Genomic DNA, 71,554 nt, shown 5'->3' on the forward strand with positions numbered 1-71,554 from the left:
GCTGGAGGCGTCCTCCCTCAGTCTTAGGGAGCATTGGGTGGAGAGGGTGAGATGGGGTGAGCCCTCCCACCCCCATTCCCACCCTTCTAAGGACCTGTGGAGGAAGTGGGATCCAGGAAGGAGGAAGAGGAAAATGCCAGAGAGGTGGGTTGATCTGGCAAAGAACTGAGGGGGAGGGGGAGAAGCTGCCCTGGGGCTCCCGTCAAGGAGGGAGGGAGGGAGAAAGGGAGGAAGGGTCAGTTAGGGAACAGAAGAAGGGCTTGGGAGCAGGTGGATGTTCCAGAAGCAAGGATAGAGTAACCTCTCTGTAATTGCATGTTCTCTCTGTCGGTGTTTTGAGAGGAATTTCAGTAAATATTTCTTTCACCTTCTCTGTGTCTGTGATTCTGGGGGAATGGGGTCCTGTGATGGTGAGTTTGCAGGGTTTCCTGGCTCTCTGCGTGTGGGCACTACCCTCAGGGTAGCGCTGAGATCCCAGGCCTGGTACCTCCAACCCCCTCCTCGCTCCTTGGGAAGAAGAGGTGGAGGTTCCTGGAAGGAGGATAGGGGCAGCCATCGGTGAAGGTCCAGTGACAGAGAGATTCCGTCAGGAGAAAACTCTCATACTGATTTTCCTCAGGTGCACTGTCCTAGTACACTGACCTAGGGAGCCCCCTAGGAGACAGGAAAAGCCTCCATTTCAGATGAAAAATTCATCCAATCCATTTCCATAAAGCCACATTATCCTTTTCTCAAAAACAGTAATAATTATAATAATTTGATATATTAAATACCTAAATATATTACATGTATGTATTAATGTCAGTATTTATCTTAAGTATTACATAAAAATATATCTGTTATATACTTACTATACAAATATAATCTATACTTATACATGATATAAATAAACATACTCTATAAATATTTATACTTTTTTGAAGAATTGTCTGCTACTAAAATTGCAATTAAAACTCAATCCAGAAGAATATTTTAACACTTGACACTTTTTAGACACAAAATTTATTTTATTTAAACTTGAAGTATACATATATAATAATTTTTATAGAGAAATATAATCTAGCAATCAATAACATACTTTCAAGCATCAGAGCTCTGCGTAGGACAAATGGAATGCCGTGAAATAAGAGTTGCAGGAGAAAAAAGAACAATGTAAATTTTCCTGCTGTCACTCTAAAGGATGATGTAATTTCCAGCAGATGACACATCATTGTGGTCTCCGGTATCTAACTAGATACATTGAGAAGAATGATGTGGCCGTTTTATTATAAATGTTGATATTTGTAGCATGAGGAATTACATTTTTGCAACAGTATATTCACATTTTAAATAAAAACAGTGGATATCAATGTGGTAGGAGATAAAGTGTGTGAGCAGGTCGTTTTAAAAAACAGTGAAGGATACTGGCCTGGAGGCTGTCAGGGAAATGTATCTCAGCAAAGGGGCCAGGTTCCCCCACACCCAGGACCTAAATCACAAGCAGGAAGAGATTGTGGGGAGAGGAGGAGATTGTTCCAGTTGTTCCAGGCAAAGGGAAGGGCTGGTGGGAGCCAGAGGGGAGACCCACCTCCTGGAGGAAGGAGGGGGTCCAGGAGCTGAGACAGCTGTAAGGAGGGGAGGGACACAGAGTGGGGGTGGGAAGGTCCCACAGACCAGATGCAGGCTTCTAGGGACCAAGTGTGATAAGAGACCTGAAACAAAACAAACCCACATCCTGAAACAATGAAAGGAATCAACTACAATTCTGATTTCCCCTCGGACATTATAGGCTGGCCAAAAGTTTCGTTCAGATCTTATGGAAAAACCTGAACGAAATTTTTGGCCAACTCAATACATTTTAGAATCCCAAACACAAATTCTCTTCCTACTTTTTAATCCTCCCACTTGTGGTTGGAGCTTGTCTGTAGCCTGTCTTTTGGGGAACCTCCCAAAGCACAATAAATATTGGGGGCTTGATGGGAAGGGCTGTGGGGAGACACTGCAACCACACAAATAGGAACTTGTCACTTCCGGGGACATTCTGGGTACTGGGTGTGCCCGGCCTCCTGCCACCCACTCTGAGGGCATCTCTCAGGGAATGCCAACAGAGACCCTACAGAAAAGCCTGCCCTTGCCCCCTTCTCCTGACCAGGAAGCTGAGGCTCAGACGTGGCCAGATCACACGCCAGTGTTTGAGCGGGGACCCCTGCTCTGAGCAGACACCTCCTCTCCCAGCACTGGTGGAGCTGGAGGAAAACCAGCAGACACTGCTGGGTCTGCTCTGCTCCTCTCTCTCGAAATGGCATCGACACTGGGGCTCCTGGTGGTTTGGGAGGAGATAAATGAACTTAATCTTCCAGAGAGTCAGTGAACCTGTCTTATCTCTGCTTTCTCGTAAAGTTTAACAACTTTCATCCAATTAATTACCAGGAGGAAACACAGAAGCAGAAAACCTCTTGGGTTCCCAAACTTCCATTGCTCGCAACACAATTTAACCCTTTTCCTCCTCCCAAATTAGAAATCCCATCAGCAGCCTTATGAGTTTGCCTTTAAATAGCTCATTACACTGAGTCTCATTAATTAGCAAGCTTGGGGCTGTGTCTCTCCTCTAGGCTGGTGGGGAAAGGAGCGGTCCCTCAGAAAACAGCCCAGGGTGACCTGTGATGCTGATGGAGAGACAGCCCAGGGTGTGGTGGAGCAGTGCGGGAGACGCGAGGCTAAGGCGACCAGCTCTCCCCCTCAAACAGTGTCTATGGGGTCCATCCATTTGCCCCGTTTCAGGCATTGATTCCTTGGGACCCGAAGACTCATGAGGAAAGAAAAGCCTGGTGGGCATCTCGGGCGCTGGGAGGGGGCGGCCACCACTTCTGCAGGAGGAATTTCTAAAGCCCATGGTGATGGCTCCACTGGAATCCTGGAGGGACAGCAGAGAGACCTGTGCTCCTCCCTTCTTCTGGTTCACCAGGGGGTCCACCCCCCACTCTGCCCATGTGGTCTGTGTGAGGCTGACTCTGCCCCCAGCCCAGGTGGCTGCACAGTGTGACTCAACTGTGCAGTCTAGAACACCACATCCCTGTGGCCTGAGTGGTTGGTTCAGGGGTGGACAGTTGGCTGGACCTACTCGGAGAAGAGAAATGGTCTCAGTGCATGTAACCCTGAGGAGATGCTGGCCAGGAAGGTATATGGACAAGGAAACTTGAGCCACAAGATAAAGAGAGATCAGGCCGTAAAGTCAGTGTTTGAGCTACTGGATCAAATTCTGCCTGATGCAGATCCATCTTGTCATTCATTACACTTCCCTTGTACTGGGCCGGTTTGGGTGTTTTCTCATTCTGCTGGCCATTAGCACACTTCCCATCAGGGGCCTGGTTGCCAAAATCATCTCTGGGAACATTTGGAGTGTTTCTTGGGCTCATTCATTTAGTCCTGATGCCCTGAGCTGAATCTGCCATTGCCCACTGTAGGCTGTCACTCTGCCCCCAACATTATGCTGGGATCTGAGCCCCAAAGTTGACCCTGCCCCACCTCCTGTGGCTCTGAGCCAAGACCTCCCTGACATCTAGTCACCTCCCCCAGGGAGACACCCTCCAGCTTGCCCTCAGGGCTCCCTGCAGCTCAGGTCTGCTGTGGGGGATCTGGGAGAGGAGGAGACCCCTGTGAGGCATACCCCCCACCCCCAGAATCCATGCTGGACACAGAGGCATCCTCATCAGGGTCTGTCTCAGGGGGGCTTCCTCACACCAGGAGAACCAGGACACAGGTCAGAACAGGTGGCAAGCAGAGATGCAGCAGGGAAGGCTGGACCCCATGCCACTGATCTGAAGGGTCTACGTCCAGCCCTGAGGGGTGGTGGCTCCCTGGGCATCGGGTCTGCAGGGACCCTGAGTCCTCATGGGGACTCAACTGCGCTGGCTCCTTCAGCCCACCCACCAGCTTTGGGAGCACCCAACTCCCCACATTGACCCCTCTCTGACCTAGCATCCCTGGGGGACTTGCTCCCACTCGACCTGATGGAGGCAACAGCAGGTATCATGGTGACCACAGGGGTCTCAGGGCTGGGGGGCATCTCCATCAGGGGCTGCAGAGGGCAGAGACTCCAGGAACCTCCATCTACTCCTTGCTTTCAGCCAGGGAAGATTCCCGTGAAGATAGAGGAAGTGGCTCCAGGAGCAGAAGGGAGGTACGCAAAGGCTGAGCTGGTGACAGACACGTCCATCCCCGAATGCTCTCTCCTGGGACCCCAAGGGAGCACAGGAGCAGGAGAGGTGGGCAGGACTCCATGCTCCTTGGCCTCCTCCAGGAGTACTGAAATGAAGCAGAGACCCTCCAGGACTGGAGCCTCAGAGATGCTCCTAAATGTCCAGGCTGACTCCTGGGGCTTCCTCCTTGTTACAGAAGATGAGAAGAGACACCCTGGAGGCCTGTTATATTTCAATCCATAAACATGTAGAGTTTAGAGGGACATTTCCAAAGAGCAGGCCTAGACTCTCTCTTTCCCTTTATGGCCCAGAGACCGTTTGCTCACTGGGAGGAGGAGGGGACTGTCTGTATTATCATCACTGACCTGGACTGAGGGCTCTGGGCACCACATGGCGCTCTTCCTGCCAGACGGGGGCTAAACATTCCCACCTGTTCACTCATTAATCCTCAAAGCAACCCCGTGGGGCTCCCCTGCTGTGATTTCACTCCCATTTTACAGATGAGGAAACCGAAGTCCCGAGAGGCCGAGTGGACCCTCCGGCTCCGCAGCTGATACCTGGAGGGGCTCGGGGGACCCTGGAGGCAGAGTCACCTGCTGGCCCTGCCCTGAGTGGACGGTTCAGGGCTGGCCACTGCCCACCACTTCCCTGGTCCAGGCACCAGAGCATTTACAGGCAGGGTGATCCCTGTGCTCCCCACGTGCCTGGGCAGGGGTCACCATCACCTCACCCTGTGCAGCCCCCCAGGCACATCTTTGCTGAGTGTGGTCTCTGCCGAGTCTCCTCCTGGGCATCGAAGTCAGAGGGTGGCACTCCTGACCCTACCTGGGGAGGCTCCTCCCAGAGATGGGGGAGGTGCGGGAGCGGAACCCCTGAAGGTGGTTATGACAGGGGTGCTGGGGTAAGGAGTGGCCTGGGCTCCCCCCACAGCAATGGGGAGCCAGGGAAGGTTGTAGAGGAAGGGCAGTTTGCCCTGGGGTCCCCAGGGGGCCCTCTTGGCCAGTGCAGAGGCTTCAACCACATCCTCCTCTCAGTGGGTCCCTCCCACCCTGCGTTATGTCACCTCTGCCCCGAGAGAGGTCACAGCTGCTGGGAGGGCCCTGGCAGGATGTTTCCAGCTGCAAATCACTTCAGTCAGGGCCCCTGTGTCTGCGGGGTCAGAGGCTGAGCTAGAAATAGCCCTATAGTGACCCACACACAGGGGAGGGTGTCTGACCATGGTCCCGCGCCCCACTTCCTGCTCAGGAGGCAGGAGATCTGAGCCCGGGGAGGCGGCTCCCAAACAAGGCCGCCTTGTGCGGCTCTCTGAGGGCCTTTCAGAATCGCCCCTCCTCCCCGGAAGGCCCAGCTGCAGCCCCTCCTCACAAGGAACCTCTGGGCCCTTCCCCAGCTAGGATGGGAGCAGACGGGGTGGGGATGTGTGTGAGAGGACCCCACAGCTGCCCCTCTGCTGCGCCCCCCTTCCAGACACAGGGCTGTAGGGGGACTTGGGGTCTGTGGTCTGCTGAGTTACAGGGGGAGACATGGTAACTAGAGATTCGGGGACCAGGCATCTGGACAGGGTGGGGCCTCCACTAGGAACAGCTTCTCCTGAGTGTCCTGGGTGGGCAGCTGCCCTTCCACCTGCCTTCCACCTGGGGATTCAGATTGAGAGGTTTCTGTTTCAGGCCAACTCTGCAGGTGCAATGACACCCCGAGCTGTGTGTCAGCCCCCTCAGGAGCCCCTCTTTCCTGTCTTCACAGGAGCTGAAAAGTCAGCAGACACCCAGGGCCACTGTGACCTCAGACCCCTCCACCCAGGAGCCTCTGCAGACCAGCCCCAGAGGCAGGCGCTGTGGGCAGGGACCAGGAGGGCTGCCCTCCACCACCTTCCTGTCTTTGCAGACTGGCTGTGCTCGCATCGACGACTGACTGTCGATGGACAGATTGGCCTTCTCGGGGACAGACGGCCTAATGGTCGATTGCTCTGAGCAGGCCAGGCCTTCAGTGACAACAAATCGGGGTGCACACTGTCCACCTGCCCAGGGTCCCCAGAACTTCTCCAGGTCATCCTGTTTCTCTCAGGCTTGTCCAGCTCCATCACCAGCAGCAGCAGCCCCCACTTTCTCCTCACAGAAGGTTCTGGAACATCCCCCTGAGCCCTCAGTCTCCTGGCATGGTCAGGGACATGTCCTGTGGCTGTACGTCTTCCAAACTGCGGGAAAGCTGGCTCCTGAATGTCTAAAAGGTGTGACCTGATGGTCTCCAGTGTCCCTGGATCCCTCCCCAGCACAGGACAGCGGGGGTCTCAGGACGCTGAGCTCTGAGGCTCCAAGAGTTGCTGGCAACTCCTTCTGGAGGAAACAGAGACGATCATGGTCCAGAGGGGCCTGGTTCTCTGAGGTTTGCAGAATGAGCAATGTGGACCAACTCAGAGATGGGAAAGCCTTTTCAACAAACTGGAAGAAGCCAGTGGTGAGGTGGGGGTGGTGTTTCCAGCACTGTGTGTGTCTGTGTGTGTCTGTGTGTGCCTTCACATGTTTGCATGAAGGTGGGTTTGTGCGCCTGCCTGTATGCATGGCTATATGTGTTCCTGTGTATGTGTGTGTGCGCACATGGGTATGCCCCTGTGTGTGCTTGCATGAGTGTGTGTCTGTTTTTGTATAAGTTTTTGTGTCTGTTTTTGTGTAAGTCTGTGTATGGGCTTGTGTCTGCACGTGGGGGATGCATGCAGCATGTGTGGGTGTGTGTGTACACACATAGTGGTCTGCGTCTGCAGAGCTGAGTCAGCTCTGGGCACCCCCTGTTGCTGGGAGAGCATGGGCAGAGGCCAGGCGGTGAGCACCCTGTTCTCTCTTCCACCCATTCTGGCCTCACCCACCAACTCTGGCCTCACCCACCCAGCTCACCTCCCACTGAGCTCCTCCAGCCCCAGCTCCTTCCGCTCCTCCCTGGGCACCAGGCGGGAGCAGCACGGACACCGGCACTAACTGACCCCCGAGCCCAGGGGCGTCAGGGTCCGAGGCCCAGGTTCACGGCCAGTCCTCCCCGCCGACCCCCGCGCTACTGAGGAAACAGCCTTGAGGACAGAACCGTCCTTCCCTGCGGGCAACCACCAGGGAGCCTCTCTCTGGGGATGTCTGCCAGTCCTCATCTGCTCTCCAGCGTCATCCGCGTGGAGAGGAACCCTCGGCGGCGGGGGTGGGGTGGGGGGGGGTAGGGGGGGTGGTCCGGAAGGAAGAACCCCGGAGGCTCGTCCTCCCAGGTGTGGAGGGAGAGCAGGGTGGAGGAGGGCCGAGAGCAGCTCGGGTGGGGACAGGAGCCCCGCCTGGAAGAGCGCAGGGACGCGGTTCGTCTGCCTGTCTCCACTGTTCCTGGAGAAGAGCCTTTTCCTCCAGGGGCTGCCTGTGAGGGGACCCCACCTGACAGTGGATTAAAAGCCTCTAGAAGCCTTGTGAATGATGCAGGTGCCTGGGTCCAGCCCAGACTCTAGATCAGAGTGGGGGGGACAGACCTGGACACTTGCATTTTAACAAACTCCCTGGTCAATCACGTGTCTATAATGTGTGAGGATCAGAGGTGTAGGAAGAGCTGTGGGTCCTTGCATGGGAAGTGGTCCTCTTTCCTCCCTTCCTCTCTCCTTCCCTCCATCCATTCATCAGCGCTGGGGAGAGAGTGACTGAGGTGACCAGGCGGGTGCTCACGGCATCCACACTGTAGTAGGGCGATGACGGAGTGTCAGCAGGACACAGGGACCCAAAGAGTCACCTGATGGGATGATGGCAGCTGAGGGTCAGGACTGCAGGAGGTCTGAGAGTGACTCGGTCTGAGAATGCATGGCCGCCAGAACTTCCGAGGCCTCACCATTTGCACAACTGAATTGCTTTTCAGGCCACCAGGCCCTGAACACGTGGTGCATAACGAACCCCCGAGGCCTTTCCATCCTCCGGAGGCAGCTCTCTGCACAGGAGGCTGCTCTGAGCGCCAAAGGCTGCTGTCCCCATGGTGAATTATGGATGGCTCTTAGAGTTTCTCCTGCACAGCTGGGCCCATCAAATATTCATAGCAGCACAAACATTCACCTCCCAGCAAATCGGAGGCATTAGCGGAAAGGACTCCGGCTGTGAGGGTGGCACAGGAGAAGTAGGGCGCCTCAAACACCCTCCCCTGTCCGTGTGACTCCAGCAAAACTGAACCGCAGCTCCTCCCTCCAGGACTCCAAAGAGGAGGCGGGTGAGTTGGTAACCCAGGGGATTCATTCACTCATCAGGAAACACTCATGGAGCACCTGCTGTGTGCAAGTCCTGTGCCAGGCGTGAGGAACCACAGTGAACAAGGGGCCAGGACTGTGTCCTCTGTGTCTTGAAGGAGTCTATGTCCTTCGGGGCTTGGGGAGGCCAGGACACCCAGAGGGACTGGAGTCCCGAGGATGCCTAGAAGTTGGTGTGGAGCAGCGAAGTGGATGTCGGTACCCCTCCCCTGATGGGGAAGCTAGGAGGAAATAGGATGGAATTTTGAGTTTGCTTTGGGTCGGTTTGTCAATGGGAGGTGCAGTTATTGGTCCCAAGGCCTTGGATGAGGCCCTGTGTCCTCCGGGAACGACCTGCTCAGGATTCCAGCCATGGACCCACCAAATAATGCAAGGATAGGGTACACTCTGTCCCCAGCTATTGGGAAACTGGTGGGTCATGTGGACGGACCCCCCCACACAATGCAGGTTTGAATCAAGCATTTCATTATTTCAGGTGGAAAGAGAGACCAGAGCACAGAGTCCATTCCAGGGGAAAGACACCTTCACCCCTCCCTGCCCACCCATCACTGATGCTCACCAGAAGACCTGCCAGGGCCTGGGCCAACTAGTCGGTGATAAACAGTTTCTCCTAATGAAGAGCTTTAGAGCAAGAGCTGGTGCAGTCAGTGTGCCGCTCTCTCCAGGCGCTGGGGGTGGGAGGAAGTCATCAATCACTACCAGGAAGAGAGAGGGTTTTATTGGCTCCATTCATTTGCTTACCAGGGAGATGCTCCAAGAAAAGAACAATTTTCATTAAAACCCTGATAGTCAATGGGTTTGCTTATTTGATTGTTGAGGAGAGGCTGAATGTGTGAAGATAAGATCAGGATGAATTCAGAAGGTATGGGAGGATGAGACAGACCAAAAACACCTGTGTGTGTGTGTGTGTGTGTGTGTGTGTGTGTGTGTGTGTGTGTTTCTCTGTGTGTGTGTGTTTCTCTGTGCGTGTGTGTGTCTCTCTCTCTGTCTCTCTCTCTCTGTTGCTCCTATATTTGAATCCCAGTTGACCCCTCTCTGAGGACAACTTTGAGCATAAGAGCTAGAAGACTCTTCCCATCAATTACTTACTGAAATCCAGTGCCTAACTTGGAGCTCTCCCATTAAATTACACTAAGGGATTTTTTTCTTCTACACTTATTTGTCACACAGAAATCCCAAAGCAGCTGTGTTCCCACTCCTGGCTCAGTCCAGGCTGAGCTCAGACCACAGCCCTGGCCACAGGATTTCACTGGGCAGCTTCTCCCAGGAGACTCAGAGAGGCCCGCAGAGGATACTCCACTTTCCAGACCAATGGTCCCTGAACTCCAAGCTTTGGACTGTTAGCAGGTGGATTCAGCACTCAGGGTCTGGCAGGCAGAACAAGGGCAGCTTCACTTTCTTGTTCCAAAGGAGTGGACCTGTAGAGGGTCTAGGGGGTCAGTGTGTCCCTGAGATGCACAGCGCGTGAGCCCTGGGGTGTCAGGAGTTCTGACATGAGAGGAGGGCTTCCAGGAGCAAGAAGTCTGGCAGGGCAAGGGGAGTCCCCAGGGTGATGGAAAAGGGCATCCTGAGGACCCTGGGGCTCCAGAAACACTATGATCTAAGTGGTCCATCAAGGATCAGAGAGAAGGGACCTGACCAGGATGGTGGGGGAGAGGCAGCCTGGAGGGCCACTGGGGGGTGAGCATGGAGGGAACCCAGCCCAGACAGGGCAGGACAGAGGATCCATGGGAGCCCCTCGAGACGTGAGGGCAACAGAGCAGCAGGTAGGTGGGTGGGATGTCTGGAGGCAAGATTTTGGTCAGCTGACGGAGAATGTGGGGTTGAATTTCTGACGATAAAGGAAATGCATAAACAAGATTGTTTCCAACTTGAGGATGAATGAAATACTCAGAAAATAGAAAGTTAGCACCTTCGTGTCCTGGTGGGGCAGTGAATGGGGCTCCCTGATGTGACCAATGAATCCCAGGTCTAACCTGCATTGTGACAGACCCACCAAACCCAGGAGGGGGCTTAGGTGGATGGCACCAGGGGTGGAGGAGACGCTCGCCCTGGGTTTTGTGCTTCAGGATGGATGCAGGGACCATGCCCTGGTCCTCCGGCCCTGCTCTCCTCTCCTGCTTCACTCTCATCTTTTCTGCTCTCTTCCATGAGCACTTCCTTTACTTCATAGTCCAGCATTTTTACCACTCTTGCCTTCTTAATCACATTTTAATGCTGTTTTTAATAGCATCCCATTCTTATTATATGGGCATAGAGTCTTTTTTTTTATCTCCCTGAGGACGTTAGTTAATAGTTGTAGTTTGAAATTATCTTCTCTCTCCATAAACACCATGTTTTCCCCCCATTTATTTTTAGTCTCTGCTTTCATGTTCCACATTTTCCTCCGCCTGTTGGGCTCTTATTTCCAATTGCAGGAGGGAGAATCTGGTGGCAAGATCCATACTCTCAGGCGTGGCCTTTGTGATATGAATTTGTTGGGCCATTTTCTTGGGAAACCCTTCAAGTCAGAGCCCATGGGGCTTTCTTCATGATCTGGCCAGATTTTGAGGGCAGGAAGACCCCTCCCACCTCCCCAGTGTTGGTTCCAGCTTCACAGAGCCGATGGTCGGTATCTTTCCTCAGGGGCTTCCCACCATCACTTCCTCCCCTGCCCTGTCTGCTGGGTTAACGCTTGTTTTAGGTCCTGTTACTACCTTCCCAGCGGGTGCTTAGGAGGACATGGTCAGCATCTGCACCTTTAGCCAGGAGTTCCCACTGCATGCTGAGAGACCTGGGGTTGGGGACCCTCAAGGCCACGCCGAGGTCTCAGGAGGGGATGGAGGCTCCTGCAGTGCTGCTATGACTCTAGTTTGTGTGTGAATCACTGGAATCTTTTCAAAGTGCAAATTCTGATCCAGCAGGTCTAGGGGTCCACAACTCTGCATTCTAGGGAGCCCCCCGTGATGATGCTGTTGGCCCTCGGCCACCCCTGAAGTGGCAAGGACCTGAGGGACAGCACCCAGGGCCAGAGAGGGCAAAAGCAGGCAGGTCTCAGGACCGGGCTCCACGTGGCTGCATGGTCTGGGTTCAGGTGTTGCTCAGGTGTCCATGGCTCCTTCACCTGCAGGAGCAGCAAAGGCAGCTGTCCCCTTCGTGTGCATAGCTGTGTCATGTCGCTGGGCAGAGGCCATGCAGATCACAGGCCTGGAGGACCTGCAGTCTCTGGCCTGGGGAGTGAGCTGGGCAGAGCCACGACCCGGTCCCCAGTGGCCAGGGCCTTGTCCCCTCATCCCTCGACCTGTCCCTCTCTAGGGGGCTCAGTCACACCCACAGCTTCGGTCACTGGTCAGCACCACATGCACATCTTCCCCCTATCAGGTCTTTACTGTCATGGGAGCCACCACAGGAACCTCTGGGCAGAGGTCAGAGAGGGGTGGGGGGTGGGGGGTGTGAGGCAGGAGATAGACGGGTTCTAGGCTAGACATTTACAACCAGCCTCCTGACTGAACCTTGAGATGGAAATAACAGGAACACAGTAAATGGCTGGACTTTGTCTCCTGCGGACACTAAGATAAGAGTCAAGGCAGGGGCAGGGAAGAGCTGAGCCCTGCTTGGGTAAAAGATCAAGAGGCCACATATTTCTCATCCTGGGGTCAGGGAGGCCTCAACCGCACATGTGCAGAAAGTCTCCTCTGAGGTCATAAGGGGAGGGGACGCCAGCTCATAATAATTACTGCTAGCTTCCCAAAGACCCTTGTGTCAAAATGCATCTTGGCTAGAGGATGCAGCACACGTACAGGAGGGCCCAGAGACAAATCAACTGTGGGGTCAAAGCAAGATGACCGGCCAGAGGAAAACAAAACCTGTGAGACTGTGCCCTTATAAATGATTTAAACTTTCCAAAAAACCTCATAATAATTACTGCTAGCTTCCCAAAGACCCTTGTGTCAAAATGCATCTTGGCTAGAGGATGCAGCACACGTACAGGAGGGCCCAGAGACAAATCAACTGTGGGGTCAAAGCAAGATGACCGGCCAGAGGAAAACAAAACCTGTGAGACTGTGCCCTTATAAATGATTTAAACTTTCCAAAAAACCCAACTCTCTCTGAGCTCACCTGTGCATTTGTGCACATATATCCTGCTTTTCTGGAGAAGGCAATGGCAACCCCCTCCAGTACTCTTGCCTGGAGAATCCCAGGGAAGGAGGAGCCTGGTAGGCTGCTGTCTGTGGGTTGCACAGAGTTGGACACAACTGAAGCAGCTTCGCAGCAGCAGCAGCATCCTGCTTTTCTAATAAATGCTTACTTTCCCCTCTACCTTCCATCTCTTTGTCAAATTCCCTTTTAAACTGATGAAATCTGGGGCCCAGACTCCTGCAACTGGCCCTCATGGTGTAGTGGTTAGGACTGGGCGTTCTCACTGCCATGACCAGGGTTCTATCCCCGTTCAGGGAACTAAGATCTCGAGTCAAGCTGCTGCTCACTGCTGTCTCCCCAGAATCAGGTGGAGAAACACCAGAGCAGAGCCCAGTGTGAACCAGGGGGCCTCGTGGTTTTCCAGGGGCTCTCGACATGCTGGGACATTTAGCAACACTGGACCCGTATGACCATCGTCATCTGGGGGCCATGGCAGCCACCCTCCTCCAGCCCCACCAGCCATGGGGGGCTCCTCACTGCTGTCACACACCTGCCTTATGGTATGTGACTGACTGTGTTATTAGCATGACGTGGATCAGCCAGACGGCCCTGAACATGATGAAACCATTCTTCCTGAGACTGGTGTGGCCCCATTCAATCCAGGCAGGAAAGAGGAAAACGTGAAAGGATCCTGACAGCAGGAAACTAATGAGCAATGAGGATTGCCGCCTTGGCAGGAGGAGCACAGACACTTGGGGTGTGTGTTGGGGAGGGGGACAGGATCTGCAGACACAGATATTTAATTTCTGCTAACACCTTAGCCGCAGGCCCCTAGTGGAGGAGTATTGGATCAGATCCCAAAATGAGCAATTAGAGAAATTGGCTTTTAAGTGAAGCGCCTGTGGCAAAGTGATTTGATTTCGGAAAATATCATAATTCAAGACTCAGACGGGAGGAAGTCGGCCTGCTGTCCACAGCGGGGGAGGGGGAAAGAGGCACGACCCGGGACACCATCCTGCCAGGCTGGAGTAGAGATGGGCAGGGGTTCTGCTTCACAGGATGGCCTAGGGTCCTGACAGTACCCCAGGCTCACCCTCTCCTGTTCAGAACACAGGTTCTGGGGTCCCCTAGGGCTGGTAGACCCCTGGATGGGCACAGAGTAGGGACATGTAGGAGTCGTGTGCAGAAATGCAATACGGAGGCCATGTGACACAGTCACAGGGTGGACAATGCAGAGGAAGATGGAGAAGGACAGCAGAGCTAGGGCGCAGGGACCTGGGCCACCTCCGGCTCACCTGGGGCCATTTGGGGTGGAAGTAATAGGCGGCCCCTGCTGGGCTGATGAATTAGCACAAACGGTTCTTTGTGGGCACACTCCTGGTTAGAGCCCAGGTCCAGGGGGCTGAAAGCAGGCTGGACTTCTCCCCATAGACCCTCGAGCCTGGAGTGCAAAGCCTTCCTGACCAGGACATAGAAGAGCCATTATCCACCTCGTGGGCCACTGGACAGTCCTGCCCCTACTCCACTGCCCTCGGGACATCTCTGCCCCAGATCATGGAAGCCCTTCTCCAGGGGATCTTCCTAACTCAGCGACTGAACCCACGTCTCCTGTGTCTCCTGCATTGCAGGCAGATTCTTTACTGCTGACCCACCCAGGGAAGCCCCCACAGAAGGAGCAGTCAGGGTTACACTGTATAAACAGACCCTGGGCCTCTGTTCGGCTTCCCTGGTGGCTCAGACAGTAAAGTATCTGCCTGCAATGCAGGAGACCTGAGTTTGATCCCTGGGTTGGGAAGATCCCCTGGAGAACGAAATTGCAGCCCACTCCAGTACTCTTGCCAGGAAAATACCGAGGATGGAGGACCCTGGTAGGCTACAGTCCATGGGGTTGCAAAGAGTTGGACACTACTGAGCGACTTCACTTTCATGGGCCTCTGTTCTGCTGGGCCTCACTCAGCTAGACCTACAGTAACAGCAGCTTATTTAGACCCAACACCTAGACAGCCCAGGACACCAAGACTTTGTTTGGTCACAGAGGAACTGAAACCAGAATCACTTTCTAAGGTGTGACATTGAAGAGATGGTATCATCATTGTCTCCCAGCCAGGACCTTCCCTCCTGCCTGATCCCACATCCTCACTGCACACACCTGGGCACCAGACACCATGCTGCCCCTTCATATTATCACCCCAGTGGATGCTGTGCAGATTGCTAACCCCTGTAGCAGGCACCCTGGGTGCGGGGAGGGGGGTCCACCCCAACCCTCCCTGACACTCCTGTTCTGAGAAGCAGCCCACACCTGCTACCCAGCAAAGCAGCCAGCCTACAGCCTGGGTCTGTCTCCATCAGCTACCGACTTCTACGGGGTCACCTTTCACCACGACCTCCCCAGTTCTCCAGGGCATCCTTGGGCTTCCCCTTCCCCGTGCACTGTTGCAAATGAGTCTGCTCCTTTCAGAAGAGATTTTGGGCCCCTCGGTACCCTGTCATCCTGGGCATCATGTCTGAGCCTCGGCTCTGGAACTGAATGCTGGGACGATGGCAACCTCCCCTCTGTGTGGTCACCCTGCCTTGGCCGTGGAGCACCGGTGGAATGAGGAAGAAACAGCAGCAGCCCCTGGGGCTTGCGCCTCCTGGTGCGAAAGCACCAACTCACAGTTGGGGCAAGGCGATCAGGGCCCCAGTGGTGGGGCCCCCAAGAAAAGCTTTGCTTCTAAAGTGGGGGCTTGGCCTCTGAAACAGGGAGCGGGTGGGGGGAGTGGGATGGGAAATCTGAAGGCGGCTCCTCCTGGGAAGCAAGTCCACAGTCTGTGTGCTGGGGAGGCTCAGGGCTGGGGACTGAGGGGCTGGGAGCTGCGGGCGTGGTTGCAGAGGGCTAAGGGGTTGAGGGCTGGGAAGCTGGGGGGTGGGGACTAGGGGGCTGGAGGCTTGGAGTTGGGGAACTGGGAGATTGGGGACTGAGGGCTGACTGGCTGGGGGTAGGGGCCAGGGGACTGGGGGGCTGGGGGACTGGGAGGCTGAGGGCTGGGGTTTGGGGACTGATGGCTGAGGGACTAGGGGTTAGGGGCTGGGAGACTGGGGGTATGGAGACTGGCGACTGAGGGGCTGGTGGGTAGGGGCTTGGGGACTGGGAGGCTGAGGAGCTGAGGGTTTGGGGGCTGAGGGTTGAGGGGCTGGAGGTAGGGGTTGGGGGACTGGGGGCTGAGAACTCTGTGTTCTTGGCGGTGCCCATCTGGACTGGAGTCTACATCTCTGAAACGAGAGGAGGACAGGGAAGCAGTCTCAGTTCAAATATCACAGACTCTCAACTTTCTGATGAATTTCCTTAGATTTCTTGAATGGATATTTCTTTGTTTGACCTTAGAATCATTTCTGGGGACTTTAAATTGTGTGTTTTTTCAAATGTATTTTTCTGGCAGCCTCAGCGGGGAGCATCCTCACTCTGTCATACAGGAGGGGACTGCAGTCAACCTCTGACTTAAATATGACCATAGCAGCTTTCTTGGGAGGGGGTTGTTTCTAGACCTAATGGAGAAGGGATGAAGGCAATGCTTCATTCCAGGTCTGCCTCACATGTACACTGGTTCCCTGCAGGGCTATTTTAATTCAATAGTTGTGAAATCTACCGCAGGAACATGTCTGTACAGATTAAAGCATAGTCATAAAAAATGAACACCCAGTGGACTACACTGACAGCATTTAGAAATCAAGAGTCTCAGATTAAACTTGGATTTCCAGCCGAAGATGTAACTGAGCTGAATCCCTCATCATATCCGATGATGGTCTGGAGCGGACTGGAGACCACTTTCTGCAGGTTGCACCCTCTTCATTTGGATTTCTGTCATTTGTTACCCGCCTGCCCTGTGAGCAGTTGAGTTTTATCCCTCCAATCTTCCCTTAACAAGGTCATTGTCCTGCAGAGAGGCCTCTCAAGGCTGTTATGAGGCTACGTTCTCTTTTGAGATAAGCGATGTCATGACAAGTCACCCATGAAGCCTGGAAAGCCTTGGGCAGCTGGAGAAACCAGCCTGGTCACTGAGCACAGTTGTCGTGCAGTTGTGTCCGTGGTAAACTCAGCACGTGAGCCTCCTGGCCACAGGTCTCTCCATGAGGAGACTTGTTAACAAGCTGCTCTGAGTATAGTCATCACGGGGTCAAATTAGCCCCCCAGAGGGTTATTGCAAGTCCCTGTAGCAGGAGAATGCCCGGGGTCACAAATTCTCCCTAAGATCAGACCCTTCAATTTCACCGCACCATCTCAGACTCAGACAAGGATTCCATACAAAAATATATTGGGAAAATAAAGCAAGCTGTCAGAAACCGTTGTTGGTGAATAGCCCACAAGGGGGAGAAAAATGTGACAAGGGGTCCTGAGTGTGTTTGTGCAGAAAAAAGAGCCAGTTCCCAGGGTTGAGACCTGAAGAGAATCTGCATTTAGATGTTATTTAAAGAAGGAAGTTGAGCTGGCAAGGGGAACCCAGAAGAGTGTCCAGAGACCTGGGAGAAAAACCAGGAAAGTTTAATGACAGAAATGTGGAGAAAGTAGAGGGTTTCCGGAAGAGAAGGGCCAACTCACCTTGGCTTCCCACTATGGTTTCCTCCAACAGTTGCTCCATTCTTATTCCTCTTCTTGACAAAATTTTGGAGATTCCTCCAAAATCCCATCTGTGTGCAGAAGACCTGCCCCTACCCCACCCCACCCCACCACCAACACACACAGAAGCCCGAAGATACGGTTTTTCTTTTTAATATTTATCTATTTATTTATTTGGCTGTGCTGCATCTTAGTTGCAGCACATGGGATCTTTGATCTCTGTTGCAGGATCTTTAGCTGTGGCATGTGGGATCCAGTTCCCTGCCCAGAAATCAAACCCAGGTCCCCTATACTGGGAGCTCAGAGTCTTAGCCACAGGACCACTAGGGAAGTCCCACGCAAAAAGATTTGAAGTCACTTCCATCTAAGAAACAAGTTCAGACTGCAAAAGCATGCCTTGGCTGCAGGGCCAGATTCTCAGAGAAAGGGCTCTGGTGGGCCACTTGTGTCAGGTGTCACTGAAAATCTAACCAACTGTGCTCTACAGAGAGGGGTCATGTTATGGGCATTTGCATCTGAGACCACTCAGAACAAGCAGAGTTCCCTGCTCCTTATGACCAGCCATTCCAATGGACCAGATCCCAGCCCTGCCCATGGAGGTCTTCAACCTTAGAAACAGTGGGAACTTTCATTCCCCATTGTGGTCCCAAAAGGCACGTGATTAATTTCTGAAGTTGACCATCAGTAGTTCACACTAAGAGTACAGACAGGAAGGGCCCCCATCAAGGTCACACAGGCATCTTTTTATGCCTCATGCCCTGTCCGTCAGGTGAGGGAGCCAGAGCCATTTAGTTCCTGGTGCTCTTTATTTAGCTTCCTCAGAGGTGCAGCGGTGAAGAACTCACCTGCCAGTGCAAGAGACACAGATTCAATCTCTGGATCAGGAAGATCCCCTGGAGAAGAAAATGGCAACCCACTCCAGTATTCTTGCCTGGGAAATCCCATGGACAGAGGAGCCTGGAGGGCTTCAGTCCATGGGGTCACCAAGAGTCGAACACAACTCAGTGACTGAGCATGCATGCATACTCTATTTAACTATAATGACCAAAGTCCAACATGAAATTCCTTGCAGCTGAGTCCCCAAAGCTTCACCGTGATGAGCCCAGTGCCGGAGTCCCTCATGATCAGAGATACTAACACAACCAGCTCCCGCATCCCTCCTAGGAGGAGGAGACCTGCGCTGTCCACACTGAGTGGACAGTGAGCACTGCCCTCCAGCTGGACCCTACAGACTGTCTCAAGGCTCTCATCTGCCACTGTCTGCCCTCACTCCTGACTTCAGCTTCTGCCTTTTGAGTCAAAGAGCAAAATTAGATTTCAGATGTCTTAATTAGCTGTGGTAACCCTCTGCAAGAAGCAGACTGGCTATGGGGATTTTCCTGTTGGATCTTACTAGACACAAGCCACGTAATCTCAACCTTGCTTTGCAGGCTGAGTGAAACTGTGAAAGTTCTGATTTCCCTTGGAGGAACCAGTCATTGAAATGTGTGTTTCCATGCATGATGGCACCCCCAAATCTGCATGCAGAACTTGGGGAACCCCTACTCAGTTCTTTCAAAACTTTTAAACACAGAAGTTCCCAAAGCAAAGTATCTGCATTGCCTACCATGGAATGTATCCTAATATCATTTCTACATCAACCAGTTCCTTCTCTACTCCCAATACAAAACAGTAGTAAGGAAGTACTGGGGTACATGAGGCAATACCCAAAACTAGGCTGAAAAGAAATGAATCACACGGCATTTCATTTCATCGTAAATTATGTACTGTTTCTTAGAAACAACCACAGAAATTAGAATGAGGCAATAAACATAAAATATCAATATAGGTTTGTATTTAATTCTAAAATAAATAGATTTAAGACTGCGTATTCCCAGGATTGCTTAGAATGATCACATAGCAGAAACAAATGTCTCTAATCTGTTTTGACTTCTATCTCATTTGTCCATTTAACTGACTGTCTATGAAACAATTAAAAAGAAATCTACATCCTATGCAATGGAAGGGAAATCAAATTATCTCGTCCCAATGGTATTTTAATTAGAAATAACCTATCTCAGATATAAACTCAGGGAAAAATTCTCACTGAGACTGTAGTGCTACTAATTGAGAATCTTTGAAATTGTATTCATCTGATTTAATGATCTTTGCCAAACATATCCAACAGTCAGATCTTTTTCTTCTTTTACAGTTTTCACTCAATGAATTCTATGGTAAAACAAAAATGTCAAGCCATCTGGGCATATGAAAAGGCCGTAACAAACTATACCACAGAGATTTTTGCTGAATGGAAAAGGCAACAGACATCAACAAAACAAGCTACTAGTATTTGGAGAAATCATAACAAACAAGCAGCCCCTAGGAAGCATAACTGACAATCACTTCCTCTCCCTCAAAAAAAAAAAAAAAAACCCAAAACACAAAGACCAGATGGTTGGGGAGTTTGTGGTACCTTCCAGAGTGCCCGCAATAGAATCAGAGTGCCCAATCTAGAATCTAGAATAATCAAATTGTAACATGAAACAGTTTGCCATTCACCACTGCAGGATCCTACAGCCCACACACACACAGCAGGAAAAACTTGAGGGTCTGTGACAGGAAACACATGAATGAGAAAGGGAAGACACGTGGATGGGGAAGAAAAAGACGCTTCTACAATCAGTTAACTGGCCAGTGTGTGCAAAGAAAGATTCGACAGTTCCTGTACTGACCATACATTGGAAAATATGACCTAATGCCACAAGTGGTGTTCCCCGAGGAAGTCTACCCAAAGGGACAAGACCCAGTGATCATTGAATTATTCATCTCCCGCCTTCACTTGTATTTTATGGTTCATAAAACACCACCCACACATTATGGTTGCCCACAAGTCTGTTCAATAGTAAATATTATCATAGGTTCTTAGACTTGGAAAGAATTTCAGGGGACAATTCATCTTAGTTCACCTGACTCACTGACATGTCTAAAACGGAAGTTCACAACAGTAAAGACATAAGACTGAGCACCAGTCATTGTCAGCAGATGGCCATTTCTCCTCAACTACATAGAACGGGCATCCCCAACCTCTGGGATCTAATGCCTGATGATCCAAGGTGGAGATGATGTAATAATGATAGAAATAAAGTGGACAATAAATGTAACATGCTTGAATCATCCCCCTAAGTCCTTGGAAAAATTGTCTTCCACGAAATTGACCACAGTGACAAAAAGGTTGCAGACCCTTGCCATAGAGTGCCCCAGACTCAGGTACTATCTGAACTGAATGTGTCCTAAAGATCCCACTGACCTTACAGAACCCGTGAATGCCCCCCCAGAGTGAAACAGATTTAACACCGTGTTTGAGAAGCAGAGGATGATGGAATAATTTGCTGAGGGGCAAACAGTTTTTAACAGTTGGTGAGCAGTTGCAATTGGTAAATGAGGGTGCAAGAGCCAACTTCAGGACTGTGTTCTTGGGTCGGTCACATTACAGTGTCCATGTCCATCTGGGCACTGTCATCAGACGTGCGGATATCCGGTTGTCCTTCTGAGTCAGACTTTGACCCAGAGGGAAGGGAACATGATAGCATTTCCAACAGTGCTTGCTCCAGCAGAAAAGACCCACTACTTTACATGCAACCTGGGGGAAGATACTTAGGAGGAAAAAAAGGTGAAAAATATTAGATATGTGAAGTTCTGAGAAAATAACTGAAAAAATTTAAAAATTAAGCCTGGAGGGACTTCTCTGGCGGTCCAGTGATTGGGAATCCACCTGCCAGTGCCGGGGATATGGGCTCGATCCCTGGTCCAAGAAGATCCCACATGCTGTGGAACAACTAACCCCGTGTGCCACAACTATTGAGCCCACGCTCTAGAGCCCATGAGACGCAACTACTGAAGCCACCACAATGAGAAGCCCGTGACCACAACAAAGGCTAGACCCCGCTCACCACAACTGGAGAAAGCCCACACACAGCAACGAAGACCCAGCACAGCCAAAACAAATAAATAACAAAGCTTTAAAAAATTAACCCTGGAGATTGTGGTGATTTTGTTGCTGTTTTGTACCTTTGAACAATGAAAAATCCCATTGGGGTGGTAGAGGAGCAAAGAGAAGTGAGAGTGGTTTGTTGGGAGCTAAGGGTTTTCATATTAGTGTTAGTGGTCCTGGACATTTGCTTTCTTGCTTCTGAGGTTTCACTCTTCTGAATCACACAACGAGGGAAGGGGAGGAAGCAAAGAGAGCCCTGCGTTTGTTGGAGTTGGCTGGTGGATGGGGGGGCGCACCCTCTCCTGACGCTGAAAGGCCAGCACAGCCAAGACAAAGCCCCACCTCAAGTCAGCTTGAGCACAAATGTTCTTGGTACCCAACCATACCAACATTTTCCTTTGTGGCTTCTGGATTTTTTTTTTTTTTTTTTTTTTTTTGATGTGCAGAGGAAAAATCCCCTCTCTCACTTTGGTTTTGGATGAACTTCAACTAAACGCCCAATACAAGTTCTAAACATCAGAGTAATTTCCGAAGACGGCACTTATTTCTCCTTCTATCAGATCTGTTTTCTTCTTCGCACTAAGAATCCCCAAAGTCAAGGGAGCAAACTTTCTCAAAATTCCAGTCCTAGAGCTGATTCTGGGTTCCTTCCAGAGCCCTGAGCTGAGTGGCACTGAGGTTAAATTGAAGCCACTGCTCCGACAGGAGCAATTATTCTGCAGTTTGAGTTGAATACGACTTAAGCTCTGCTTGTGGATCCCATTACTCGCCTTCCATCATCACTTAACTCTACAGTTCATGTTTAATATTTAATTTTTCTTCGTGGACAGCAGGCCATTTGGCCCAGACAGAATGCCATTTTAAATAATGTGCAGGAATTCTTAAAAGCAGCTGAGAGATTTGTAGAACTTGTCTTCTCTAACTCACCTGGGAATTATTTTCTTCAAAACTTGCACAATGAGCTGAGTTGGATCCCCAGGGAGTCAGCTCTCTCTGAGCAGAGAAGTTTCAGGGAAAGGCCAGGGAATGTGTTATGGACTCAGCAGGGTAAGAGTTCTAGGCAGGTGGCTTCCCTGATGGTCCAGTGGTTAGGAATCCACCTCCCAATGCAGGGGATACGTATTGATTCCTCGTTTGGAAAGACCCCACATGCTGCAGGGCAGCTAAGCCCGTGAGCCACAACTACTGAAGGCCGTGCACCCTAGAACCTGTGCTCCACAACAAGAGAAGCCACCACAATGAGAAGCCCACCCACCGCAACTAGAGAGTAGCCCCCACAGGCCACAACTAGAGAAAGCCGGCATGCAGCAATGCAGACCCAGTGTAGCCAAAAATTAAATCAATAAGTATATTTTTAAAAAGAATTCTAGACAGAGAGATGTTGTGGATGGCAATGCCTGAACACTGAGGCTCCTCCACTGACCTCCACTGTGGGGATGAGGGTTCAGGGAAACCAGAACTGGGGAGAAGCTTCCCAGAGAGTGCAGCAGTAAAGAATCTGCCTGCCAAAGCAGGAAAGGCAAGAGACTTGGGTTCAATCCCTGGGGAGAGAAGATCCACTGGAGCAGGAAATGGCAACCGGCTCCAGCATTCTTGCCTGGAGAATCCCATGAACACAGGAGCCTGACGCACTACAGCCCATGGGGTCACAAAGAATCAGACACAACTGAGCAACAGAGCGCACATGTGCGCATGCGCGCGCGCACACACACACACACACACACACACACACACACACACACACAAACACACACACACACACACACACACACACACACACTGTCCTGTAGGTGGAAGTGGTTCTAACCATGTCCTGTTTGCTTGACTGAAATCTGGATTCAATGGTGGTCTGCATTTAATAAGGTTGAGATGCCAAAACTTCCCTGGGATGCTGTGAAGGATTGCATCTATGCTAGGGAGAATAATAAGATGTACCTCAAATTTCCACTTCCTGGTGTACACATCTCTAGTAGGGAGACTTGTGAATATGGCAGAATGTCACTCCTGGGATTAGATTCAGTTTTTCTCAAAGGAGGGATGTGTCAGGTACAATTAAGGTTGCTAATCAGTTGGCTTTGAGTTCATCAAAATGGAGGTGATCCTGAGCAGGCTTGGTCTTATCAGGTGAACTCTTTAAAAGAGACTCCAACTACTCTTGGAATTCACTGAGCCTCCATATCATCCAGAAATCCAGGTACAGGACAGGTCATGTATAGGGGTCCCAGCCAACACCCCAGCACTGACCATCAGACATGAGCCTGAGGACATCTCCTGGAGGACTGTCACTCAGCTGCAGTCTGACCACAACTGCATGAGTGACCTTGAGTGAGGACCATCTCGCTGAGCCCAGGCAGCCACAAAAGCCTCAGGAGGCAGTAATAAAATGATAGCTGTTAAAAAAAACAAAGGGTCCAGGCTTTCCCCAAGTCAATTTCAAAGCAACAGTCTCTATTGCTGGATATGAAAAAAATAAGATGCTGTGAATTCAACAGTTCAGTTCAGTTGCTCAGTTGTGTCCAACTCTTTGCAACCCCATGGACTGCAGCATGCCAGGCCTCCTTGTCCATCACCAACTCTGGGAGCTTACTCAAACTCATGTCCATTTGAGTCGGTGATGCCATCCAACCATCTCATCCTCTGTTGTCCCCTTCTCCTCTTGCCTCCAATCCTTCCCAGCATCAGGGTCTTTTCCAATGAGTCAGTTCTTCACATCAGGTGCCCAAAGTATTGGAGTTTCAGCTTCAGCATCAGTCCTTCCAATGAATATTCAGGACTGATTTCCTTTAGGATGGGCTGGTTAGATCTCCTTGCAGTTCAAGGGATTCTCAAGAGTTTTCTCCAACACCATAGTCCAAAAGCATCAGTTCTTCGGCACTCAGACTTCTTTATAGTCCAACTTTCACATCCATACGTTTACTGGAAAAACCATAGCTTAGACTAGACAGATCTTTGTTGGCAAAGTAATGTCTTTGCTTTTTAATATGCTGTCTAGGTTGGTCATAGCTTTTCTTCCAAGGAGCAAGCATGGCTGTAGTCACCATCTGTAGTGATTTTGGAACCCAAGAAAATTAAGTCTCTCACTATTTCCATTGTTTCCCCATCTAGTTGCCATGAAGTGATGGGACCAGATGCCATGACCTTAGTTTTCTCAATGTTGAGTTTTAAGCCAACTTTTTCACTCTTCTCTTTCACTTTCATCAAGAGGCTCTTTAGTTCTTCTTCGCTTTCTGCCATAAGGGTGATGTCATCTGCATATCTGAGGTTATTGATATTTCCCCCAGCAATCTTGATTCCAGCTTGTGCTTCATCCAGTCAAGCATTTCTCATGATGTACTCTGCATATAAGTTAAATAAGCAGTGTGAAAATATACAGCTTTGGCGTACTCCTTTCCCAATTTGGAACCAGTCTGTTGTTCCACGTCCAGTTCTAACTGTTGCTTCTTGGCCTGCATAGAGATTTCTCAGGAGGCAGGTCAGGTGATCTGGTATTCCCATCTCTTTAAGAATTTTCCACAGTTTGTTGTGATCCACACAGTCAAAGGCTTTGGCATAGTCAATAAAGCAGAAGTAGATGTTTTTCTGAAATTCTCTTGCTTTTTTAATGATCCGATGGATATTGGCAGTTTGATCTCTGGTTCCTTTGCTTTTTCTAAATCCAGCTTGTGTGAATTCAACAGCCACAAAGAAAAAGATTCTGCCAACAACCCTAAGTGGCTCCTTCCCCAGTCCATCCTTCAGATAAGAACAAGGCTGACAGCACCTTGACTTACACCTTATGAGACATGGAGCAGAGAACCCAGCCATGCTGTGCCAGGATTCACACCTGCAGAAACTGAGATGACAAGTGTGCATCTCCTTGTACGGCTAAGTGTGGTCATTTGCACACAGAGAATCCCAAGGCTTGAGCAGATTGAATTGTTATAGTACTTTTATCACAAGGAATAACAAGTCCCACACTCCTCTCTATCACCCCCACAAGCCCTGAAAGTGTACATCCTTCACTGAGGCCTGAGAGATACTTGATCATCTCTGTGGGGCAGGAGATGCTGCCATTGATGGGGAGTGGGGATCACATGGTCCATCATGGGCGATCATGAGTGACAAGGTCTCAGAGCAGTAGCATCCCTGTGGCAGCACCAGCCCTGAGGTAGGATGGGTGATCTGGTACCTTGGGCATCGTGGAACAATCAGTCATCAAGTGACTGTCTCCCACCCCAACTATGATGTGGACCCCACAGATCAGACACCTGATCTGCTTTGCTCACTGCTGCCCCCCCCAGCACATAGTAGGAGCTCAAAAAATACTTGTTGGTTGATTGACAATGACACAAACATGAATGAAAGCACAGAGACTTTGCATGCATCTAATACCCCTTTATTAGAAATACTTCTCAATGGTCCACTTTTGTAATGAAAGCTTAGCATGGTTAAGTGTGACCAGTCTGAAATGATGTAATTTGTTATATTCAGCACCTATTGCAATCATGGATATTGCTCTGAGCTGTCAAGCCCAAAACCTGAAGGCACAGTCATAGAAGGAGCTCCTACACCTGTTAATTAGGGGAAAGGGCCATTTTATGTTCTGCTAAAATTGCCTTTTACATGTCTCCAGGGACAGGAGCTCCACGCTGGGTGTCTGACGGGAGGAGAAATGAAGGCAAGGATGAGAGGTGTCCTGGGGGTCTGGTGGGGAGGGTGTCAATTCTTTTCTCATTTCTACTTAAAACCTCCACAAGATCCCTCCACTGCCCACAATGTTCTGGTCTGGCTAGAACTTGTTCCTAAGGAAGTCACAGCCTGCTTTTAATGAAAGACAAGTAACATGGCCACTGTAATGCTCTGTGCTGAACGCCACAGGGGGCACACATGAAAGGTACCTGATGACGTGGAAAGTCCAGGAAAGGCTTCCCCAAGAGGTGAGATCAGCTGATGCCTAAAAGGACACAGAGGTCAGCCAGGTGGAGGGAAGAAGTGAAGCTTCAGGCAGAGAAAACAGCACAGAGGGGTTCCTGGAGGGCTCAGGGCACATCTGTGGAACAGGATGATGTTAACTACACACCAGCCACTTTGAGGTGGGCAGGGCCATGGGGAGCACCCATGAAGGTGCCTCCTCTTGAGACCTGTGGGCAGTGTGAGGGCTTTTATGTAGAGACGGAGCATGACCCTGCTTCACCTGGGAAGGACCTTTCTGACCACAATGGTGGGTGGGTGGAGCTGTGGGCAGGAAGACTGGTCAGAAACCTGGCTACTCAATGTGTGCCCCGGGCCAGCAGCATTGGTCTCACTGGGCAGTGATCACAAACTGGGCCCCTGCACAGCCCCGACCTAAAGTACTGAATCGGAAGCTGCATGGAACAAACTCCCAGCTGATTCACAAGAACATGGGTGTCAGCAAGGCGATGAGCTGAGGCCATTGCAATGACCTCGGTCAGAGGTGGTGCCAGCTCCCAGCAAAGTGGCCGCAGAAGGGCTGGAGAGAAGAGGACAGAGTGAGAAACAGCAGCAGGTGGGTCCACGGGACTGGGTGTCAGACCAGATGACGGTTGGGTTTCTAGCCAGGGAACCACATGGGCGAGGTTGAAAGTCCACTAGCTTTAGGAAGAAGGTGGTCACTGGTGACTCTGCTCAGAGCTGTCCTGGGGGCGCAAGGGGAGAGACTAGATTTCCCTGGCTGAGGGAAGGAAGGACAGGTCACAAAGCGGGAATAGTGGAGGGACACATCCTTACAGGACCTGATAGGGAAGTGTTGTCAGCACTGTGGTTACTTGTACGATTACTAACGGGAGACTCTTGAGAGTATTGAAGCCTGATTGGAAAAGCTAGGGGAGAGGAGCAGCGCTCATAGGAAGGGCAAGCAGCCCCAGGGGAGGGAGACACCTCAGCCCACAGGGTGGGCCAGGCCCCCAAGCGGTGACCAGCAGGTGGGGGCGGGGGAGAAGCCAGTGGAGGTCCGTCTGCAGGGCTCTGTTTTTCCCCATGAAGTAGGCACCAAGGTCACCTGCTGGGCCCAAGGTCAGAGATGGGGGCTGGCGAAGGTCTGAATGAAAACTGTGTTGCAGAGGGAGGTGACCAGGGTTGAGAGGTTTTAGGGGCGGGGGATTCTGAGGGAGGGGCAGTCACGTGTGGAAGCGAGACCGAGGGGTAGAGTAGTGGGGGTGGGGTGTCAAAGGTTTTTTTCCAGCAGAGATGCTATCTTTGAATGTGAAATGGGAATCATTTCCCAGCTCATTTCAGGGAGGCAGTATCACTCAGCGATCCAAAAACAGACTCTACAGCCAGATGGCCCAGGTTTAGAACTGTCCTCTGGAGCATGTCAGCTGTGACCCTTGACCTTGCCTTACCTGACACCACCATGCAGGTGAACAGCATATACATCACACAGGGCAGAGTTCAGCATCACTGGTCTGGGGCAAAGCCATCCAGAGATGGGCTCCAGTGTCCTGCACTTTGTCAGCCTAGGATACAGTGCTTTTCTTTTTCCCCAAATAGTGTTGAACACACCACATGAGGAAATTTCACCCAAGAATCATGAATTTTTAACTTCTCTTAGGAACAAAGCAACCTAATATACAGGGTTTATTCTTCTCTGATGATAGGCTAAGTCCTGGCTGCCTCTCATGTCAGTCAGGTGCTCCTTAGCATCACTGTTGCCATGGAAACCACATTCCGGTATTTACCTTCTCTGGTCTCTGCGGCCCAGGCTCTGGGCACTGGAATATGGATGTGCTGATTTCAGGCTGATCTCTCAGTGCTTGTCCCTTGCCAGCTGTCAATCATTTTGAACCTCACCTTTGCTTGTAGGCATATGAGTTTGTGCCTCTGCGTTAAAACAGTCCGGATTCTCTTTGAATTGGTGATGTGGGTGAAGTGCAGTTTCTTTTCCTGTAGCCAGGGGACTGAGGAAAGGTTAATAGTGACCTACTGTCTCAAGAATGGGATATGCTTCACAACGGGGAATGAAACTACTTGGGGACCTCATTCCCCCTACATCACAATGGAGCCTTTTTGCTCTTTCCCAGGTCCCTGCAGGACCCACGTGCTGGTCACAGGGAAACACAGGGAGGATCTGAGAGTCTGTGTCACTGGGACCCTAAGCACCTCTGACCCGAGGGGTAAGTGTCTCGTGCCTGCAGGGAGCCAGATGTCAACCTCGTGGTGGGGTCTGAGCAGGACCAGACCAAGGATTGTGCACATGGAGCTTTTGACAAGTTCATCATCAGGACCAGGGCCTTGACTCCTCCTTGACCCTAATGATATCACCATGTCCTTTGCAGCTACTGCTGGGACATGAGAGGGGAGGGGCTGTGGGCCAGGCCTGAGGTCAGCTCCTGCCGGTGGGGGGGACCTTCACATCAGGCCCTGCTTCCCAGCCTTTCTCTGCTCCCTCTCTCTTGATGCAGCCGTCAGCACTCCAGGCTGAGATGTGTCCTGATGAGGCTCATTAATAAGGTTTTTTCTAGAACACCTGTTCCCTGAAATAGAGGAACTGACAACTTAGCAGAGATGCAATGAGATTAATATCCTCCTGCTAAACATTACATAGGGTTTTGAGGTATACATGATGGATGATTACAGAAAGTTGTGGGTATCAAACAGTCTGGGTTCCTCAGTGAATTTGATCAACAAATTTGATCAAGAACTTTACCTCTGGCAGACACTCTGATGGGCCCTTGGAGAGCCCCAAGGATGGCCCCTTCCTGCTCAGCACTTCCTACTCGGGTCTGCTGGGGCTGGCAGACAGGTGAACCTACCTGGTTTTAAATCCTCCTTCTTCCAAGATTAGCTATGGGGCTTAAGAAGCCATTTTTCACCTGAAACCAACATAATATTATAAATCAACTATACATCAGCAGCAACAAAAAAAATTTATAAGTGTAGGGAAAGAACAAATTAGCCAAGATGGCAGTGGTCAGGCTCTCTCAGCCCACGGCCTCTCACTCTCACCCACGTTTTTAAATACATGGTTATGTAACAGCTGAGATCACTTATAGCACGGCACATGCGCAATCCTCTATACAAACACCACCTGAGACACCCTTGCTGGCTTATGGCTGCGTTATGGCCACGTTTTCTGGGTAAGCCATGAGAGAATACAGTGTGTCTGCTGCTATGGCTGCAGTGCCAGTCAGGAGAGAATAAACATGTCTGTAGTTCCTATGGCTCCTCGAGTTTTCTTCCAGCTTCCTGGGCTCAGTGAACAGTGTGCACAGTGAGATACAGCAAGACAAAAAGAAATCACATTTCATTTCTCCAAGTAGACGTCCCCCATCAGTAAGGAAGGCTATGAGACTACCCAGTCCATAGGGTCTATGAAGATAAAACAGGAAAGTGCACAGCAGGGCCCCAGCAGGGTCCCCACAGAACTGAGGGGTGTTTTTTGGTCTGTTAATTCATTCCCTTTGCCCCCACAGTTCCATTTTAACTCTGTCAGCAAACAAATGCATGTTCGTGCAAAACACACTGATACTTGTTATTAATTTCCACAAGCAATAATCTGCCCCAGAGTCCACTGTACTGACATGGAGAACAACACGGGTAGTTCAGGGATGGGAGGGGACGGGTTTGGTAGCCAGACCCATGCCTGCCCTGGCCCAGGTTCTGTCCTTGAGTCCTTCCCTTGACATGGAGTCTTGTGATTTCAAGTGACAGAAAGAATCCGTCTTGAAAAGGACTTAGGTAAGAGAGGAGGAAGGCTTCTCCAGTGGCTCAGCATTAAAGAAACTGCCTGCCAATGCAGGAGACATAAGAGATGGGGGTTTGATCCCTGGGTTGGGACGATCCCTTGGAGGAGGGCATGGCAACCCACTCCAGTATTATTGCCTGGAGAATCCCATGGACAGAGAAGCCAGGTGGGCTACAGTCCATAGGGTCACAAAGAGTTGGACACGATTGAAGTGGCTGAGCATGCACACAAGAGAGGTGGGAGGAGAGAAGTTGCCTTAGGGACAATCTACCCAGGAGTTCCAATGGCATCACCAAGGAGCCCTCACTTTATTTAGACCCTCTTTCCTTCTCAGCAGTTGCAATCTCCCCAATGGAGTTGAAATGCCTGGTATGTGCTTCACGGCTCCACGTCTTTAATTTTTGGCAAATTCAGCAGAAAATAGTTGATCTTCTCTTACAGCTGCTAAAAAGGGCTGAATTTATTAACAAAGGTGCCCCATGGGTCTTCCAAAAGTCACTGTGCCTGGGAAGGTAGGGTTGGGGAGAGATGTGTATATGCTGATGGTATGCTGATGGGCTTAATCCTAGATCACAATCCACCTCCCTGAACTGGCAGTTGGGGGCAGGTTCACCCAAAACACATGGTGGAAGGGAGGAGCTCCCCAAAGAACAACCAGACTTGCTGGTCTGGAGAAGGGAACTGACTCTGTGCAGGTGACAACAGCATGTGTCCCCTGTAGCCTTTGATATCTCCATCTTCTAGCTTCCACTGAGACAATGGAAAGCGTTCTCTTTCACAGAAGTGACATAAAGGCTGAAAAGGGTGTCCTGTAGAAGAAAACACCAACCTACTGCATTTTATTGCCTAGGATTCAGAGAGCTATGTTCTTGAAACCAAGATGCCATTCGTATTTGTATTTCTGAAGGCCTCAAATCCCACGCTTCTGAAAGTTTACAGTTTAAGTAACTTTAGAAAGAAGTGTCATTGTTTCTGGTTCTAGCAGCTGTTGGAGCAAACCCTTGTCCAAAGGACATATCTGCGCTCAGCAACGTAGATTGTCAATGGAGCAGCCTTTCGGAGCAGGCTCGGCTACTGAATCATGTGGGTGCAAATTTACCTCGCCTTCCACACTTGGTAAAAGTGACATTGATTCTTCCTCAATTCAAGAGAAAGTGAAACTGTTAGTCACTCAGGCATGTTCAACTCTTTGTGATCCCTTAGACGGCAGCCGGTCAGGTGCCTCTGTCCATGGAATTCTCCAGGCAAGCAAAAAATGGGCCAAAGAACTAAACAGACATTTCTCCAAAGAAGACATACAGATGGCTAACAAACACATGAAAAGATGCTCAACGTCACTCATTATTAGAGAAGTGCAAATCAAAACCACAATGAGGTACCATTTCACACCAGTCAGAATGGCTGCTATCCAAAAGTCTACAAGCAATAAATGCTGGAGAGGGTGTGGAGAAAAGGGAATCCTCTTACACTGTTGGTGGGAATGCAAACTAGTACAACCACTATGGAGAACAGTGTGGAGATTCCTTAAAAAACTGGGAATAGAACTGCCATATGAACCAGCAATCCCACTGCTGGGCATACACACTGAGGAAACCAGAATTGAAAGAGACGCGTGTACCCCAATGTTCATCGCAGCACTGTTTACAATAGCCAGGACATGGAAGCAACCTAGATGTCCATCAGCAGACGAATGGATAAGGAAGCTGTGGTACATATACACAATGGAATATTACTCAGCCATTAAAAAAATACATTTGAATCGGTTCTATTGAGATGGATGAAACTGGAGCCCATTATACAGAGTGAAGTAAGCCAGAAAGAAAAACACCAATACAGTATACTAATGCATATATATGGAATTTGAAAGATGGTAACGATAACCCTATATGTGAGACAGAATAAGAGACACAGATGCATAGAACAGTCTTATGGACTCTGAGGGAGAAGGTGAGGGTGGGACATTCTGAGAGAATTGCATCGAAACATGTATATTATCATATGTGAAACAGAACACCATTCCAGGTTCTATGCATGAGACAAATGCCCAGGGCTGGGGCAATGGGATGACTCAGAGGGATGGGATGGGGAGGGAGGTGGGAGGGGGGTTCAGGTTGGGGAACACATGTAAACCCATGGCTGATTCATGCCAATGTATGTCAAAAACCACTACAATAAGAAAAAAAAAAAAGACTACTGGCGTAGGTAGCCATTTCCTTCTCCAGGGGATCTTCCTGATCCAGGAATCCAACCCAGGTCTCCTGCATTGCAGGCGGATTCTTTACTGTCTGAGCCACCAGGGTAGCTCCTTGATTCAGGAAAGTTCTATAATATTCATACATCCTGAGGAATATATACTCTGAACCTTTTCCGAACTGGACTGGATGCACTTGAATCCCACCTTGTATGGTTATTAAGAAGAGTGTTGACAAAAATTCAGTTAACTATCAAGATAAGAAGAAAAAAAGGAATTTTACTCAAGCCAAACAGGATTATATCCTAGGAAGCAGATTCTCGAGAAAGCTCTAAGAAATGTCCCACCTGTTGAAAGTTGAAGGCACAGTCGTATACATTTTTGAGACAAAGGATCATACATCAAAATTACATACTGTTATTTTACATAAAGTTCATCAAGGATATATAGTCCAAGTAAATGCACAGAAAGTGAAGAGCAAGTCATCATGACCCTCTACATAGCTGGGAAAATACACCATTCTTTTAAGAAGTTGCATTGGTAGCATCAAAAGAAAGAAAAAACAGCATTTACGGTTGAGCAGCCACCTCCATCTTGGAGGAGCTCTGCTTAATGTGTAATGCAGGTACACACTGCATATTAGGGATGGAGGAGGTCCAAGCAAACACAGAGAAAGAATCTTATGTTTAATATTTTCTTGTCCTGCCTTAACATATAAATTTTATTTCATCATTTCTCCCCCTCTTGAACATTAATCTTTCAATAGAAAGCATCAGGTGATCAAATCCTTGGTCCTCCGAAGCCAGGGTAGTTGCTTACCTGCTCTGGTTCCATCATGTCCCTCGGTGCCAGGTCTTAACAGCCCAGTTCTTTCCTTCGTTTTAAAAGGTTAGTCTAGTAGAATGCTTGACAAGGTCTGTGAGTCAATTTTAAGTTGTCCAATAGGACTTATGCCAATTTTATCTTTTATGTGCATTGTGCATGCCCATTATTGTTATAAAACTATAGACATAATCAATAGTTTCAAGTCATCTAGATATCATTATTTTAGTTGAAGTTTTGCATATACATTGAGACATACAAGAGATTATCACTTTATAAATTATATAGAACACAATCAATATAGCCAACAACAAATAACAAAGTCGGAAACAGAGACTTAAGTTATGAATCCCCAGAACTGAACCATTTATCCAAGATTCATTTAGAAAGGGGACTCATCAGTGGAAAAATTTGAATTTGTGTGTGAGTCAATACTTGGTTATATTGGAAGGTTCATCTGATATAATAGTATAACACTGTCTAGATTATAGCATAAGTTTTTCCCTGCAAAGCAGTCTTAAAAGTCAAGAATGGTTTGGTTTTGAAACATCACGTTTCATCATAAAAATATCTGAATTGAGTAGATTAATTGAATGTAGTAAACAAACATGGAGGTATCTGCTGATGGGAAGTCATTTTATAGATTATAGGAATATCTGAAGTCAGTGAAAAGGTTTATGACATGCTCATATTGGCCTTGTATTGACCAAGGAATTTGATGACAAATCCAATGATCAGTTAAACTGCTCCTGGTAACTATACTTTGTGATAGTGTTACTAAAAAGTTTTCTTTACATCCTAAACATTAGGACAAAAACATAGCTAGAAATGAAGCAGCTTTTAATTTTGATAGAGAGACAGACATTGGGCTTCCCTGGTGGCTCAGACGGTAAAGAATCCGCCTGCAATGCAGGAGACCTGGGTTCGATTCCTGGGTTGGGAAGATCCCCTGGAGAAAGGAAAGGCTACCCACTCCAGTGTTCTGGCCTGGAGAATTCCATGGACTGTATAGTCCATGGGGTCACAAAGAGTTGGACACCACTGAGCGCTGTCACTTCACTTCATTTCACAACTGAACTGGTAGCATGGGTCTTACAGGCTTAGTCTGGACTTGTGGGTCAGCTATCTGTTCCTGTTGTCATTTTCTTCTCCTAGCTTGATGATACCTGGCTTAGTTGAAGCCAGGTGTTAGAAACAGAGGTCAAACTCCACTCAGGTGGGGGGCCTTTTTAAAATGAGAGATGTGAACCCATAAATTAATGTCTTTCAGTTTGGGTTCGATCATAATACCGGATAAGGTTCTTTCCATCTTGTCTGTAAATAACCTTTTCTTTGATGTCCTTTCCAATAACCAAAATCTCTAGGTTGTAACCCATGATCCTTTCTATCTCCTGGGAACTCGCTGTAAAAGTAGTTCCCATTTTTCAGAAATATCTCAATAAGACTGTGTCAATAATGTGATGTATTTCCTTTGAACCGTCAGTGTGTTAAAGAATATACATGCTTGAGTAACAGCAAGTTTTGTTTCATTGGGTCTAAACCGTGTTTGTATGACTGGGTCAAAATTCCCCCTTTTTGTTGCTGTATCTGTTTCTCTTTTTAGTGGTGATCTCTTGAGCCCATACAGAGAAATCTTTTATCGGGTTAGCAAGGTTAATGGAGAGCAGTGGACATTCTCAAGACTGGCAGGATGGATATTTAAAACTTCCCGTTTGGCTGCAGCATCAGCAAACTGATTCCTTTTAGTTTTTAATAATTGAATACCTTATTGTTTTAATAATTGCTAACTGTTTGGCAGCTGTATATTTGTAAGCTTTAAAAAAATTTTTTTTTATAAGTTGTCCTGAGGAGGTTAAAAACCTCATTGTTTTTATAGCATTCCAAGCTGTATGCCACTTCAAAAGTAGCCCGGCTGTCAGTATAATTAGTTGTTGTCCTGGCCTTTAGACAGTTGACAAGCTAGACTTAAAGCAATTAATTTGGCTTGTTATGCTGACTTTGTTTCTGATAAATAAGTTTTCAATTATGTCTACTGTGAATGTTATTGTGTATTCACCTTAATAATGTCCCTGTTCACCCTTTAAGTAGGCCTCATCTGTAAATTAGATCAGCCTTATCAATAGGGGCTTCTTGTAAGTCCTTCCTGGGAGCAAGAAAATAATCTGTTAACAAAATGTATTTGTGGTTGTTTCTTTTCTGTACTGCTGGAAGCAAAGTTGCAAGGTCAAGGTTATTACAAGGAACCAAAGAAGTATGAGCAAAGCAACAATATTTCATAAGAAGTTAGTCAGCTTACAGACTAGTGTGAGTGTGGTGAGAATTTAAAAGAGATTCAAATGAGTGTGGACATAAATAGTGATAAAAGAACCTATTACTATTTCCTCAGTAGCCTTATATGAGGAAGCTGTTTCTGAAATTACTTTCATATAAGGTGGAAGTCCTTTTGCTGCTGAGTCTTTCTAGCAAAAAAGCAAGCCATCTACAAATATTTTGGTAAAAAAATCAGAGTAAGACAATAGCTGTCTCTAAACGACAAAAGACTCTACAGGCATGGTTAAAGACCTGATTACAAGGTGACTGTCAAGGAAATGTAGCCATATTTGATGTAGAACATTTTAAGATAATAACTACCACTATGGCTGACATACCAGGACATTTCAAATTTTAGAAACTTTGTATAATTTCATACATTAATAATATTTACTAGTACAATATAATTTAAGAAGATTTATTATTACACATCTGACAGTGTTTCTCAGTTGGAATTCTCAGATTTCATTCATAGGACAAGAGAGGTTCTGGGGATCCAGGATGACCAAGAACACTTACTGCTTCCGAGAAGCTGGGTTGAGAGGGTCTAAAAAGTGCTATAAGGGGATGTGCTTGAGCTGCAGGATGGAGCCCAGTGATTCTAGATTCAGACAAGCCTGGATATGGCCCCAAGTTCTGTGTCCTTGAGCAAGTTATTCAAACCCTGTAAGCCTCAATTTCCCAATAACTAGATAATTAGATGACCCAAGTCTCTCTCAGTAAGATGCTCTTGGCTGCAAGTAACAATAATGTGCCTAACTCACATTTAAAACACAGGACATTTACTTCCTTCTCATCACAAGAAGCCTGGGCAGACTGCATGAATCTGGCCCAGTTTAGGTTGCGCCAACTCCGTGGAAAGCAGGTGAGTGTATTCTCTTTGAGCCCAGGGGCATGGGTGGGAGGATGTCTGGATGGGGGCACTGCCTAGATGGGCAGACAGAAGGCTGAGGCACCTCCATGCTTATTCCTGAGGAGCATTTCAACCAACTCACGTCTGCAGTGAAGGGTGGGATTCACTTGTTCTTCAGACTTGCCAGCCTGTCCCCATTTTTGCCTCAATAACAAATAGACCCTTCCTCCTGGAGGTTCCCACAGACACTTGCCTCTCATTCTTGCTGAGTCCCATGTGGTCAGCAGGGGTGTCCTCCATGCGATGACTGGGAGATCCCTACTCCATTCAGCCTCTAAGGCTCCCATCTCAACACTGAGCTCCCAGGGTATGGGGGAGTGGCGGGGTTGGAACCTTGTCCTGACCTGAGTCTCTCAGTGGTCCCTTGTCTAAGTTAGAAGGCCTGGAGCCCTTGGCCTGGGTGATGCAGGCCAACTCTGGTTTATCTCTGTGACCCCTCTGTGGTCACCTCCCAGGCTGAGAAATGGGTGATGACATTACCCACATTCTCTGGTCATCCTAGGACAGTAAACACAGGGTAAACACACAATAAATGCTGCTTGTTCTTATATGCATTTCAGAATAACGTGGCAAAACAAACACACCAAAAAACCCTACATAATTTGTTTACATGCATTCAATGCTCCCAGCTGGTGTGATTCTGCAGCATGTTTGATTTTCAGTGTTTTCGTTGCTGTTGTTCAGAACAGTCCCATGGTGCTGGGCTTGACTGAAAAGGCAAGCACAGTTGTGGGCTCCTCCCCAGCCTGTAGCCTGTGGGGTGCCTGAAGTCACCCTCCTGGGCTCCCTTTCCAGACAGGGATGGGCTGTCCTCGGCCTGTGTGACTATTGCCTGTGCAGGTTGGAGCAGGGGATTGAGAAGGGAGGCAGCTAGCTGAGGAAAAGCAGCTATTTGTCAAATTCAGTTCTCAGAGATTTCTGTGATGCTTATTAAAGGGCGTTGGCCATCCGCAGCCCCTCTTCTTAGGGTATCCTTGGGATGGATTAGGAGTTTGTCTGTTCAGGGACCCTGGTTCTATTCCTGCCCTGGCCAGAGCCTCCTCATGCCAACTGGCCCAGGAAGCTCCAGCTGTCCTCCCAGTGGGACATCCCTGCGTGCTTCCTGGGGGGCTGCTCTTCATCCAGGAAGTGTGTAAGGAAACTAGGTAGTGTTGGGGGCAGGGGTGCGTGCTCTGTGTTCCCCCCGGCTCTTCACCAGCGCAGTGTCACTGAACACTGTGTTTAAGGCTATTATTTAGCAAAAACTAGTTGTCAAAAGAGGGAAAATATGGTGCACTAAGCTCCCAGGGGCGCTTCCCTGGTGGCTCAGATGGTAAAGAATCTGCCTGCAATGCAGGAGACCTGGATTCGATCCCTGGGTCGGGAAGATCCCCTGGAGGAAGGCATGGCAACTCACTCCAGTATTTTTGTCTGGAGAATTCCATGAGCAGAGGGGCCCGGCAGGCTACATGTAGTCCATGGGTCTGCAGAGTCGGACAAGACTGAACGGCTAAGCACAGCACAGCAAGCTCCCAGGGGCTTGTTAAATGTTAGATGAGAATTGGGGTCAGTGTTGGCCGACATCTGTAACTGAGCAGAAACCTCGGTCCTTGTTTGGAGAGCTAAGCTGGGAGGCATGTGGCATCCAGATGAGAGAGGCAGTAAGTCGATGGTGAGTGACCTCTGTGGGGGCCCAAATGATTCCATGTCTCAGGAATATTAGTGCAATGCCTCAGGTTCTAACTTATTCAGTAATCATTTACAGATTACTTAGTACCTACTGTATACCTGGTCAATACCATCTCAGTTCTGCCTCAAACCTCCATGAGACAAGTATTTTATATACCAGATAGGGTACTTTGGTTTATAAATGACAAAAAAACGCAACCTAAAATGTCTTCAACAAAAGTGTATTCCCACCCCCACCCTGGTACATGTGCTTTGAAAGGTTCATGGATTTACCAGCTTCAGGAACAGTTTGATCCAGCATCCAGTTGATGTCACTTGGCAATATCTCTCAGTTCTCTTTGGAAGCTGGGCTCCCTTCTCAGTCAGTCTCTCCCCTCAAGTGTGAAAGTCACTCCCAGAACCTCATTTTTCAGGGCTGACATCTAACAAGAAGTGTGAGTCTTTGAACCAGCATCCTCTACATAATCCTGTCGCCCCTTCTTGGGTCTTACTGGATTGTGTGCTCATCCCTGAACAGTAACCATGGCCCCAAGGAATGCAGAGCACTGACTCAGGCCTGAAAAACAAGGCTCACTTCTAAACCAAAGATGGAGTTGGCTTCACATTACAGGGGCTGCAAGTGGGAAAGGGGGACATTGAGAGACTTTCACAGGAAAAGCATGAAGAGCCGCTGAGTGACAAGACAGCAGATCTCCCCTGAAGTGGAGGAAAATATGCCACCTCAAAAGATGCCACCTGGTCGTAAGGACCATTCTGAGCTGAAGGCAGTCTTTGTTTCATTTGTGTTTTTTTTTGTTTTTGTTTGAGGGGGGCTTTCTTGGGGAGGGGGATTGTTTTCTGTTTTGTTTTGTTTTTACATCCTGAAGGTTGTCTTGAAGAAGCAGATACCAAAACAGCTTTCTGGCCTCCACCTGTTTCCTAAAAGCAGGACATACATTTATAATGTTGTCTTTTCCTCCCCTTTCTAACTAGAAAGAACCAGAGACAAACCTAGACTCCTACCACCTGGAGACATCCTGGTAGGAATCTGCCTGACAGAACTCACTGACTACTCTTTCTTTTCCATCAGTCCCCCCATGAGCTTGCCTTACAACTTACCAGCCTAGAAACTCAAAGTCTTGTCACCTCTCCAAAAGCGTCTCATTCCTTTAGTTAAGATGCTTTCTAAACCGAGGTACTAACAACTATTTTGAATTACTCATCACCGAGTATTCTGATGCCCTCGTTAATAAACTTCTGTTTGTTTCTCTCCTGTTAATCCGTCTAGTCAGTCTGATTTCCAGGGCTCTAGCCAAGGAAGCTAAGATGTGTAGAGGAAAAAAACATTTCTTTCTTCCTCCCATCCACCAGCACACTACTATTTATCACACCATTTTATAATTAGGAAAATTAAAGTTTGGGCAATGTGAGTGATCTCCCTGAGGTTACACAACAGATTGAGTGAAATTGCTGAGATTCTGTCCCCAGGCGTCTTAACTCTGTTATTTGACAGCTTCCTGAGCTTCAACTAGATGTTTATTTGTGGTCCAAGATTACACTGTGGCTCTCTCAGTATTCCCTATAGGTGGCAGAATAAAGTTTTAAATGGAGTAGGGTTCAGTAACAATTGAAAAATTCATCTAAAAAAGACCACTGTCTCAATAATTTGAAGTTTAATATTAAATTTAAAACCCATTTTCCAGCTGAATGCCTTCCTTTGCTGTTTTGTAATAATGGCCCTTTTATTTCCAAGGATTGCTGAGGCAGTGAGTTTCAAACACCACATGATGCCGGCAACCAGTTATATTTCCCCGGAGGAATCAGGACCACTGACTCTCCCAGGATGTGTCAGTCTCTTGCCTGAGAGACATCATCTATCTCAAGCACAAAGAGGTGAGCTCCTCTTCTGTGATTCGCTTTCTCATTTAGGATATTTGTCTGTTCACATGCTCATAAAGACTCCAATGGTGGTGGTGGCCTGATTTGGAACTCTGCTCTCCCAGGAGGCCCTTCCTTTTCTTGATCTGTAGCAGAAAAGCCCCTCCAATGGCAATGAGAACTGATATCAGAGTGTGTGTGTGTGTGTGTTTAGTCACTCAGTCACGTCCAACTCTTTGCAACCCCATGGACGGCAGCACGCCAGGCTTCCCTGTCCTTCACTCTCTCCAGGAGTTTGATCAAACTCACATCTACTGAGTCGGTGATGCCATCCAACCATCTCATCCTCTGTCACCCTCTTCTCCCCCGTCCTCAATCTTTCCCAGCTTCAGGGTCTTTTCCAGTGAGTTGGCTCTGCACATCACGTGCCCAAAGTATTGGAGATCTCAGGGTACTAACGGGTAAAAAGCATCCGAGGCCAAACTGAAGATTTCACACAGTTCTGTAGCAGCTAGAAATATGTCTATGAATAGAAATAATGTGCCTTAGGGGGAGGGAGATGTGCTTTGGCAGAGAGTGGGGATAAATTGGCCAGTTCTCAGTTGTCTTGAGTTACAGCCAATGGCAAGTGAAGGAACGCCTTCTGCCTAAGAGAAACACTCTGAGAGCTTAGAATAAGCCATTATGTTTGCTCCGATACATCTAAACTTCAATTGTTTCTACAATGAATTTCTTTTTAAATGGATGAAAATACTCAAGTCATTGTTAATGTGGATGTGAACCATCCACTCACTCTTTAAAAAGTTTTCTCCTACCCGATTTAATGAGCAATGTCCTCACAAAAATGGAGGTGGTTTTATATCTGCCATCATTACAGCCACCAGGACCATCCACATCCTTTGTTTGCAGGCAGCACAGACTGCCTCAGTTGATTTCAGTCGGTTATGGCAAGGCCTCCGTAAGTTCACATAAGGGGTTAATAGAGTGAAACACCCAAGTAAGGTGGTTTCTGGTTTCTCCCCAGAAACAGAAAGTACATGATGCACCCAGAACCCAGAGCTCAGGGCTCGATGGAGAAGAGAGTTCTTAAAGTAACAGAAAGCTCCTGCTTCTCTCTTTCCTCATTAAAATGGAAGATTCCAGACATTAACTCCAGAAATATACTCAGACCCACCAGCCTCAGTAGTGTATTTGACAAAAGGGGTGAAGCAACCAACACTGGCGAGCTACATCCAGATAATGAGCCATGAGTCTGGTCTTTCTTTCCCCCAAAGAATGCAGTTTGATCAGACAGAGAAGAAAAAGGTATGTCTTATTTTCCCCATTCTTCCTCATTTCAGACCATCCAATGAAGCTTCAATCAGCATGCCCAGGTTTTCAAATCAAAATGCATTTTGAATTTGTTTAAGAGAAGTGAAGCATATTCACTGATTCAGGTATGTTCCTTCTGGGCTGTTTCATCACCATCTTTGGAAAAACACGTGAGATGGGGTCCATGGATGGACTGTGACCTGTCCTGCAGGGAGATGAAATGCCGTGATTAGAACCGTACCCTTGCAGAGTAGATCCACTCCTAAAGCACTTATCTGATGGGTCTTGGTTCATTGGTGATTCACAGTGACTTTGCCCTCCAGCATTTCCAGGGAGTGGGGTCTTTAGTGTCTTGAGGATACATTTCCTGTGTCTGGAGAGTGATGCATTCTGGTGGGAAAGCGTGAGACCGGGCAGATCGCTTTCTCCTCCTGGTGGGTTCCTTGTGGTCCAGGCTGAAGTGCTGTGGAGCTGGTGAAACTCTTCAGGACCTGCTGGTGCCTGTGGTAAACAGAACTCAGCGGGCACTGCCAGTAACTTTTGCCAGGGAAATGCAAGATTGATGCTAAAAAAAAAAAAAAAAAAAAATCAATAAATTTTTTTCAAGAAAAGCTGAGGATCGTGAATTTTTCATTGATTTTTCAATAGGAAAATACATCTGCAAGGCAGCCCGTTGTGTAGTGCCTGCCACCAGGGCTGTGATCACGGGCAGGGGTTCTTGACTTATAAAGACATTTAACAAGTGTCCTTAATAACTCAGAGAAGTAGCATCCAGTGCTCTTCAGAGAAGCACATGCAAACGTGGGACAAAAGCATCTAGAGGGGTCGGAGGAGGGGCTCTGTCTCACGTGGTCCACAAAGGAGCCCGGGTCCTCCCTCTGCCCCCTCCATCCCCCATGCCCGCCCGTGATCACAGCCCTGGTGCCAGGCGCTACACAACGGGCTGCCTTGCAGATGTATTTTCCTATTGAAAAATCAATGGTGGGACGTTCTGAGAGAATAGCATTGAAACATGTATATTATCATATGTGAAACAGAACACCATTCCAGGTTCGATGCATGAGACAAATGCTCAGGGCTGGGGCAATGGGATGACCCAGAGGGATGGGATGGGGAAGGAGGTGGGAAGGGGGGGAAAAAAAAGAAAAATCAATGAAAAATGCAGGATTCTCAGCTTTTCTTGAAAAAAATTTATTGATTTTTGTTTTTTTAGCATCAGTCTTGCATTTCCCTGGCAAGAGCCACTAGCAGTGCCTGCTGCATTTAAATGCAGTCCTTGTTCCTAGAACCACATCCCTGCCCACTCAATTGGTCTATTACCTTCCTGGACTCCTTAGTCACTGGAACTCGAATCCTGCTTCTTGGTGGTAATCACCCCATTGCTTTCCAGTATGTCCTACCACCAACTCCCAGTGGCACTGGACCTTGAAAGATCCTTCCTTTGGCCCCACGCCTCTATGGAGCCACTGCCTCCTTCTTTCTTTCACAGCCTGTCTCGTTGGAAGTATTATTTCATATTCCACCTCCATTTCCACCTCTCCTATCTAGTGAATCCACTCCATTTGGTACTCTCCTTGCATTCAAGCCAGACCCTTCTTGTGAAGGTCCCTGGCACCCTGCGCCTCACTAACCCATCTTTCCCTGAGTGTCTTGTCCATCGGCACAGTCAACACTGGTGCTCACTTCCTTCTCTCAACACCCTTTTGTTACTGAAAGGGACATCCAGCTGCTCGCTGCTCGGAAGCCAACGCTTGAGAGGCAAGGTTGGTGGAAAGGAAAGTTATGTTTTATTTTGGAGGCCAGCAACTGAAGGAGAGGGTGGACTTTTGTCCAAGGGCTGACCCCTTCCTGACCCTGACAATCAGTGGCTAAGAGTTTTTAAAGGAGATTTTCAGGGGTGCACAGGTGAAGGGAGGGGGCTCCATGCAGAAACAGCATAGTCACCTCTGACAGTCATCTTGAAATTGGTCATCAGTGGTCTGATCAGCACCATCTTGATTGTTTTCAGTACTTAATCTTCAATTCCAAGGTTGGTTTGTGCCCATTTCTTTGAGGCCAGCTCTCAGAATTGTGGCAGCTTAGGTTGGTCTGATCATCATGCAGTTAAAGTCTTCCTCCTTCCTGATGGCGGTTCCAGTATTTACAAGAGAGCTCACAGGATAGGGGCTTCCCTGGTGGCTCAGGTGGCGAAGAATCTGCCTTCAATGAGGAGACCTGGGTTTGAGCCCTGGGCTGGGATGATTCGCTGAAGAAGGGAATGGCTACCCACTCCAGTATTCTTGCCTGGAAAATCCCATGGACAGAGGAGCCTGGTGGATTACAATCCATGGGGTCACTAACAATCAGACACAACTGAATGACTAACACTTTCACTTCACTTCACAGGATATGGCTCAAAATATTATCCATAGCCCTTCAGGAGAAACTTAACGTCCTTGACTTTGTTTAATGGTTAAACTATTATTTTTGGTCTAATTTGACTGTTTTTCTTTGCTTCTGCATTTTCTCACTTCTCTGATTAAACTTATTCTTTGGTTAAAGTTTTTCTAAGAAAAAGAGGCAGACAGAGGATATGGGTGGGACAGGGTGGGGAGGACCATAGAATCCCGCTCTGTTTCGCTTTCTGCATCCTTGACACATCACAACAGCCCGTGGCCTGGTTTCCTCCCACCTCGCTGGCCCTTCCTTCTCAGTCTCCTTTTCACACTCGGCTTCCCCTACCTGCATGTTAAATAGTCCAGAGATGCATCCTGGGTCTCTTCTCTCATCACTGTATTTCTCTATAGTTAATCCTAGCATTCTCCGGGGCTTCAAGACTGCTATGAGGACTTCCCTCGTGGCTCAGACGGTAAAGCGCCTGCCTACAATGCGGGAGACCCGGGTTCAATCCCTTGGTTGGGAAGATCTCCTGGAGAAGGAAATGGCAACCCACTCCAGTATCCTTGCCTGGAAAATCCCCTAGATGGAGGAGCCTGGTAGACTATAGTCCGTGGGGTCGCAAAGAGACAGACACAACTGAGTGACTTCACTTTCACTTTCACTTTCAAGACTGCCTATACATTAATGGATCCTGAAGTCACGTCTCTAGAATATCTCTACCTTTCAGTGCTAGACTCGTGAATCCAGTTGTTTCACTGATGTCTGCATCTGCGTGTCTCATGGGCAGTGCAGCATCCACAGGCCAAGGGTAATCTCCAGCCTCTTTCTCCAGACCTCACCCAGGGTTTCCACTTGGCTGAACTGAAGCACAATCCACTGATTTGCAAAGAAATAGTGGGAAACAATAGAATTGTAAAGACTAGAGATCTCTTCAAGAAAATTAGAGATACCAAGGGAACATTTCATCCAAAAATAGGCACAATAAAGGACAGAAACAGTATGGACATAACAGAAGCAGAAGATATTAAGAAGAGGCAGCAAAAATACACGGAAGAACTATACAAAGTCAAGACAACCCATTCCTTTTATTCACTTTCCCTTACTCTCCTCGTATCCAACTCACCACTAACATTTGATTTTATGTCCATCATTTCCCTGAAATCCCACTTTGCTCATCCCCACAGCATCATTTCTTGCCTGGTGCCCACACAGCCTCCTAACTGGACTCCTGACCTCTACAGCTACTCCCCTGCCCCTCTTCACTCCCTGGGGCAGATCGAGTGACTTTTTGAAGAAAGAAATCTGGTCATCTGCCTCCTCTGCTCCCCAACTCCAGTCACGTATGGGGTGAAGTCAAACCCATTCCTGTGGCTCCAAGCCCAGCATGGTTCCCTAAGCCTCCTCTTGCACCACTTTCCTCTTCTGTCTCTGCCTCAGCCACAGGGCCTTTGCACATGCTCTTCACTCAGCCCAAAGCACTCTCCCTCCTCTCCTTTATGGTCACTGCTGGTCACCACCACATCTCAGCTCTGTTGTCATTCCCAGAAGGGTGACCCTCCTGGAGCAGGTGGGCATCCCTGTGCTGTCCCCCATTCCTTGTTAACATGTACATGCCTCCTGTGGTCACTCAGTTCCTGTTTGTCTTCTCCGCTAAATTGTCAGCTCATGCTTTTTGTTCATCAGGCAATGCACAGCATATAGCATGCAATAGGAACTCAAAACATATCTATAAAATGAACTACAGGTAATAGTCCTTTGTACATGGAAATCAGAAGTTTGAAAAAGCTAACATTAGAAGTTCTAACAGTTAGAACTGGACATGGAACAAGAGACTGATTCCAAATCTGGAAAGGAGTACGTCAAGGCTGTATATTGTCACCTTGCTTTTTAAGTTATGTGCAGAATACATCATGTGAAATGCCAGGCTGCATGAAGCACAAGCTGGAATCAAGGTTGCTGGGAGAAATATCAATAACCTCAGATACACAGATGACACCACCCTTATGGCAGAAAACAAACAACTAAAGAGCCTCTTGATGATAGTGAAAGAAGAGAGTGAAAAAGTTGGCTTAAAACTCAACATTCAGAAAACTAAGATCATGGCATCCAGTCCCATCACTTCATGGCAAATAGATGAGGAAACAATGGAAACAGTGAATGACTTTATTTTCTTGGGCTCCAAAATCACTGCAGATGGTGACTGCAGCCATGAAATTAAAGGATGCTTGCTCCTTAGAAGAAAAGCTGTGACCAACCTAGACAGCATATTAAAAAGCAGAGACATTATTTGCCAACCGAGTTCCGTCTAGTCAAAGCTATGGTTTTTCCAGTAGTCATATATGAATGTGAGAGTTGGACTATAAAGAAAGCTGAGCACTGAAGAATTGATGCTTTTGAACTATGGTGTTGGAGAAGACTCTTGAGAGTCCCTTGGACTGCAAGGAGATCCAACCAGTCCATCCTAAAGGAAATCAGTCCTGAATACTCATTGGAAGGACTGATGCTGAAATGAAACTCCAATACTCTGGCCACCTGATGCAAAGATCTGACTCATTGGAAAAGATTCTGATGCTGGGAAAGATTGAAGGCAGGAGGAGAAGGGGACAACAGAGGATGAGATTGTTGGATGTCGTCACCAACCTGATGGACATGAGCTTGAGCAAGTTCTGAGAGCTGGTGATGGACAGGGAAGCCTGGCATGGTGCAGCCCATGGGATCACAAAGAGTCAAACACAACTGAGTGACTGAACTGAACTGAATGACACAGTGCGGCTGCAGTGGCTGCAGGAACCAAGTCCAGATGTGAGACACCAGAGCCCAGGGTGCTGCTCCACGTGGATACTCCTGCACCCCTTCCTTCACTGTTTCTCTGCAGGAGCGGCTGGACTTCAGCTGTATCAGCCTGCATGTTTCTGTTCATGCTCAGAAAGAAAATGCCATGTGTTGCTGAGTTTGTAATTTACTGAGCACAGACGTTCACTCATCAAACAGGCTGGTTCAGTCACTCATTTTAAAAGATTTGAAGATAAACCTTCTGCGAAGATCAGTCACTTGTGTTATCTATTATCATCTATTAAGAAGAATGTGTGTAACAAGATTAATACATAGTGGGCCCTCTACATCTGTGAGTTCTGCATCCACAGATTCAACTGACCTCAGATGGAAAATATCAGGGGAAAAGTTCCAGAAATTTCCAAAAAGCTGAACTTGGATTTGCTGCACAGGCAACTCTTTGTTGTTACTGTTCCGTCCCTCAGTTGTGTCTGACTCTGCGACCCCATGGACTGCAGCACGCCAGCCTTCCCTGTCCTTCACTGTCTCCCAGAGCTTGCTCAAACTTATGTCCATTGAGTCAGTGATGCCATCCAACCATCTCTATCACCCCCTTCTCCTCCTGCCTTCAATCTTTCCCAGCATCAGAGTCTTTTCCAATGAGTCGGCTCTGCGCATCAGGTGGCTAAAGGACTGGAGCTTCTGCTTCAGCATGAGTCCTTCCAATGAATATTCAGGGTTGATTTCCCTTAGGACTGACTGGTTTGATCTCCTTGCAGTCCAAGGGACTATAAAGAGTCTTCTCCAGCACCACCAGTTTGAAGGATCACATTCGTACATGACTACAGGAAAAACCATAGCTTTGGCAACTCTTTACCTAGCACTTAAATTGTATTTCCAACTGTGTACATAGCATATATCTCGTTTAAGGTTTTATAAACGATGTGATGTGATGGAAAGCATGGCAGGATGGAAGTAGGTTGTATGCAAATGCTATGCCAGTTTATATAATAAAAAACCTGAGCATCCATGGATTTTGGTGTCCTCGGGTGGTCCTGGAGCCAATCCCCTGTGGATATTGGGGAATGACTGCAATTCACAATAAAAGCATGGCAAATATACTTATTTTTTTGACACACCAAACCTTTTAGTTGTTACAAGTGCACATAAATTTTATGAAGTAGTAATCATTAATATAATGTACATAAACTTTTTATTCTCACAGTTAATTATAATTGTGAAAGGCAGGATGATCACTTGGAGAGTCACCAGACCACAACCCCTACAGAGTAAATTGTAACCTTAAAGTGTACCCGCCACCTTCTTATTTGTCTGATTTTTTTTTTAATATTTGTGCTGTAAACACAGGTCAGTCAGTGTGCTGAGTGTGATCTAGGCTTATGTCCATCTCACCTGCATCAAGTTCTCAGAGCCATTTGTGCATTCTCACAATGGAGGGTCTCCTTGACTCCATCAGTTGGTGGTTGATTTACTTCTGTGATTGTTTATTCCCACTGTTGAAAGACATGTGCATAATTCACCACGCCCTTGTCCATGGATCCAAATGGCCTAGCAGCCTGGGAAACCCTGCATGCCTTCATCTCCATGGAGACCAGTGTCTTCATGACACGCCCCGATGTCACAGCTGTCAGCTCGGGGGGCTAGAGGAGGATGGGGTGGGGCTGCAGCCACAGGAGGGCCCAAAACCCCACACCAAGTTCAGCCCTGGCAGGCCGGGGTCCTGAGCTGTCCCGGGGGCACTCCTGCCTAGTCTCCTGCCACTCCACCGACAGCCATGGTCACTCCTCACTCATCTCTAGTTTGTACCTGCACTCAGCTCACCTTCTATTTTGGGCAGGAGCGCTGGTCTTCCTGGAGGCGAAGTGACTGCTCCTGTTCACCATCACAAAGGAGCCAAGGAGCTTCCTGGGCTTTCCTGGTGGCAATGACTATGAACAACCCATTTTCCTCCTCCAGGGGTGACACACGCCTTTCCTAAGGATACTGCGGAGGAAGCTGGAGTCTCCCCTCCCCTTCTCTGTCATCTGTATCCACGAGGACTTCTTGGTCATGTGTGAAGCAAACCTGCCCCAAACTGCAATATACACAGAGGACACACACAGGCTCCTCTGACCCACAAGGGGCAGGTTGGATCAGGGCTGAAGTGATACCATCAGAATCCGTGCTCAGCTCCAAGCCACCGCACTGATGCTGCTCTCAGATGGGATGGCCCCCATCCGTCACCGGGTCATGTCACACCTCCTTCACACTGAGCAGGACATGCGGGGCCCCTCCCAGTTTCCCAGGCTCCTCTTCTTTGCCCTGATGGCATCACTGCCAGCCTGGCTATTGCTGCGGCGGGAGACAGATGCATGCATGGTGAGCTCAGACCTGCATAAAGGGGAGACAGCACCCTGCCAGAGAAATCAGGGTGCAGTGAACCAGGAAGCAGGTCAGTGGGTGCTGAACCCTGAGACTTTCTTGCGACCAAGGCCAGGGAGGTGGATGCTGATCTTTTATTTGTGAACTTCTCCACTAGAGCAGCTCACAGGGGACAGTGTGGAACCAAGGAGAAAACAGAAACGTGAGCCGGAACATAATGATAAGGGGCACAGCAGTTCAAGAGTCACAACCCTCTCAGGCAGCCTGGGATGCAGAGGGCAGACCTCTGAAACCCCCTTTGCACTCTGAGTGGAACTGATGATCTTGGTGGAAAACAAAATATGAGACGTGTTAGAGCACAAACGCGCTTGTTGTCATTCTCAGCCCCCAGGCCAGGTGTTAGGCAGATTAGCGCTTCACAGCATTTTTTTTTTATTAAATTAGTTTATTTTCTATTTTTTAATTTTATAATATTGTATTATACAGAGTGAAGTAAGCCAGAAAGAAAAACACCAATATAGTATGCTTCACAGCATTTTAAAGCCTCCTGCCTCCTGATAGAAACGAAACTGTTTCAGAAAGAAAAATACCATCTCTCGTGGGTTGCAGTGTGATCCCTGTGGGGACCATGCCTCCAGCTGAGAGTCAGTTCAGTTCAGTTGCTCAGTCATGTCCGACTCTTTGCGACCCCATGGACTGCAGCACGCCAGGCTTCCCTGGCCATCACCAATTCCTGGAGCTTACTCAAACTCATGTCCATCAAGTCAGTGATGCCATCCAACCATCTTACCCTCTGTCATCCCCTTCTCCTCCTGCCTTCAATCTTTCCCAGCATCAGGATTTTTTCCAATGAGTCAGTTCTTTGCATCAGGTGGCCAGAGTATTGGAGTTTCATCTTCAGCATCAGTCCTTCCAATGAATATTCAGGACTGATTTCCTTTGAGATAGACTGGTTGAATCTCCTTGCTCTCCAAAGGACTCTCAAGAGTCTTCTCCAACACCACAGTTCAAAAGCATCAATTCTTCAGCGCTCAGCTTTCTTTATAGTCCAACTCTCACATGCATACATGACTACTGGAAAAACCATATAGCTTTGATTAGATGGACCTTTGTTGGCAAAGTAATGTCTCCGTTTTTTAATATTCTGTCTAGGGTGGTCATATCTTTTCTTCCAAGAAGCAAGCGTCTTTTAATTTCATGGCTGCAGTCACCATCTGCAGTGATTTTGGAGCCCAAGAAAATAAAGTCTCTCATTGAAAATAAAGTCTCTCCAGCTGAGAGTCATCAGTTGCAAATCCTCCATCCGAGAAGGTGTGTTCAGAGGTCTGCTTTTATAGTGTGTGCTATTAAAACAGTATTTTACCCAGTTGGAGATAGCTTGAGAGAGAGATGGAGAGAGATTATCTGTATTCATCATAAACTCCTTTGGTTAGACATAGACTGTAAAGCAGTTAAATCAATTAGAAAGCAGGGGGTTTTATTTTTTTTAATTATGGAAAATCTGTATCTCCTGAGAAGGACCACAGAACACAAGACCCAAGTGATAAGAGTCAGTGCCTGGGGACTCAGCTAACCCTTTACCATCATGAAGGACATCGTCCTGAAGCTCACCGCTCAGAGCCGGCCTCACTGGCGTCCTGGCATTTCTCCAACCATTCGGGAGGAAGAGAGTGAGGTAGAGGAGTCAGTGCAAAAAGGTCAAGAGGATCATTTTAGAAGCTCAGCTCCTTTCTTCTTACATGGAGAATGTATAAGAAGCTGAAGCAGAGCCTGCAGAAGGCCTTGGAGAAATTCAACCATGCTGTCTGGAAGGACTAATGTCTAATCTATTTATTCCATGGGCAAGAGTCATCTGGAGGAACAATCCAGGAGGTCCAGAGTCAACATTTCTGGGACACTGTTGATGTGGGTGGAGGTTGGAATCTACCCCTGGACCTCAGAGACCCTGGATGAGCCCTGGGAGGAATGCCTGTGTCCTGGGTTCCCGCCCAGACCACATCTCGAGTGTTTATTCCACATTAAGATCAGAGCAGGCACCTCAGGAAGCCAACAGGGAAGGGGCTGCCGCTTCCAGAGATCAGGAATTCAGGAGGAAAGGAAACCCAGGGGACTGAAGGCCGAGCCTGAGGGTTCATGTCAGGGCTATCGTTAGAGTCACTGTGACTTTGGGCAGCTTGTATGTGGGAAGTCAGCATGTGTCTGGATGTGAACCCAGGAGAGAGAATGACCCAAGTGAGGCAGGATCACCTCAACTCTTGCGGGAGCAGGATGAAACCATGAGACACCATCCTGGACACCAAAATGTGAGGGTTCTGAAGTCAAGGAAACCACCCTGAGCTGGCCATGCTCTCTCCCTTGGTGAGCCCTTCCCTCACTGGAGGCAGTATGTGCCGGGAGCTTCGCTCTCAGGCCCTCGGAATGGACCGCACCCATCAGAGATGCTAGAAGGATTCATGGATGGAGTCTTAGTCCCCTGGACCACTGTAACAAAACCCCACAGGCAGGGCATCCGTGGAGCAACAAACATTTATTACTTATGGTCCCGAAGGTTGAAGTCCAAGAGCAGGGCGGCAGCCTGACAGGCTCCAGCAAAGGCCGTCTTCTGGGCTGCAGTCTGCTGGCTTCTGGCTGTGCCCTCACATGGCAGAAGGAACAGGGAACTCTCTGGGGCATCTTTAATAAGGAACTAACCCCATCCACAAGGGCTCCACCCTCATGACCTATTCACCTCCCCAAGGCACAGAGATGCTTGGTGGAGAGTGGGGATTCAATATCCTGTAAAGTATTGAAGTCCACAGGTCAGATCCGCTAGAGTCTGGTTCAAGAATCCCGTGGAAACTCTGAGCCACAGACAAGCAGAGGGAGGTTCTGGTGCTGAGGGACCAAACGAGTTTGCACATGTCAGCATTCCCTCTGCTCTAGAAAACTTTGTTTGCTGTGGATTGATAATTGTACCCACAGCAGGGCAGAATCCAGAGAACAGCTGTGTCTTACCCACTGAGGTTTTAACTCCCAGTTCTGGGCATTTGGGTTTCATCCCCTGCCTCTGGACTTGGTGATCAGGTACTTGACAGAACAGAACTCCAAATATGCCGTGAGGAGTGAGAGAATGTTCATCTTACCCACCAAACAGAGGTGGGGCGGGAAGGATACTCCACATGGTTGGGGGTGCGGTGGGCTTCGTGGCTTTACACGTTGGTACTGTGATTACCTTTCCAGTGTGACAGAGTAACAGTGTGGCTGAGACAGTTTGGCACCGCCAGTTTCAGGCAATGGCTTGTTATCTAATTCCTGTTAAGAGCCACTCTGGCTGGTACACACGTCCCTGGAGACTGCATCTTGTTGACATATCGATTAGGGGAAGACAGTCCTTACTTATCTGATACCTTAACTCCTTCAAACTAGCCTTGGGCCATCGATATGTCCAGACACTCTACCATTAGCAATGGCTGCTTTCCTATCTGATTAATTTCCTTAATAACAAAATTATTTTCTGTAAGTGTTATTTGGATAGAGTTCAGTTATGACTAAGAAAATAGACATGTATGGATTGGGGCCTATGGAATTAAAACACAATGATTAATTCCACAAGAAGGGTAAAGGGAAGAAAATCCAAACTTGAAATGCTAAATGACACTGCAAACAGCCACAACTCAGGAGCCAAGTTGAAAAGCTGTAAGTGTGTTCAGATACTGTTCCTCTTGTCTTACTCCAGCAACTGAGAGAGGGGAAGAACACTCTTCAGCAGGAAACCTGCTCATCCGGGTGTGACACGTGTATGGATTGTTTGTTCTGCCCCTTCTTTCACTCCTGAAACACGTCATTAGATGGATTCTGGGGACTTCCTTGGTGGTCCAGCAGTTAAGACTTCACCTTATAAAGCAGGGGAATGTGGGTTGATCCCTGGTTGGGGAGTTAAGAGTCCACATGCCTAGTGGCTAGAAAACCAAAACATAAAAAACAATAGAACCAATATTGTAACAAATTCAAAAAAGACTTTTTTACACTTTTTTAAAAAAATAGGAATAAAATAAATGAATGGATTCTGGATGTCTTGGCCCCTGAGACCACCTCTGTTTTGAGCCTCATGTGGTTTCCTAACTGGTCCTCCCGCCCATCCTGTGGACCCCTGGAGCTGACAGAGCTGTGGGGGGCTGACCGGCCCGTTTCCCTTCTCTGAAGGCCAAAGATACAGGTGTTTGAGTACACAGCTGTGCACTGCAAGCCACTGATGTACCAGATTTGAAGAAGGGGGATACAAAAAGCCTTCTAAGGAAATTCAGCCCCCATGACAATGAAAAGAGATAAAATTCAGGTTTCCTCACCTACCTTAACATATTGGGTCAGGCTGGGGCTCTGGGCCCAGCACATCTGGTCTTGAATCCTGAACCGGTCACATACCAGCTAGATCACTTGGTGAGTCCCTCCATCCAGGATGTGGCCCCAGGTCTTCACTTGTGCAATGGGGCAGGAGTGTAGACAGTGGACAAGGTGCTGTCCATTGGGTGACTTCATACCTGGCACAGAGCCAGTGCTTTAAGTAAGTGGACTGCTGCTATGATTAGGTCCCATCGAGGAGCTCACACACCTGATCTCAAAGAGATTTTAAACCTGTGACATGGGTGTCAGAGAAGGTGGGGTATAAGCAAGAGAAGCTGGCTCCGGTTCCCTTCTGCAGTTAGGAATTTACTGAACCAATGAGGGCTTGTATCAAACATAGGTCAAGGAAGCCACAAAAAAGCACAATCTTGGGAGTCACATTGCCTTTATTCTGAGAATTAGCAGATTGGAGACTATTTTAGGAAGAACTTGGAGCATCCAGCAGAAACCATGCTGTTCCTAGGTTCCTGTCTTTCATTTTCCTTCAATTTTTCTTCTTTTTAAAATTCCCTTTCCTCCCTCCCATCTTTCCTTCTTCCTTTCTCTCTGGCTGTGTCGTGCTCTCAACATCTCTTCTGAACACAGGCATGGGTGACAGGGCGATTCCCACACCCAGGGGCCTCCCAGGAGCACAGGACAATCTGCCTGGTCGAGGGCGAGGGGCAGGGCCCCCATGTCCCCCCTCCCCGTCCTCATCCAAGAGGAGGCAGCTGGGTCTCCGGGTCCCGGGACCCCAGGTCCTCAGAGATGACTGAACTGGACCCATCTGTCTGTTCACCAGCACAGTGTGGGTGAGGACTCTGACCCTCATGTCAGTGGCCTCTCTTAGCTCTGAACTGAAAGGAGTGCAGTGCTGGGACCACTGTAATAGACCCAGGGTTTTGGCCAGGCTGTCGGCAGTTGTTTCTGCCTCTCACCTCCCTCCTTCTTATGGGGACTGGATGGGGCAGGGGGGGAGGGGGCTATGCCTTCATCTTAAATTCTTCTCGACGCCCCTGGTAGGACAGGAGGGAATGGGGACCCCATTGGACAACTGATGCAAAGACCTCTTGATTTGTTTGTTTCACTTTGTTTTTGTTCAGCTTGAAGTCTCATCAGTTCTTTGTTAATCACGCTGTTATTAAAACAATACAACATCAAAAACACTTTCATGTTAAGTAGATAGAATAGCAGCCAAACTTTAGAAAATAGGATTGAAGCCATAAAATACACGTATACTGAAAAAAATAGTACTGAGAGGCAATAGATGAAATGAAATTTTATTGTGCTACACAGTGAGTATTTTGGATATTTTTCTCCTGACTTCCCCAGACTTCCTGTAATGAGTTGTCCTGTCTTATATGTAAATCTGGAGCCTTGCAGAGTCAGGCTAGCTCTCCAAGAAGGTGATAAGTTAAAGCTGACAGTCAGGAGGGCCTATGGAGCTGACTGTCACCAGAGCCCCTGGAGCCAGGAGCTTCCTTCCTCCCTTCTCCTTCCTCTCCCCCTCCCTCTTTCCACCCCCTCCCCCTTTCTCCCTCTCCCCTTGGTTCCCCACACCCTTATCCTCCTCCCACTTCCCCCCCTCTTCCCCCACCCCTTCCCTCCTCCTTCTCCTCCTCCCCCTGCCAGGAGACCAGCAGTGATTCCCCAGGCACATCTGGCAGACAGGAGCCTTGGCCCCTGAGGCACAACTAACCCCAGGTACTGACTCAGGCCTTTCTTTTGTCTCCCTCCTTCTTCCAGGGATGTGAGAGATGCAGTGTCCTGGTCAGGACCCCTTCCTCCTGACCGCCCTCTGGAGGGGAGGGTCAGTGGGTGGAAAGGGACCCTTTGCTGTCTCTTCTCCCTTCTCCCTGCAGGGGAGCAGAGGGGGAGGCTGTGCTCAGGGCACTGATCAGACCAGAGGCCCTGGGGATGCACCTGCCAATTTCCCAGCAGGCGGAAGTGGGTTGTTTTCAGAAATAAGCCAGATTCTCAGTCAAGATCCTCAAAATCCATGTGGGTGTACAGAAGGCTTGGGGGTGGAGGTGAGTTTCCGATGTGTGCTTTCCAAAACAAACTCCCCAGACAGCTGGAGCAGGAACACTGCCTCTCTGCCTCCCTGACTGATATTCACTTTAGCTCATAAAGGCCTCTGAGCTGCACAGTGTCCTCTGGAAGAGAAAGAGGAAAGCTCCCTATGATCAGACCAGAGGTCTCAGAGCTGTTTTTGAATAGAGGGCCCTTTCTTTGTAGGATGACTGGAAGCTCTGGGAAATGCTGATCCACAGCAAGTTTTAAAAACTTTATTCTTGGTATGAGAGCTCTCTTCCAACTCCCAGTCCCCAGGCAGACTCTAACATAGAACTGAAAAACACCAGGAAAACTTTATTTATTCAACCTCAAGTGGCAGAAACACAGCTGAAGTAGCTTCTGCAAAAGCAAGAATCTGTTACCTCATATAACAAAAGCATCCAGAGTGATGGTTTCAGGCATGGCTTGATCTAGGGGCTCAAGTGACAGTCTCAAGATCTTGTCTTCTTTTCTCCATCTCACGTATCAGATTTCTCCATGTGTGCTTTGGTGCTTTGCGTGTGGCACCGAGATAGCTGCCTGGGTCTGAATCTCAGTAGCATCTGAGTCTTCTCAGAAGCTCGGCATTTTTCTTTCTCAACAGTTTCACTGAACAATTGAGAACTGCATCTCACTGGACCATGCACTGCTCCATGCCCATCCCTGGGGTGATCTCTAGCAGGGGAATTTGATGACACACTTATCCAGGCTCAGTCAAATCGTCGTCTTAGATCAGGAGGGGAATGAGCCCCCACCCCCCACCCTAAGGACATGGAATGATGGAGGGGATGGTTCACCAAGGAAAATGCAGGTTGGTTCCTAGAAGCAGGTGGACCACATGTAGACCCAACAACACTAACAAACACCCGTCACCCCTCAAGCTCCAGATCGTCTGGTCTGCTCCTTCGGGCCTCTTTCAGGCTGGGCTCCCTTCTCCCCTCATTGCAGAGTCATCCATTATGACCTGGTCATCCATTCATTATTCTCACGTGGGGCATGTGTTGTATCTAAGCAATTAGACTCTGAGCTCTTGGGAGGGCTGTGTCTTATCTCACTATGTTCTGTGACCCCAGGTCTTTGCACATTGTGTCTGCATCTGTCAAGTGTCAAGTCTGTGCTTAGAGAATGAAAGGAAGACTGACTGAAGAGAAACCTGTGTCAGTCAACTTGCGTTTCTGCTCTGATGTTTTGCGGGTTCTCCTGTTGTGATCTGTATCATGTCCATGCCATCTGCCTGGAACAGCTGCAGAGAGGCTATGAGGTCAGGCAGGAGGATGACTGCCACGGGTGAGGTCACCTCAGGGTCTGAACATCCATTGCCTTGGTCCAGTGCATCTTTCTACATGGGGATGAACAGGGGATATTTAAGGCTGGATTTTTGGTGTACGTGTGTGTTTTGTTTTGTTTTGTTTTTGCAAGCCTTAGGCAGTAAGGACCAGAAAGACTGAGAGCCAGCTTCAGTTCAGCTCCTCCCAGGCACACACATCTGGTCACACACAACTTTGTGACCCCCTAGCTGATTTGGGGTGGTCAGCACAGTACTGGTACAAATAAGTGCTGAATAAACTACAGCCAAGTGAATGAGTCAAATGAATGTGGCTTGCTGTGCCCTGGGCCGGTGAGGCTTAGGAGTCCCATAGTTTGGGTAGAATGGGATGGGAATTAACATGGTTCAACGTCTCACACGGCCATTTTGAAACTATAAGGTATGAATGCTAATCACAAAGGGGATGGGATGGTGCTGTGGGCCCAGGTCTCTTTCCAAGACTCAGGGAAATTATTTGTTACCATAAGATTTTTCTGTTTTTCTTCTTCTTTTTTAAGTTTTTGCCTCAAATGTCTTAAAGAAGTTAATCCCTCTCTTCAGACAAGCTGGTGAGCCACAATGATGACACATTTTAAGTGATGAAACAATGAAACATCCTTGAAAGCTTTTTAAAAGAGAGAGGCAGATGAACAATTGTTACAACTTCAGGATGAGATAATTTACTAGCTAAATTGCTAAAATAGGAGGAATCTGGCCTTTTCTACTGTAAGGAAACAATATTATGGAGATGAAGCATTTAAAAACTGCACCGAGTTCATATTGAAACAAGAATGATTAAACAACCATTGTCCTGTCCCATTCCTTGCCGTCCTAGAAGGTTTCCAAAGTTGAGGCTCTGGTTAAAAGAAAAATGTTCTTCTCAGATGCATCTCAGTGGTATTTGTTCTGTTTTATCCCGTGGGGAGCTTGTGGCTGCCAGGCCGTCCACAGCAGGGGTGTCTGGACTCTGGGGTCTGTGTCTGATGTGAGCCTGGAGCGAGGCAGCCCCAGCAAATGTCCAGAGGGTCACTGAATGTCTTGTGGGGATGGGGGATCTGAGGATGCTCATCCACTTAACACTACACGACCAAGACAGAAAGCATGGGCTTCCTCCTGCAGAGTCGTCATCCTCTCAGGGAGCCTGGGTCAGGGCTGCCCCTCTGCAGAGGGACCACCGGACTTAACGTGTGTTTCCATGGGAGATGCCGCATCCTCAGACACGAGGCTTTTCTCCAGGGTGTGGGTTCCAGACGGGAACGAGCCTCTTACAGGCGCTGTCATGTGTCTGGCACACTTCGTGTCTTCCAGTCCAGGAGGTCTCAGGGGATGACCGGGGGCAGAAAGGCAGGTGCGGGAGCGTGGACTTGAGTTCCCCTGGTCTCTCTGGGCTCTTCCTCTGCTGGCTGGGTGTCATCACAATTCCTACCTCTGGGGGCGCTGTGGAGTTACAGGGGATGGTGTGTCTGCTGGGTTTGCCGAGCTGTGAAGGGGGCTGTGTTCCGTGAGCAGATATGAGTGAGTGACCAGGTGGCAACCACGTCCCGAGTCAGTGAGGATGCGCTGTGCACCTGGTCAGATCCCAGTGGGTGTGCCAGGCCCCCGGGGCTGCCCCCGGATCCAGGGAGGGGACGTGCCCTAGGGATCCCCTGGGCTCTTGGCGGTTCTGAGGCTCTGGAGAGAAATGAGGTAGTAGAGGGGCTGGCGGTCCTGCCTGAGCCCCTGGACTCACGTCTCATAAGCTCTTGAAGGTCAAGGGCAATTTTGTTTCAGACCAAATTCTCCACCATCTTCCTCGTCCAGAATCCTCTTTAGCAGTGGACACAGCCACCTGCCTCAGGAAGCAACACATGTCCACCTCCTCCTGCAGTTTCCTCCAGCTGTGAGATGCGGAGGAGCTGCTAGCAGCCTGGGGACAGCCTCAGGGAGTCGGGATGGTTGTGACGTGACGTGGGTTGATTCATTCACGGGCAGGGATTCAGTTACTCTGGGTGTATGACTGCTGCTTCCAGAGAGTGAGATGATGAGGGTCATGTGCTCTCACACAACCCTCCTCCCAGGCTATGAGGAAGCCAGGCTCAGACCAACCCCGACCCGCAGATGATCGTGTATTACACACATTTACGGGGAGGCCGACACTGAAGGCCCAGGTCAAGCCCTCCTGAAAGCCCGTGAACACCCCACGTCTCCTTGCTGGGACTGGATCCAGCCTCACCAGCAGGAAAGGTCTACCTGACATCCCAGAGGCAGGACCTTTACTTCCTAATCGGTACCAGCCCACAGCATCCTCTGATCCACCAGATGGACACACGACTGCGTAGGGACGGTGGGAAGAGACCACATGGCCTGCTGGTCAATTTACCTGGACCTGTCATATGGGGCGGGGGGGTGGTCTCCAAAATATGTTAGCCAGCCAGCCCCCTCGTGACCAACAAGGATAAAGTTCTAAGGCCTGCAATGCTAGTTAACAAGCTAGACATTTCACCCAGAGAAACTCACTTCTGGGTTCATTGTGCTGAGAAAACAAAATTATAGAGATGGAGTTTCCAAAGGAGAGCAAACCATTTCCAACTTACTTGAGTAGGGAAGGCTCATTCCTAGAAAACAGGGGAATCGGCCATGATTGGCTCCACATGCTCAGTGAGGTCGACAAGCAGCATCTCCCGCTTGGCTTGTGGCCCCATTGATACCGCACTGTCTTCATCTCAGGCTGTCCTAGGTGGTAGAGAAGGGAAGAAGATGCTATTCTCAGCAGTTTCAGCATAAATCGCAGGACAGGTTCTGATTGGCTTCTGTGGGTCACGTGTCTATGCCAGAGCCAATCACTGAGACTGGGGTGGGGACTGGAGATTGGCCAGATCTATATCACATGACTGCCCAGGGCAGAGCCTGATGCCAGCCCCCAGCCCCAATCCCAGAGGTTAGGGATGGGCCGGGGTCCCTGAGAAAACCTGGGAGCTGTATGAGAAAGGGTTACCAACATGCCACGCCTACCCCTCTGTGCTTCCATGTCCCCTGCTACGTCCATATGTCCCCGAGTCCTGAGTGACTGCACTGTGATGTCCTCCCAGTCTGATGACAAGTCACACGTCCCACGTCACCAGTGATGGCGGTGAGAGGATGGACTTAGAGAGGGTCTGCGGACGGCACTGAAGCCCACCACCCTGCTCCCCTCCCTCACGGGGATATTTCCTAAAAATTGTGAAGCCCGCCCTCCTTTCTCTCACCCACTGCCCTCTTCCTCAGCTACTGAGTCGAAATCTTCTTTTGACTTTGTTGCATATTCACTGGTACTGACTGAAGCCATGGGCCCCGGTGGTTAATTAGAAACGTGTCCAAGGGAAGATGCCTGAAGAGCTGGCTTCCTGCTTCTTAATTAAAATTCCACATGGAGTTGCAGCAGCATCTTCTTGATAAAAAGAGTTCCCGGAAGGGCAGAGCAGAGGACTTCATTGTGGTGTCCTCATCTGTTTTGGAACCGAGGGAGGGCAGGTGGTGCCAACCCCGCACATGATCCCCTTGTTCTGGCTGCACTGACTCGCTCCCCTCCATGCCCATCTCCTTCCTGGTGATGTGGGTTCTGGGGAGTCCACAGGTACAAGCAAGAGATCGTGGGGGTGCTCCCTCCCCAACGCACTGGCCCTTCAAGCCTCCTGGATCCCCCCGTGGTCCCAGCGTCCAACTGTCTGTGCCAGAGAGGGGGGGCTGCACTCCCAGCTCTGTGGGGCTTCAGGGCCACTGGACTCTCTGTATGATCTGCACAGAGCCCTGGTGGGAGGGGTGGGCATCAACCAAGTGCCCCTCCTGGATACTATCCCCTTCCTGCCCCGAGGAGGGGGAGCAATCCAGATATAGACCAAGCTCAGAGGCAGGAGGAGAGGGGGGCCAGGAGTGCCCCCCAGCTCCCTCAAGCAGGACAGGGGGTATATGGGCTGCTTGGTCCCCCACAGGCCACACTCCTGTCGTCGGTGCCAGTCCCACCCCAGCCATAGGCTCCCTGAGCCTCTGATTCTGTCCCTCTGCCCTTGGCTCCTCTTTCTCGCAGACGGATCTCACAAAGCTCAGATCCTCTGCCCACGAGACAGTTGTCAAAGATCCTGAAATGCTGTGACCAGTCCACACAATTGAAGACCTCTAATTTTTCCAATGAGTCCTGCCTCCACTACCTGGTGTGCTCATTATTAATCACCCACAGATTTTTACTGTGACCACCCTTTACTGTCCTTCAGTACATTGGTCACAGCCCATGTGGGGGTCAGGATGGGGCAGGGACACTGGGGTAGGGACCTCTGAATCAGGCAACCTGGGTGTGGTGCCAGGGGCCCCTCTGGAGTGAATGTTCCCAGAGACCATCTGCCATGCCAGCCGATTAACCTCACAGGACACTACACTGTCTGTGTGCAAACCCTAATGCATCCGGTACAGTGCAGGTGAGCTGAGGGGGAGCAGCCACTGCCCACTCAGATCAGGACAGTGACCTCCCAGCTCAGTGCAAACCCCACCACTCTCTTGTGTCTCACACCCGCTCTGACCCACTGTGGCATCTTTCTGGCCTGAAAGTGTTTCTTCTTGGATACCCTGCTTCAGGCACATTGAGTTGCAGGTTAATGATGGTGGAGTCCAGGAGGAAAAGAGAGAGGGTGGGAGGCTGGGTGGAGAGGGGCAGACTTTGACTCCCATGGCCTGGCCACTGCCCTTGGAGGCTGAGCCACTATTGGGGGATGGACCACAAACAAGGACAGCTTCATGCATTGGAGGTTGGGGGGAGCTTCAGACAAGCTGGATGGGTCCATGAGCCAAGCAGGGTGGGGGGTGTGCAAGGCCACTGGCAATGCACACCTATTCTGTGAAGGAGGTCTCTTTTCAGGAAGGGCCACCAGGTCAGAGAAGGGATGGGACCGTGGTCTCAGGCATGAACTCTGCGTGAACTCCGAGCTCTGAGTACAGGCTTGGGTTCTTCAGTTAATTGCTTTCAGCTGTGGGAGGTGGCACATTATTGTGGTGACATGACCCTGAGCTTTCAGTCCAGGCTGTCCCCTGTCCCAGGGCTGCGTGAAGACCATGTGCAGTCATGTTACCCCCCCAGCCTTTAACAGGATGACAGAGGCCCCCGTGAGCAATTCTAAGGGGGATGGGAAACCCTCCCCTCCTGCTCCTGGGGTCAGGGAGGACCTTTCACCTTGTCACTCAAATGGAGACACAGGCTCAGACAGACTCCAGTCCCCCCGACAATTAAGCCCTCCTGATCAGAGCACGGACAGTGGGCAGGAGTGGAAGGGAAATAGTTGAATGTGTAAGTCCCCTGTCCCTATTCTCTCGGTGTGCTGACCTAACCCCCCAGGTCTGGAGGGCCCGGCAGCATTGCCCCCTCCCAGATGCCCCTGGTGATCTGGGTGTTTCATCTGACTTGGGTCAGTGACAGCGGGGATCTGAGGCTGCCCTGCCTGGATCCTTTGCCCCCACTCACCACAGTGTGGAGTCCAGCTGCAGCAGGGTCCCTGCATGCCGTGTCCTCCGGGCTTATTGGAGCCCCGCTGTCCTTCCTGAGAGTGTTACCTCCAGCCCCACCCCACCTGCTCACAAGGGGTTAACACCCATCACCTGGGACAACCACCCTGGAATCCTCTGTGGAGGGGTCAGTGGGGAGACCTCACAATCTGATGGCTTCCCACCTCCAGAGACGTGTGTCTTCCTCATCGGGGGTCTGGACCCTAAGCACAGGGGACCCTCGGTAAACAGCTTAAGGATGAATAACAAAAGGTACTCATGTGCCCACACCCCCCCCCCCAGCATTTTACTCCCCCTGCAGAGACCCCAGGGCCTCGCCCTCCAGAGTTTGCAGTTTCTTCTTTTCCCTGTGTGCATGTGATGGTCTGAACTCCCCGAGTACGGCTGTAAATGCAGCTCACCTCATTGATATAGCTTCACTTTCACGTGTGTGTTTATGATTCATAGACTTGTGTGTGTGTGATATTATATATGTGTGGATTTAATCTTCCTGAGACTTCCTCTTTGACTCATGGCTTATTTAGAAATGTGTTGTTCAATTTCCAAATGTTCAGGCATTCAGGAATAATTTCCAGATATTGATTTCTAGTTTAATTCCATAATGGTTCAAGAGTGTACCTTCATGATTAACAGTCTAATTTTTATGGCCCGGATATGGTCTAAATTAGTGAAAGTTCTGCATGTGCCCAAGAATGACTGTGTCCTGCTGTCACTGTGCAGAGTGTTCTAGACAGTCTGTTAGGTCGAGTCTCTTGGTAGTGCTGTTTGAGTCATCAATATCCTTACTGATTTGCTTATCTTTGCTTTATGGTGGCTGGGAGTGGATTGATGAAGTCTCCTCCTTTAACTGTGGAATTGTCAATTTTTCCTTTCAGTTCTATCGGTTTTTTACTTGGTGTAATTTGAAGTTGTGTTGTTAGGTGCACAGCTATTTAGGGCTGTTACATCTTCTGGGCGAGCATTCCCTTTTATCATCCTGTAACAGCCCACTCAGTCATGTCCAACTGTTTGTGACCCCAATCCATGGAATTCTCTAGGCCAGAATACTGGAGTGGGTAGCCTTTCTCTTCTCCAGGGGATCTTCCCAACCCAGGGATCGAACCCAGGTCTCCCGCATTGCAAGAGGATTCTGAGGATGAGATTTTTGGATGGCATCACCAACTCAATAGACATAAGTTTGAGTAAACTCCGGGAGTTGGTGATGGACAGAGAGGCCTGGCGTGCTGCAGTCCATGGGGTCGCAAAGAATCGGACACGACTGAGCAACTGAACTGAACAGCCCACTCATCCCTGGACATCATCCTTGTCCTGAAGTCCACTTTGCCTGAAATCAGGATATTTACTCCAGCTTTCTTTTGTTTGCTGTCTGTATGGTATAACTTCCTCCTTCCTTTTACTGCTAACAGAGACATGTTTTTATCTTTAAGGTGGGTTTCTTTTTTACCATTTATAGCCAGTAATTGCTTATTTTCATCCAATCTGATGATCTCTGGGTGTTAACTGGTGAGTTTCAACCACTCAACATTAAAATGACAGTTGATGGAATGGGATTCATATCAGCAATCTTGCTGGTTGTTCTCTACCTGTTCCTCTTATTCCTTCCTTCTTTTCCCCTCTTTTTTGCCTTTTCTTGAATTTAATTGAACTTTTGTTATCATCCCATTTTATTTCCCCAGTTGACATACTATTACCGAAAGCAGGGTCTGGCTGCTCACTGCTCAAAAGCTGATAAAGAGGCCAGTTTAATGGAAGGGAAAGTTTGCTTTATTTTGGATGCTGGCAGCCAGAGCGAAGGGGAGGACAGATGTATGTCCAAAGGCTGACCCTTCCACCAACAATCAGGGAATAAGAGCTTTTATAGACCAAGGGAGGGGGCTCCATGCAGAAAGAGCACTGTCAGCTCTGACAGTCATCTTGAAATTAGTCATCAGTTGTCTGATCAGCATTGATTGTTTTAGGTACAATCTTTCATTCAGGAATCAGTTTGTTTCCATTTTTTGAAGCCAGTTCTTGGAATTGTGGCAGCTTACATCATGGCTACATTCTGGTCATCACATAGTTAACTTCTCCCACCTGGTGGGGGTTTCAGTCTCTATAAAACAGTTCACAGACTATGGCTCAGAATATTATCTTATAGCCCTTGAGAAGGAACTAAATATCCTTGACTATGCTTAATGAGTATATTATGATTCTTTGGTCTCCTTTGACTGTTTTCCTTTGTTTATCTATGTTCTCACTTCTCTGATTATTCTTTGGCTGAAGTTTTCCACAGACAAAAGGCAGGCTGAGGACATGGTGGGGAAGGACCATAGGGTCCTGCTCCATTTCAATACCTCAGTTTAAAATATTGAACTATGGTTTGTAATTTTCACTCTTAAATAATGAGTCCACCTTCGAATAAGAACATATAGCTTCCCTTGAAGTGGGAGGACCATGTGGCAATGTATCCCTAGAACCTCTCTGCTATCCCTTGTGCAGTGTTTTATCACGCATTTCAAATTTCCCAGGCTCAACACTTGGCTATTTGCTAAACTTTTACTTTAATCTTCCTACCAGCTTCCTTTGGCGGTGTCCAGTTCAGCAAGTGCTGGCCCCTCTTCTCTCTGAAAGTGTCTGTCTATCTGTCTGTCTTTCTCCATTTCAGGTAAGTTGTTTGCTGTGCAAGCTCAGCTCTCTAAGGGAGTCAGGAAAAGCTGTTGATTTGTAGTCTGTCTGGCTTTTTTCCATATTATCTGGGTGGGAATTACAGTCTTTTTCTGCTCACCACCTTTCTAAGAATAAACCATAATTCTAAACACAATTTTGAAAGCAACTTTTGATGAGATGAGAAAACAAAACAAAAAACTAGAATCCTCTCTAGTTTAAGTAACCAGATCAGACATTTTATCAATGTTACAGCATTCCAAAGCAGTGGGGTCTTCATTTTCATCTAGAGTTGCAATGCAATCCCTGAATTATTCTCCCAGTGATTTATTCCACACCTGGTATAAGTAGCTTATGGGCAGTTCTAACGGAGAGATGCTAACTTGAAGAAATGCTCGTGATATTCACGTTGCACTGCCTCACCTGGAGCTTTTCTGATGAGCAGTAGAACGTGGAGGCAGCTCCAACCAGGATGCCAGGAGCAAGAACAGAACTTGTGAAACAGAGTGAGGGGGCAGGCCAGCCTCTGTTTTGGATTTTCCTGAAATACCAGGTGTGTTGCACTGACAGTTTATCTCCCCTTACTTGAGCACTGACATGGGGCTGGAGTCTGGGGGCTGGAGTCTAGGGCCCTTCATCTCCCAAAGTCACAGCAAACGTGATCATCCCACCACGGCTAGGAGGTGTGTGCGCACCAGGGGAAACCAGACGGACCCAGGCAAGAAAGGGAGCAACACACAGAAATAAAACACCACAGAATCTCTGGGGAACCGCCTGAGGATGGAGTGTAACAGCCAGAGACAAGAGCAGCTTAACCATTATTCAAACATTTTCTTTTGGGTCCTGGAGAGTCCAGGAAATAACAAAGGACCTGTAAGTTCCTTATTAATAGCTTAAGCACATTTTCATGTTTGCAAACTACTTTGCCATAATTTATTATTCTTTCCAGTGGCTCCATCACAGATGTCTATGTACAGAAATCTGTATGATTCACTGGTTCAACAAGCTGTCTAGTTGATATTTAATGAGAGGTTGGGGCAGAGGCAAGTTTTCTGGTCTCTGGGGGCAAAGGCTGTCATGGTGAGACCTCTGAGCTCCCATGGAGTATTCCAGTCTGTGTGTGTTTCTCTGTCTTTGTTTCTCTCTGTCTCTGTCTCTCTCTCTACACACAAACGCACACACACACACACACACACACACACACACACATATCTCATGAGTGGCTACCTCTCTCTTCCAGGTCCCAGGCCCTGAGGCTTCTCCATCCCCACTCTCTGAACCACTAGAACTTGTACAGTCAATCTCCTTTCATCCTGACCCTGAGGACACTGCTGAGATGTTCAAAGGAAACAGGTCAGATTTTTCAAATGTCTTCAGATCTTTCAGAAACTAAAGTTCCCTGAATAGGGCACAGCCCCCAAATCCAGCTTGGACTTGTAGTGAAGGGAAACCAGAGGGAGAATGGGGGTGGGTGTTCATTTCCCCTGCTATCACCTGCCTGATCAGGCTTCTGTTCAGGACCCTGGAGAGCTGCCCATGGGAGGGGACAGGTTGTGCTGGAACCTCTGTCACAGACCTGCACAGCCTCCCTGCCCAGGCCCCAAAGGGAGCCTCCCAGCCTCAAATCCCAAGGGGACTCTCCCAGCAGGTATCCAGCAAGGAGGGAGGGTTGGGCAGAAGATGAAGAACCCTCAGCTGTGAGAAGTCATAGCCCAGGAGCAGGCAAGAAAGGAGAAATGGTACTGCGCTAGGCAAACTTTTTCATTCTTTTTCTTAAATCTACTTTTTAAAGTTGAAGTGTAGTTGATTTTAAAAGTTGTGTTAGTTTCAGGTGTACAACAAAGTGGTTCATATATATATTCTTTTTCAGATTCTTTCCCATTGTAAGTTATTATGAGATATTGATTGAATAGTGTGGAATTCCCTGTGCTATACAGTAAGACCTTGTTTTTACCTATTTTATATACAGTACTTTGTATCTGCTCACCCCAAACTCTCAATTTATCCCTCCACTCTCCACTTTCCCCTTTGGTAACCATAAACTTGCTTTTTATGTCTATGAGTCAGATTCTGTTTTGTAAATAAGTTATTTGTATCATTATTTTATAATTTGTGTATAAATGATGTCATACGGTATTTGTCTTTCTCTTTCTGACTTACTTCAGTTAGTATGATAATCTCTAGTTGCATCCAGTTTGCTGCAAATGGCATTTTCTCATTCATTTTTATGACTAAATAATATTCCAGTTTATATATGTACCACATCTTCTTTAACTACTTATTTGTCAATGGACACTTAGGCTGCTTCCATGTTTTGGCTATGAACATAGGGGTGGATGTATTTTTTCTAATTTCTAATTTCTAATTTATATGCCCAGCAGTGGAATTGCCAGATAATATGGTAATTATTTTTGGATTTTAAAGAAGCTTTACACTGTTCTCCATACGGCTGCACCAATTTTCATTCCCACCAACAGTGTAGGAGAGTTCCCTTTTCTCATACTATCTCCAGCATTTATTGTTGTAGACTTTTTGATGATGGCCATTCTGGCTGGTGTGAAGTGGTACCTCACTGTAGTTTTTATTTGCATTTCTATAATAATTAGCAGTCTTGAGCCTCTTTTCATGTTTCTGTTGGCCATTCTTTCTTTCTTAAAGCCTTTACTTTGAGATGTGATGAGAAAATCTTACAAGTGCAGATGAGTGAAACATGATTCCAGTTGAACATGAAGACCGTGTAACCAGAGAGCTTTAATAGTCACGATACACTATTATCAGCTGTGCTGTTCCCGGGGCTCTGAGACTGACAGACTGTGGGGCTGAAAGTGATGGTGGTTAGTGTTCCCCTCTCTCTACCTCACCCTCTTCTTGTACGGAGCCCACACCAGCCCCCTTGGAACCCTTCCTAAGGACTGCCATGTCCTCTTGGGCCTCAGGAATCTCTTGCTTCCTCCACACCCTCACCCACATCCCAGGAAACAAAACCCCCTGTGGTCGCTGTCAGGTCACAATGGTGGCCCCAGTGGCCCAGACCTCAGCAGCAGCTGTGGCATTGCTCAGCACATGGTTTGCTGGACTTTGGCCAGGTCTTCACAAGGTGCCACCAGGAGAGGTTGGCCGTTGATGCCAAGTTTGAAGCCAACAGGGCACCAGTCCACAAACTGGATGCCACACTTGCTCTGGATGAATATACATATATTTAATCCCTTTGCCAACAAAGGTCTGTCTAGTAGAAACTATGGTTTTCCCAGTAGTCATGTATGGATCTGAGAGCTGGACTATAAAGACAGCTGAGCACTGAAGAATTGATGCTTTCAAACTGTGGTGTTGGAGAAGACTCTTGAGAGTTCCTTGGACAGCAAGGAGATCAAACCAGTCAGCCCTAAAGGAAATCAACCCTGAATATTCATTGGAAGGACTGATGCTGAAGCTGAAGCTCCAATATTTTGGCCACCTGATGCGAAGAGCCGACCCATTAGAAAAGACCCTGATGCTGGGAAAGACTGAAGGCAGGAGGAGAAGGGGGTGACAGAGGATGAGATGGTGACTCAATGGACATCAGCGACTCAATGGCCGACAATTTGAGCAAACTCTGGGAGAGAGTAAAGGACAAGGAAGCCTGGAGTGCTGCAGTCCATGGGGTCACAGTGTCAGACATGACTTAGTGACTGAACAACAATTCCCTTTGCTGGATAACTCAAGGCTGGACCACATGCCCATCCCTGAACCAGTCACAGAGGATGGAAGTCACCAATTAACCTAGATCTGAGCTACATAGTCTACTCTGGCTCTGGGGGACAGTCACCACCCCCAAGCCACGGTGCCAGAAAGTTGAATGAAGCAACTCAACTTCACCACAGGGAATCTGGGGCCGTTATGAACATCCAGAGCCTCGACACTTGTGGGCACGACAAATAAATGGATACCATGCCTAGGATGAGGCTTTTCCTTCCAGAACATGAGGGGACGTGTGAGCAAACCAACCCTGCACCCAGTGGACAGAGCACATGGGGACCCTTGTCCTGGAGCTGGAGCTGGGGGAGGGGTCAGGGCAAAGAAGGGCCTGACATGTGGTGACTGAGTGTGACTTCCCAAGACCCTGGTCCAAAAGTGCTGAAATTTTGTCCTGGAAGGTCACTTCCATTTAAATTAAACAAGTGCAAATATTTTTAAATATTTAAACTAAAAATATTTTAAATACCAGCAGCTTTCAAATTTCCAAGGCACTGGCTGAAAGTTACTTTAGTTACATTATATCATTTTGGATCTAAAAGGAAAACAGTAGATATTCCTGCAGTAAAATAGATAAGGTAATTATCCTGTAATGAATGCCAACCCCTCTGGAGTAAGCTAAATTGGGCTTTTTATTCAGTTTCTCATGGAGAAGGCAATGGCACCCCACTCCAGTACTCTTGCCTGGAAAATCCCATGGACAGAAGGAGCCTGGTGGGCTGCAGTCCATGGGGTCACTAAGAGTCGGACATGACTGAGCAACTTCACTTTCACTTTTTGCTTTCATGTATTGGAGAAGGAAATGGCAACCCACTCCAGTGTTCTTGCCTGGAGAATCCCAGGGACGGCGGAGCCTGGTGGGCTGTCGTCTATGGGGTCGCACAGAGTCGGACACGGCTGAAGCGACTTAGCAGCAGCATTCAATTTCTCAAAACCCTCCAGGGCTGTGCCTTGTGAGAGAAAGGATGCTTGTGGGGTCTGAAGCAGAGCCTAGAGCACTCCCCCCATCTCCGCACAAGCCCAGCCGTGGGACAGGAGGGGGACAGCGTCAGGAGTCACGTGTGTGTGGACAGCGTCCCCCACCTGCCCAGGCCTCCTCCCCTGCAGGGACTCTGCTGCTTCTGAGTTTGACAAGGGGACCTGACAAAGGGGATCCTGACAGCTCTGGCCTATTAACAAGAGTCCTCAGAGAGCTTCGACTAGAGGAATTTCTCCAAATCTCATCGTTCATTGCTTTGTTGGGGGTAAAAATAAACCAGCACTTTAAAAGTAGCACATTTGATACCTATTTCTCAGCAGCTTTTCTCTTCAAATAGGGGTTTTCCAGGATCTAAAGACTGAAGCTGAATAATTCATGATCTGTTCTTTCCCAGATTTGGGTGTTTTATTTTAAGTGCATTAACTTCATGAAAACACTTGGGCTGCAGCTTCCCTGAGAGCTAACTGTGGGAACAGCCCCTGGGCATTTGTGGCTAAAGGTGGGACTTCCCAAGTGGCACTAGTGGTAAAGAACCCACCTGCCAATGCAGGAGACGTAAGATGGGAGGATCCCCTGGAGGAGGCATGGCAACCCACTCCAGTATTCTTGCCTGGAGAATCCTCACAGAAAGAGGAGCCTGATGGACTATAGTCTATAAGGTTGCAATGAGTCAGACACAACTGAAGCGATTTAGCGCGCACACACACACACGTGACTAAAGGTGAGACCTTGAGCCCATTACCAACCTCTTGGAGCTTCAGTTTCTTCATCTGTAAACCATGTCACAGGCTCATTGTGAGGCCGAATCTTACAAACGTACCGTGCTTGGTCCCAGCCTCACACTGTCAGTGCTCAGACACATGCGTGTGAATGCTCTTAGCCCAGATTTTCCCCATTATTGGGCTTGGCCCTCGTCAGCGCCTTTCCAAGGTTTCCTGAACACATCCACACATTCTTACTGTGTGTCGGGTGTGTCCCCTGAGGTGGTCAGTGCACCTAAAGCTCACATCCACCACCACTCAGAGGACAAGCCGCCCACAACATTGAGACCAAGAAGGCTCTGCAAGGACCTGCCCACTTTGGTTCTGCACAAACTTGGGGGGTGTTGTCCTGAAGGCACATCTCTGAGTCAGGAGTGGGGTTCAAATGTGGCTTTAGAATCTGGAGAAATCCATTCATTTAGGATTAGGGCGGTCAGTGAGCCCCTTCTACATGCCAGGCACCAATCCAGAAAGGGAAACCAAAACAAAATCTGCCCATAGGCCAGTGGAAGGAGATAGAGAAGTGGAAAGAGAAGGTGATGTGTGATGTGTGAGATGGTCAAGGGTACTGGAGGGAGGAAGAGGTGAGGGGTGTGGAGCATCTTGTGGGGGGCATAGCTTTATCTCTCACAGAGGTAAAGGGGTTAAAATGTAGAGGATGAGGGAGCTGAAAATAATTCCTATTCATCATGCAAATCTGTCAACTGAGAGGGCTAAGCCTCACTGCAGGAAGTAGTCTCATGTTGACATGTGGGGAACGGGTCACGTGACTCTAAATAAAGCTAATGACAGCTTGGGCCATGTGCTTCAGGCAGGTAAGACCCTGAGTCTGGGCCAGTGGGAGGCACAAGGTGGGAAAGAGATGCTGGCCAGGGCAGCTCTGACCGCAGGGTAGCTGGGGCCGCATCTCCCAGGAGCCCTGGGGCTTTCCTTTAATGCCCACCTCAGATCAGTGACCAGCCCTGGAGGACCTGCTCTTTGGGTCTGTTCTCTTTGGGGATGTCAGAGCCCTAGGTCCTGCACCATCTTGGAATGTGCCTCCTCTCACATTAAATCCCGTGGTTCTCAGAGTGGGGCCCCTGGACCGGCAGCATCAGCATCACCTGGGAAGTTGTTAGTGATAAAAGAAATGTTTACATGTGGAGGACTGGGGAGGTCATCCTGGCTTATGCATGAGTTAACTTGAACATTATGCTAACTAAAGCAGTTTGTTTATGGCCTATCAGACACATATTGTACATCTGCTTTATTTTTTTTTAAAGGGTACATTGACTGGAAGAAAAGAATGTCTATGTTAAAAACAAAGATTGAATGGCTTCCCTTCCCAGGACACCAGTGTTGGTCCTCCTTCAATGATAAGATTCCCCTCCTAGGTGTCAAGGCTACATTGATTCACTGTGTACATGCCGATCTCCTTCTTTTCTTTTCCTTATTTCTTTTATTTTTTTCCTTTGAAAGCTTGAAGGAATGTATCTCTGATGTGTTTGATTTTTTTTTTCAAGACAGAAAACTGGGCTGAAAACTGTGCTTCTTGGGAGCAGTTCCTCAGAATTATCTAAGTAGCTGTCTTCTAGGCTACAGTTCTCAGTTTGGCTCAAATCAAACCCTTTCCTGTTCCTATGATGTGCTAAGTCACTTCAGTCATGTTCAACCCTTTGTAACCCTCTGGACCGTAGCCCACCAGGCTCCCTTGTCCATGGGATTCTCCAGGCAAGAATACTGGAGTGGGTTACCATGCCCTCCTCCAGGGGATCTTCCCAATCCAAGGATCAAACCCATGTCTTACATTTTCTGCATTGGAGGTGGGTTCTTACCA

General features: G+C 48.6%; 4 long non-coding RNA genes across 5 annotated transcripts; 2 read left to right on the forward strand and 2 right to left on the reverse strand.

The window, feature by feature from the left end:
* The first annotated feature begins 5,415 nt into the window (after positions 1-5,415).
* LOC145527448 (uncharacterized) lies at positions 5,416-9,220 on the forward strand. Of its 2 annotated transcripts, none has more exons than XR_014069758.1 (4): positions 5,416-5,704; positions 5,922-6,632; positions 8,049-8,390; positions 8,903-9,220. It is a non-coding gene; the product is annotated as an uncharacterized LOC145527448 (long non-coding RNA). The 2 variants fall into 2 exon arrangements; XR_014069757.1 differs by having other exon boundaries at positions 5,418-5,588.
* A 30,116-nt stretch (positions 9,221-39,336) lies between these two features.
* On the reverse strand, positions 39,337-47,834 carry LOC145525593 (uncharacterized). The gene is made up of 2 exons (XR_014068312.1): positions 47,430-47,834; positions 39,337-41,430 (listed from the first exon to the last, which is right to left on the reverse strand). It is a non-coding gene; the product is annotated as an uncharacterized LOC145525593 (long non-coding RNA).
* A 6,195-nt stretch (positions 47,835-54,029) lies between these two features.
* On the forward strand, positions 54,030-56,921 carry LOC145525594 (uncharacterized). Its single transcript, XR_014068313.1, has 2 exons — positions 54,030-56,099; positions 56,637-56,921. It is a non-coding gene; the product is annotated as an uncharacterized LOC145525594 (long non-coding RNA).
* Positions 56,776-59,159, reverse strand: LOC145525595 (uncharacterized). The gene is made up of 2 exons (XR_014068314.1): positions 59,110-59,159; positions 56,776-58,830 (listed from the first exon to the last, which is right to left on the reverse strand). It is a non-coding gene; the product is annotated as an uncharacterized LOC145525595 (long non-coding RNA).
* Between the last annotated feature and the right edge of the window lie 12,395 nt (positions 59,160-71,554).

The sequence above is a fragment of the Giraffa tippelskirchi genome, chromosome 11 (assembly GCF_054371585.1).
Source record: "Giraffa tippelskirchi isolate mGirTip1 chromosome 11, T2T-mGirTip1v1.2.pri, whole genome shotgun sequence".
Classification (NCBI taxonomy): Eukaryota; Metazoa; Chordata; class Mammalia; order Artiodactyla; family Giraffidae; genus Giraffa; species Giraffa tippelskirchi.